Below are 68,438 nucleotides of genomic sequence, written 5' to 3'. Positions count from 1 at the left end.
GGCTGTCTTTAACCTGTGAGCTCTCCCTGCAGCTTCCTCCTCGAAGGCGTGTGTTGGCAGAACTCCCTCTGGGCACAAGGCTCGCCCTGGGCTGCCAGCTGAGCTGATCCTGGGCTGCCAGCTGAGCCCGGGAGCCACGTCCCACCCAGCCCCCCAGCCCCACCGGCTCAGCCAGCGCTGTCCTGTCGCCTCCGGACATCCCAGGGATTTTTCCTCCAGCTGATCCGCAGCACATCCCGGAAGGAGGTCAGGAAGCACGATCAGATCTTATTCCAAGTTAAGACTCTATCAGGAAGAAGAGAAGAGAGTGAAAAGGAGGAAATAGAAAGAATAGGTGTGCATTGTTCATTTGTAAATCTTCTAGCCTTTGTTGGTTCTCCCAATCCATGTAGCTTATATTTTGGCTGTGAGGTACATGAATTCTTTTTTTTTTACCTTTTCTTTCTATTTATTTATTTATTTATTTATTTATTTATTTATTTATTTATTTATTTTACATATTTTATTGATTTTTTTATTGCTCCCCTCCCTCCCTCCCACACATCCCCTCCCTCCCCATAGTTTTATGTCCATTGGTTGTACTTATATGCATTTATACAAGTCCTTCGGTTGATCTATTATCTCCCCCTGATATCCCTACCCTCCCCACTGTAATTTGACAGTCTGCCTGTTGCTTTACTTTCTCTATATCTGTCTCTTGGTTCATCAGTTTATAATGATCTTTATCATCCACCGATGTGTGAGGTCATGTGGTGTTTCTCTTTCATTGATTGGCTTATTTCACTCAGCATGATGCTCTCCAATGAATTCTTTTTTCCCAAGGTCTTTTGTGGTTTTGGATCGCTATTTTGTACCAACTTGTACACACCTCACTACTTCCTTGATGCTCTGTGCTACTTATATTTCTACTTGTAAAAATTTATGACTATTTCCTTATACAGATTCTAGTTTCTTTTATTGATTTCAGAGAGGAAGGGAGAGGGAGAGGGAGATAGAAACATCAATGATGACAGAGAATCATTGATCGGCTGCCTCCTGCATGCCCCCACTGGGGATCAAGCCTGCAACCCGGCATGTGTCCTTGACCGGGAATTGAACCCTGACCTCCTAGGTCATGCTCAATCCCTGAGCCACGCTGGTGGGGCCAGACTCCAATTTTCAGTGAATATAGCTCCATAAAAGAAATGGAGTCTTTTCAGGAGTGAGTTCCAGTGGTGGTAGGTTACTTCCCAAGCGTTTATCAGTGGGTGGCAGCACCCCCGCTGCTCACACAGGCACAGGAGCACAGCCTCCGGAGAGAACGCTGGGAGGCTGGGTCACAGCACCGGCGAAGGCTCACTGAGGGTCCTGGGGAGTGGCTGTGAGAGAGAGCAGAGAGCAGAGGGCAGAGCTCAGGGCTCAGGGCGGAAGCAGCAGTCCAAAGGAAACTAGTTGTATTTGTTTATGTTGCCATGGTGACGAAAGTCCCTTAGAAACAGGAAATAGGCCAGGTGAAGAAATAAAGTGCAAATCCCCAAATTACAACAGACTTAATAAACCTTAGAGGAGCCAGTGCAGTTATTTTAATTAGCTTCACAGGCATTACCTTAGACTTAATACTTCTGTCCTCCACCTATTTTTCTGGGGACTTCAGACCATCTCTGAAGGAAAGGGCCTATCCAGTGACTTCACTCAACCCGTCGTGGAGTTCTAGAAAACAGAACTCAAAACGGAGAGGCCTGTGTGAAAAGATGCTCTCCACCTCTCACTATTAAGAAAATGCAGATCGTCCACAGGCAGCAAAATCTCAGACATATGCCGAAAGAACTTCTTCACTGATACTGCCCCTAGGGCAATGGAAGCCAAAGAGAAAATAAACAATGGGACTCCATCAAAATAAAAAGCTTTTTTACAGCAAAAGAAACCATCAACAAAACAACAAGAAAGCCCACTGTGTGGGAGAACATATTTGCAAATGTTATCACTGATAAAGGTTTAATCTCCAACATCTACAGACAGCTTACACAACTTTTTTTTTTAAATATATTTTATTGATTTTTCTCAGAGAGGAAGAGAGAGGAACAGAGAGCCAGAAACATCGATGAGAGAGAATCATCGATCAGCTGCCTCTTGCACACCTCCCACTGGGGATGTGCCCACAACCAAGGTACATGCCCTTGACCGGAATCAAACCCGGGACCCTTCAGTCCCCAAGCCAACGCTCTATCCATTGAGCCAAACCGGTTTTGGCAGCTTACACAACTTAATAAAAGGAAGATAAATGAGCCAATTAAAAAATGGGCAATGGGCTGAAACCGGTTTGGCTCAGTGGATAGAGTGTCGGCCTCGGACTAAAGGGTCCCAGGTTTGATTCTAGTCAAGGGCATGTGCCTTGGTTGTGGGCACATCCTCAGTGGGAGGTGTGCAAGAGGCAGCTGATCGATGATTCTCTCTCATCGATGTTTCTGGCTCTCTGTTCCTCTCTCTTCCTCTCTGAGAAAAATCAATAAAATATATTTTTTTTAATGGGCAATGGACCTAAATATAATATTTTCAAAAGAAGACAGAAGGAAGGCCAAGAGGCACATGAAAGCATGCCTAAAAGTCACTAATTATCCAAGAGATGCAAATCCAAGAGATACAAATCAAAACAACAATGCAGTACCATCTCACACCTGTCAGAATGGCCAACATCAACAAATCAACAAACGACAAGTGTCGGTGAGGATGAGGAGAAAAGGGAGCCCTCGTGCCCTGCTGGTGGGAATGCAGACTGGTGCAGCCGCTGTGGAGAACAGTGTGGAGCTTCCTCAAAAACCTGAAAATGGAACTCCCAATTGACCCAGTAATCCCACTCTTAGGAATATATCGATGTTTCTAACAAGAAACTAGAAAACACCGATCAAAAAGGATATATGCACCCCTATGTTCATAGCAGCACAATTTATAATAGCTAGGATTTGGTGCACAAAACTCTGGGGAGGGAGGGCATGTATGGGGGGGCAATGGTAAGATATGTACACAGATAATAATTTAATAATAAATAAATAAATAAATAAGAAAATGCAGATCAAAGCCACAGCGAGATATTGCCTCGCCCCTGTCAGAACCAGTATTGTCCCAAAGGCACACAGTGTTGGCAAGCTGTTTGCAGAGACTTTTGCATATGAATGGTCTGGTCCTTTGAAATCTAAAGTTACCTAACAAACTGAAGCTGAGTCAGAGAGCCCAAGAGCATCCAAAAGAAGGCCCAAGGCCCACAGCAGCTTGCACTGCTTCACAGCTGGGCCTCATCTGGGCACCTCCAAAGCCCAAACAAAGAAGAGGAATCTGCAGATCTCTCTGTAGCTCCTGCTGGGTGGCCTCAGACAGAGGCTAAATTTGCACCTCCTTGGAGATCCAAGAGCCATTGTACCCAGGGGTCAGATTACAACTCCTCAGATCCATAAGGGACACACTCAGGGGGCAGACTCAGTGAGCACCAAAGCCCCACTGAAGCAAGTCTTGCCTCATAAGGGTGTCTCCAGCACAGAAGTTCTCCCATCGTAGAGCGTCGGCTTGGGGACTGAAGGGTCCCGGGTTCAATTCCGGTCAAGGGCATGTACCTTGGTTGCAGGCATATCCCCAGTAGGGGATGTGCAAGAGCAGCTGATCGATGATTCTCTCTCATCGATGTTTCTAACTCTCTATCCCTCTCTCTTCCTCTCTGTGAAAAATCAATAAAATATATATTAAGACAAGTCCAGGAAGCACACAGAACCCCAAACAAAAAGAATCCAAAGAGGACCACACCAAGAAACATCATAATTAAAATGCCAAGAGCAAAAGACAAAGAGAGAATATTAAAAGCAGCAAGAGAAAAACAATTAGTTACCTACAAGGGAGCACCCATACAATTGTCAACTGGTTTCTCAACAGAAACTATGCAGGCCAGACAGGAGTGGCAAGAAATATTCAAAGTGATGAAAAGCAAGAACTTACAACCAAGATTACTCTACCCAGCAAAGCTATCATTCAGAATTGAAGATCAGATAAAGAACTTCACAGATAAGAAAAAGCTAAAGGAGTTCATCACCACCAAACTAGTATTATATGAAATGCTGAAAGGTATTCTTTAAGAAGAGGAAAAAGGAGAAAAAGGTAAAGATAATAATTATGAACAACAAATACATGTCTATCAACAAGTGAATCTAAAAATCAAGTGAATAAAAAATTCTGAGGAACAGAATAAACTAGTGAATATAATAGAATCAGAGGCATAGAAAGGGAGTGGACTGACAATCCTCAGAGGGAAAGGGGTCTGGGGGGTAAGGGAAGAGACTGGACAAAAATCGTACACCTAGCCAAAATCGGTTTGGCTCAGGGTAGAGCGTCGGTCTGCGGACTGAAAGGTCCCAGGTTCGATTCCGGTCAGGGGCATGTACGTTGGTTGCGGGCACATCCCCGGTAGGGGGTGTGCAAGAAGCAGCTGGTCGATGTTTCTCTCTCATTGACATTTCTAGTTCTCTATCTCTCTCCCTTTCTCTCTGTAAAAAAAAAAAATCAATAAAATATATATATTTTTAAAAATCGTACGTCTATGGATGAGGACAGTGGTGATGGAGGGGTAAGAGCATGGGGTGGGGTGGGAACCAAGTGGAGGGAGCCATAGGGGAAGGGGGGGAAGAGGAACAATTGTAACAATCTGAACAATAAAGATTTATTAAAATAAAATAAAATAAAATAAAATAGCTCTGGCTGGTTTGGCTCAGTGGATAGAGCAGACTGAGGGATCCCAGGTTCGATTCTGGTCAAGGGCATGTGCCTTGGTTGCAGCCACATCCCTGGTGGGGAGTGTGCAGGAGGCAGCTGATCAATGTTTCTCTCCCATCAATGTTTCTGACACTATATCCCTCTCCCTTTCTCTCTGTAAAAAAATCAATAAAAATACATTTAAAAAAAATAATTTAAAAATAAAATAAAGCAGCAAATAAAACAAAATTTTGCTCTCATGGAGCTTGCTCTCTATAGGTGGGGAAACTGAATGCAGTAATTATTTTTTGTTGAAGTATTAATTTATTATTGATTTTATATTAGGGGCATAAATAGTCACTATTTTTTTTAATATATTTTATTGATTTTGTACAGAGAGGAAGGGAGAGAGATAGAGAGCTAGAAACATCGATGAGAGAGAGTCATCGATCAGCTGCCTCTTGCACAACCCCCACTGGGGATATGCCCGCAACCAAGGTACATGCCCTTGACCGGAATCGAACCTGGGTCCCTTCAGTCCCCAAGCCGACACTCTATCCATTGAGCCAAACCGGTCTCGGCAAATAGTCACTATTTTTAATATATATATTTATTTATTTCAGAGAGGGAGAGGAAGAGAGAGATAGAAACATCAATGATGAGACAGAATCATTAATTGGCTGCCTCCTGCGCACCCCCTCCTGGGGATGGAGCCCGAAATCCAGGGATGGGTCCTGACTGGGAATCGAACTATGACCTCCTGGTTCATAGGTCAACACTCAACCCCTGAGCCGTGCTGGCTGGGGCCATGGATAGCCACTCTTAGATACAGAGTCTGGGATTTCACACAAATAATACACCTATTTACTTAATTACTCACCATGTCCTGCTTATCCTCTGAGCTCTGGTTGGAGAAGCGTGGCTGGCTGACCCCGGAGATGGTCGGCTGAGCCCCCAGAGGACAAAGCGTCTAGACATGGACTCTTGTGGGGCGGGAACCAGACCACAGCCCCGCCCAGCGTGTGTGCCAGGACCTGGGAAAGCAGGGACATCGCAACGTGCTCGGCGTGTGTCCCGGCTGAGGGTGGGTCATCGGTGACTCAATCCAAGCTCAGGAGAGGCCAGCTCTGGACTAATCAGGAATGAGCCGCTGTGTGCGGTTTTCTGAGGAAACGTCTGTTGAAGTATGGCATACAGCTATAGAGGTGCACACGCACACCGGACACCGCAGCGAGGCCTCAGCCACGTGACCAGCACCCGAATCACAGCACAGGAATTAGCAGCTCCCCGGAGCCCCTGTGTCCGTCGAAGTCCCTCGCCCCAACAATCGCTCAGCTGGACCTCTAACGCCGCAGAGTAGCTTTGCCTGTTTTGGACCTTCAGGTAAGTAGAACCATTCTTTTTAGAAAATACATTTTTATTGATTTCAGAGAGGAAGAGAGAGAGAGAAACATCAGTGATGAGAGGGAATCATGGATCGGCAAGCTGCAGGAGCTGCTCGGGAGGCGAGGGCTCCACAGGAGATGAGTGGGGGGAGGCGGGTGACGGAGCAGACGTGGAGGGAGGTGCTCCGTGAAGGAAGCCGGAAATATGTCCATCAGAGCTTGCTTCGCCCTGTTTTCAGAGTGGCTCTGCAGGCCGAGGATCCTGCGGGCCTGGCCTCCTGGGCCTGGAGGGTCGTAGATACCCCGGGCTGCAGGCTCCTCGGCTGGACCTCAGCCACCGTCCTCCCTCTGGGTCCGGGGCTGCCAGCTGCCGCGGGGCCGGGGTGGAGCACCAGGTGACATGGTCACATTGCAGTGCAAGGCGGAGCCGCTGGCAGCCCGCTGCCCAGCCGCCCTGCCTCAGGCCGCCGCAGGGTCCGAAAACCGCGGGGAGAGCATCCCCGTGGCGCGGCTCTAACCAGGAGGACGTGCTCTCCGCCCGCCTCCTGGCAGGTCCCAGCAGAGGCTGCCAGGCCTGCCTGGTCGCCCGGACAGTTTCAATCCTTCCCCATCGCCCTTCGGACCTGGGCGTGCGGCCCTGTGCCCTTCAGCTTCAGCCAGGCCTGCTGGGCCCCACGTGTGATTCAGACTGAAATAGCAGCTGCTTTGCATGCCAGTTCAAGCTGCATCTCAGTTCCTGTTTCTTCGAAAAGGCCCTGACAGGGAAGCACCCTGAAGTGTCAGGTTCCGGCCTGGCATCCCCCTCACCCCCGACCTCAGAGTGTGGCTGCTCTGGGGTTCCCGCTGCGGCCCAGAACCCCTGCCTGTGAATGGGCTGGCCAGTCCAGAGAGGCCGAGGGGGGACGTCATGGCCCCGGAGGCCGCACTTTCTCACCGGCACGGGCAGCGGGGCTCTGAGTGAGTGAGCCCCCCATGCTCCGCGAAGACGTGCCCGGGACGGAGCTCCCCAGAATGACCCTCTCCGCCCGCCGGCGCCCGCAGGCCTCACGGGCTCACGGGCACAGCCATTGGCCGGACTCCCGCCGCGGACAGAGGCGTGCTGGCAGATAGCTGCCCCTCCGTCCGGACAGCGGCGGCCCAGCCTTCTCCCTCTGACTTGGGCATAAATAAAAACGGCTTTGCATCCTTTCTGCAGCAGCCCCGTCCCCCTAACGTTACGTGTACGAAGCGGGAGAGCTGAACGTAGAGATGTTAAGTGTGGGCGCCCCAGCCTGAGCCCTGGCCAGGGATACGCTTGTCACCTGCTCTGGCGATGGGGGTTGGTCAGAGAAGCTTAATATCCCTTTCAGAAGTGGATAGTCTTAGTCTTGTTTTGTTTTTTTAATCTTTCCACTCTCTATCTCTCTCTCTTTATATATATATATATATTATTTCAGAGAGGAAGGGAGAGGGAGAGAGAGAGAAACATCAATGATAAGAGAGAATCGTTGATCGGCGGCTTCCTGCACGCCACCTACTGGGGATTGAGCCTGCAACTCAGACATGTGCCCTTGTCTGGAACCGAACCTTGGGCCCTTCAGTCTGCAGGCGGATGCTCTATCCACTGAGCCACACCAGCTAGGGCCCTCCACTTTCTAAGAAAAGCAACTTTCCAAATATTGCTATATTCTTTAATATCTTCTTTACTCAGAAAGCCCCTCTCTGAATGTTTTGACCCAGGTGTGTTAAGAGTCGGTTAGTGATAAGAAAGCCAAGAACCAGAGAAATTAGTCCGAAAACAAAGGAAAATAAATAAACCTGAACAGCTCACAAAAGAGGAAACAGCATATAATGGGCTAGAAGACACATGGGAAATGTTCGACTTCACTGACAACAAAACATGCAAATGTTAACACCAGATATCATTCTCCTCTATGGAACTCGGAAAAGTCAAAGAAACAGGAGGGGGGGGGAGGAGGAGGAGGAGAAGAGGAGGAGGAGGGGGAGAAGGAGGAGGAGGAAGGAAGGAGGAGGAGGAGGGGGGAGGAGGAGGAGGGGGGGAGGAGGAGGAGGAGGGGAGGAAAAGGAGGAGAGGAGGAGGAGAAAGAGGAGGAGGAGAAGAGGAAGAGGAGGAGGAGAAGGAGGAGGGGAAGGAGGAGGAGGGGGAGGAGAAGGATGAGGAAGAGAAGAAGGGGAGGAGGAGGAGGAGGAGGATGAGAAGAGGAGGAGGAGGATGAAGAGAAGAGGAGGGGAGGAGAAGAAGAGGACGAGGAGGGGAGGAGGAGAAGGAGAGGAGGAGGAGGGGGAGGAAGAGAAGGGGGAGGGGAGGAGGAAGAGGGGGAGGGGAGGAGGAGGAGGAGGAGAGCGGGAGGAGAAGAGGAGGAGGAGAGGGGGAGGAGGAGGAGGGGGAGGAAGAGGAGGGGGAGGGGAGGAGGAGGAGGGGAGAAGAAGGAGAGGAGGAGGAGGAGGAGAGCGGGAGGAGAAGAGGAGGAGGAGAGGGGGAGGAGGAGGAGGGGGAGGAAGAGGAGGGGGAGGGGAGGAGGAGGAGGGGAGAAGAAGGAGAGGAGGAGGAGGAGGAGAGCGGGAGGAGAAGAGGAGGAGGAGAGGGGGAGGAGGAGGAGACGGGGAGGAGAAGAGGAGGAGGAGGGGGGAGGAGGAGGAGAGGGGGAGGGGAGGAGAAGGAGAGGAGGAGAAGGAGAGGAGGAGGAGGAGGATGGGAGGAGGAGGAGGAGGAAGAGGAGGGGGAGGGGAGGAAGAGGAGGGGAGGAGAAGGAGAGGAGGAGGAGGAGGAGAGTGGGAGGAGAAGAGGAGGAGGAGAGGGGGAGGGGGAGGAGAGGGGGAGGAGAAGAGGAGGAAGAGAGGGGGAGGAGGAGGAGAGGGGGAGGGGGAGGAGGAGAGGAGGAGGAGGAGGAGGAGGGGGAGGAGAGGGGGAGGGGTAGGAGGAGAGGAGGAGGAGGGGAGGAGGAGGAGGGGAGGAGGAGGGGAAGAAGAGGAGAAGGAGAGGAGGAAGGGAGGAGGAGGAGGGGAGGAGGAGGAGAAGGAGAGGAGGAGGGGAGGAGGAGGAGGAGGAGAGGAGGAGGGGAGGAGGAGGAGGATGAAGGAGGAGGGCAGGAGGAGGAGAAGGAGAGGAGGAGGAGGAGAAGGAGAGGAGGAGGAGAAGAAGGAGAGGAGGAAGAGGAGGAGGAGGAGGGGAGGAGGAGGGGGAGGAGGAGGGGAGGAGGAGGAGAAGAAGGAGAGGAGGAAGAGGAGGAGGAGGGGAGGAGGAGGGGAGGAGGAGGAGAAGGAGAGGAGGAGGAGGAGGAGGAGGAGGAGGAGGAGGAGGAGGAGATCCACAATGACATGCCGGCAGTGCCCCGGCGAGCTTCCGCTGCTGGTGGCGAGATGAATTGACATCACTTGTAAGGAACCCACTCGGTGATCATGTCAATTACACTCCTGCCGAGTCACTCTCGGAAAATGATCCAACATATATACACAGAGTTACTCACAAAGATGCAGTGTTATTTGGAAGAACTTAGGTGCCAAAAAATAAGAGACTGGTTCAAAAATATGTAGCATATTTCCACAGTAAAATGTGAACGAAACCAAAGATGTTTTGTAAAGTTTCTAGTAACATGGGAATGTGCTTTTATATCAATGTCAAGTAAAAAGAGCAAAAGGTAAAATTGTGTGTATATATATAATATATATTATATATATATATTATAATCTCAAATATCGATATGTTAAAAAATAAAATCCCAAAACATAGAGACAAAGAAGGGGTAATGTGGTGATGACATAGCTAAGTGCACCTGAGTCGTGTAGCCTGGGTAAAGTGGTTGTGTTGAGATATTGGAGTCATTGGTCATTTTTCCTCTCATTCTTCCCTTTATTCCCTCTTTTTTTCTCTCATTCTCCCCCTTTTCCTCTAATTTTTTATAACTGCCTTTATGATAAAAACTTGATTAAAAATAATAAGTAGCACCCTCGCTGGAGTAGCTCAGAGGCTAGAGCTTCAGCCTACGGACTGAACGGTCTCAGGTTCGATTCCAGCCAAGGGCACAGGCCTGGGTTGCAGACTCAGTCCCCAATGGGGAACATGCAGGAGGCAGCCGATCAATGATTCTCTCTCATCATTGATGTTTCTCTCTCTCTTCCTCTCCCTTCCTCTCTGAGATCAATAATACACACACACACACACACACACACACTGAGTGGCCAGATTATTTTGCGTTCAGAGATCATAATAATCTGTCCACTCAGTGTCTATTGTATATTTAAAAGTTGAAAAAGACTGCCCCGTTTTAATGGCCTTAGTGACGCAGTGACTCTGGGAGCATGGCTGGCACTAGAGCTGAGGGACAGGAACTGGATTGTAGGTGGCGAGGACTCCGGTGAGGCGGGTGGCGACAGGGCGAAGCAAGTGTGTCCCTGTGCCTGAGCATCGGGCAGGGAAGGAGTGGGTGCCCGTCAGCGAGGCCCTCGGACCTCCGTCTGCTGAGCGTTTGTCAGCTCCGGCCTGGTCCCCTCCTGCTCCTGGGAAGCCTGGGCTTTCTCCTCCCGGTGACCGGTGAGCCGCAGCTCCGCCCGCCCCTTCGCCCGCGCCCTCCCGGGCGGCACTCCGGCGGCCGAGTGTGGGAAGAGGTCCGTGCCACCGGTTAGGACATGGCATGCCAGTGCCCCCGCGTCCCGTTCACGCCCGCCTGTCCTCGGACGGGAGGCTTCCTGTAGGCGGAGGCTGGTAAAGCTGCTCCTCGCCGCCCCTGACGGAACCGCGGCTCGGCGAGCGTTTCTCACTCCTTTGATGACTGGAGCTGCCAAGTCCCTTTGTCTGGTTTCGTGTAGAAACCACTCCTCCCCGACATGCTCGTCCGAATGTGGTGATGAAACAGCTAGATGCACCTGAGTCGTGGGTGAAGAATGGCACAGACCCACTTACACCCGCTGGCAAAAGCCCGGACAGGCCGGCGGCGGGCTCAGTGTGGACCCAGGACCAAGAGGTCCCGCTGGTTCCCAGTCACGGCCCATCCCCAGGCTGCGGGCTCTCCCAGGAGCAGCACGATTCTCTCAACATTGATGTTTGTCTCTCCCTCTCCCTTCCTCTCTGACACCAATAAAACTCTATTTTTAAAAAAAAACAAACAATAACAACAAAAACACCCCATGATATAAAAAAGTAACTCACCAAAAAAACATTTGTAATGTGTGGGTTGTGTGTGTACTTACAACTGCATAGAAATACTTTTTAAATATTTATTCACTAAGGCGATGGGGGCCATGGTCACAGGAACACACAGGTGTCAGGCGTGGGTCTCCAGGTGACAGGCTCTGTGTGTGGCACCGTGTGCCCGCCACCCAGAGTCCGCTCTCCTCTGACCTCACAGCAGGCCTCCTCCGCCCCCACCCTGCCCTCCGGAGCCACCACACTGTGAGTGTTCACGAGTTTCAGGTTTCTACCCACACAGAGTGAGGTCATAGGGCTCTCAGCTTGTTGTGACTGACTTATTACCCTCAGCATCATGCTCTCAGGGCCATCCGTGCTGGTGCAAATGGCGCTATCTCACCCTTTCTTGTGGCTGAGCGGTATTCCACTGCGTGGACCACGTCTTTAGCCAGTCCTCCATGCCCGGGCACTTCGGCCGCTTCCATGCCCTGGCCACCGTGAGCAGTGCTGCCGTGAACACAGGGGCATGTTCATTGTGAATACATGATTTCGAGTTTTCGGGTACATACCCAGGAGAGGGATTGCTGAGTCATATGGTAGCTCAGTTCTTAATTTTCTGAGGAATCACCAGACTGCTTTCCATTGTGGCTGCACCGGTCTGCATTCCCACCATTTTCATTTGTTTCAAGGTATTTTTTTTAATTGCTAAGTTTGTGTTTTAGTATTTTTTAAATCCTCACCTGAGGAGATGTTTCTTGAATAGAACATGTTTATTGATCATTGAGAGAAAAAGAGAGAGAAAGAGAAACATTGACTGGTTGACTCTTGTATGAGACCAAACCTGCAACCTCTTCTGTGCCTTGGCTGGGAAAGGAGCCCACAACCTTTCAGGGCATAGGACGGCGCTCAAACCATGGAGCCACACCGTCGGAGCTCAAGGTATCTTTTTATTTATTTTTATTTTTTATTATTTTTAATGTATTTTATTGATTTTTTACAGAGAGGAAGGGAGGTGGATAGAGAGTTAGAAACACTTATGAGAGAGAAACATCGACCAGCTGCCTCCTGCACACCCCCCACTGGGGATGTGCCTGCAACCAAGGTACACGCCCCTGACCGGAATCGAACCCGGGACCCCTCAGCCCACAGGCCGACGCAGTGGATACACTGAGCCAAAGCGGTTTTGGCGAGGTATCTTTTTATTTTCCTCCGTCTCCCTGTTAGCACGCTCAGACGGGAGCCCTCACTCTCCTTTGGGCCGCTGTCTGAGAGCCTCCTCTCTGAGGTTCCGAACGCTCCCCTCCAGGGAACCCGGCTCCACGGGCTGTGGAGGCGAGTCTGGGCACCTCTCCTCCCAGCACCGCCCCCAGGCACGGTGCCCCTGCCCAGCCCAGACGGCCTCTCCTTCTGGCTGGCCAGGCCCCAGCCTCCCGGGCCGTGTTCAGGATGGTGATCCGCAGCCATGGAGCTGCCCACACCCCTCTGTCACCGCGGCTCCCTCCCCACCCGGGGCGGGCCGGCCGGGCAGAGAGCAGCAGTCGGTTCTGGTTCTGGGTCAGGCCTGCCCTTGTGGATAAGCCAGGCCTCTCCTAACTCTTCCCCCCGCCCCCCGCCCCCCGCCCCTCACAGCCCTGCCAGGCCTGGAGGACCAGGGGCGGCCGCATCAGGAACAGCGTCAGCTTCTGTTCATTTAGCTTCCAGAACACCTGTCTTAGCTGGAAGTAGGATTTTATTTTATTATTTTAATATTTTTTTTATTGATTTCAGAGAGGAAGGGAGAGGGAGAGAGAGAAACATCAATGACGAGAGAGAATCATTGATCAGCTGCCTACTACACACCCCACACTGTGGATGGAACCCACAAGCCCAGGCATGTGTCCTTCACTGGAATCAAACCCAGGACCCTTCAGGCCACAGGCCACTGCTCTATCCACTGAGCCACACGAGCCAGAGCTGAAAGTAGGATCTTAGACTCCAGAGGCGTTGATTCGTTCCATGCATGTGTTTACCCACCCATTCGCCTCACCCTGCGACCCCCGCCCCCCCCCGCACGGGGCGAGGTTATCATCACCAGGAAGAGCTGGCCAGTGCACAGATGTCTCTCTTACAAATGCCACCCCATCTCCACCTAAAAAATAAGCTACAACATCACTCTCCCTGGGTAACCCCTGGGAGGGATTACCAAGGGATTAAGCCTGCAACCGGCCATGTGCCCTGATAGGGAATCGAACTGTGACCTCCAGGTTCATAGGTCGACACTGAACCACTGAACCACACCAGCCGGGCTCAAAGACAATTATTGAGCACCTGCTCAGCGCAAGGCTCTGCGGACGGAGGAGAAAGGACGGACCGTGACTGCCTTTGCCACGGAGACACAGCCGGCAGGGGAATGTACACCTGAATGCAGGAGGTCAGTGCAGGGGGAGGCACGGCTCTGAGGCAGGAGCATCTTAGCGGAGGGAGGGAAGCCGAGATGGCACCGAGGACATTTCAGCCCAGAGGAGAGGTAGGGGTGCCAAGCACTGGGAGACCCTCGGCAGCAGGAGGGGGGGCGGGGGCTGAGGCTGTGCGCCTACAGGGGAGCAGTGAGATGTTTCATAATCCTTTATCTGAAAAACAAAAGCAATACAGTTGGCCAGGCTGACATGGCTCAGTGGCTGAGCATTGACCTATGAACCAGGAGGTCACAGTTCAATTCCCAGTCAGGGCACATGTCTGGGTTGTGGGCTCGATCCCCAGGGCGGAGGGGAGGGGGAGTGCAGGAGGCAGCCAATCAGTGATTCTCTCTCATCACTAATATCACTGATGTTTCTATCTTTCTCTCCCTCTTCCTTCCTCTCTGAAATCAATAAAAATATATTTTTAAAAAAAGAAAAAAAAGAAAAGCCGAAACTGGTTTGGCTCAGTGGATAGAGCATTGGCCTGCGGACTGAGGGGTCCCGGGTTCGATTCCGGTCAGGGGCATGTGCCTTGGTTGCGGGCACATCCCCAGTGCGGGGTGTGCAGGAGGCGGCTGATCAATGTCTCTCTCTCATCGATATTTCTGACTCTGTCCCTCTCTCTTCCTCTCTGTAAAAAATCAATAAAATAAAAAAATAAAATAAAATTTGGCTCTCAAAAGAAATTTCAATCTTTGAAAAAAAAAACCCAAAACAAAACAGAAAACACAAGAGCAATGCACTTGGACCAGCTTTCAGGGACCTCTGCTGCCAGCCCCCCCCCCCCGCCCGCTGGCCTCGCTGCCAGGAGCCCTGGCGGGCTTTCCACCGTCCTGCCCCGGAGCCGGAGCCCAGGCGCCCGCTGCCGGGCCTGGGCCACTCCCTGCCTCCGCGGGCGCTGCTGCCCGGGGCCGGCCCCCTGCTGTGTCATCATTTCTCTCTGCGGCGCCGCCCGCAGCCCAGGAAGCTTCCTCCCCGCGGCGGGAGTCAGCGGAAACTCCGGCTGTGCGGCCCGCAGCCTCACCTCTCACCTCTGCCCGGCGCTCACTTTCACTGCCGCCGCCGGGGCTCTCCGGCCCCGAGGGGCCCGCCGCCCCGCCGCCCCCGGGCTGCTCTCCGGCACCGAGGGGCCCGCCGCCCCGCCGCCCCCGGGCTGCTCTCCCGCACCGAGGGGCCCACGCCCCTGCGCCGGGGTCGCCTCGCTGCCGCTCGCAGGGAGACCCCCTGGTCTCCAGAGCGAGGGAGCCCGGGCCCAGCCCTGCTCCGCGGAGGGAAGGGAGCTGCGCCCGCCCCGAGGGCTGCGGGTGCCTTTCCCGGGGACACGCGTGGCGGCCCCAGGGGCCGAGCCGGGGCTTTCTCACCCATAACGCGGGGTGGCAGGCCGGGCGCCCGCTGCCCGCTGCCCGCTGTGCCCGCCCGCCCCTCGCCCTCCGCCCTTCCCTGGTCCTGCCTGCTTCCTTCCCGGGCGGCCCGGCGGGCGGCTCAGGGCTGAGCGTGGACCTAGGAGCCAGGAGGTCAGGATTCGATTCCCCATCAGGGCAAGGCCGGGTTTCGGCCTCCATCCCTAGTGGGGGGCGTGCAGGGGGCAGCCGGTCAATGATTTTCATCAATGATGTTTCTCTCTCCCCTTCCTCCTCTCAGAAATCAACAAAAAAAGTAAAAAAAACATGAAAGGGTTCTCGGTTGCCTGTGTCTGTGAGTATGCAGAGTTGCATCCACGTGTCTGTCCTGTTAGACAGAATGCCCCACGGACAGAGCCTGATCCCACCTCCTGGGCCTCGCCATCCCCTGAGGACACAAGCCCCCTGGCGCCCTCGCCCTCACCCTGGCCTCACCCTGGCCACGCCTGCCCTCGGGCCCCACGCCCTGGGGTAGACTGTGTCTCCGCCCTGGGCGGCTCCTCCCGCCCGGACTCCCGCCGGCTACCTGCGCGGTGCCCCGTGTGGGCGCCCGGTGTGGGCGCCGCCTGAGAACCGTGCCCCACTTCCTGTGTTTGCATGGGCTCTGGGAGCAGTTCACACTCGCTGCTCCGTTCCCACAGGGCCACGCTGCAATCAAAACACGGGGAGGAAGCGAGGGTGCGAAAGGCTCAGCGGCACACGCCGCACCTGGCCCAGCGCCGTGCGCAGCGCCGCCCGCCCGCCGGCCAGGTGCCGGCCTCGCTCGGCGAAGTCTACGGGAGCACGTTGTGTGTGGGGGAGGGGCGGGGGGCGCGGCCCACAGAGGCGGCTCGGACCTTGCTCTGCGATCATGCTCCCCATCATCCCAAGCGAGGAGCTGAGCCTCAAAAGCCGGGCCAGGAAATGGGGGACACCTGTAATAGTATCAGCTGTAAAGTTAACAATATTTTTTAAGTATGGCCAGGGCCCAGCCAGTGTGGCTCAGTGGTTGTGCATCGTCCTGTAAAACAGGAGGTCAGGGTTCAATTCCCCGTCAGAGCACGTGCCTGGGCTGTGGGCTCGAACCCCAGTGTGGGGCATGCAGGAGGCAGTCGATCCATGATTCCTTCTCATCATGGATGTTTCTCTCTCTCCCTCTCTCTGAAATCGATAAAAAATACCAAAAAAAAGGTATGACCAAGGATGTTGCCAGGATCTCCTGCATGAGGCATTTGAGGATGAAATACATGCCCCCAGGTTCGATTCTGGCCAAGGGCATGTCCCTTGGTTGTGGGCACATCCCCAGTAAGGGGTGTACAGGAGGCAGCTGATCAATGATTCTCTCTCAATGATGTTTCTAACTCTCTCCTTTCCTGTCTGTAAAAATCAATAGAATATATATATATATATATATATATATATATATATATATATATATATATTAATAATCTTACATTTCCTATATGAGTCATCTAATTCCTACATGGATTTATATCCCATATTTCTTCCTGATCTGTGTCCTTGGAGTGGCAAAAGCTAAGGTGAATATATCAATGGATTGGAGGGCAGGAATATTGGGGGGGGCGGGGAGAACACAGGGGGGTCCTGGGGACAGCACTCTCCTTCTCCGGCCTTGGGGGCCCCCCTGAGTAAAAACCTACTCTAGCTGGGTAGGCATCCAGGAAGCTACCGATTCAGACACCAACAGGCTCGTTCTCAGCGGAGCATCATTATCTTCTTTGGTCGGGAAAGCTCTGTGGCTGTTTGTGTTTCGTGCTTTGGTAATTTGGGTAATTCCATTTTTGTCCTCTATTAAAATCTTAGTGTTCTTCCATTTGAAAATTTCTCACCTATTTCTTCTAAACTTGAGCTGAAGAGGGTTTGGCTCAGTGGGTAGAGCGTTGGCCCACAGACTGAAAGGTCCCGGGTTAGATTCCAGCCGAGGGCACAGGTCCGGGTTGCGGGCTTGAACCCCGCAGGAGGCAGCCGATCCATGATTCTCTCTCGTCATGGATGTCTCTCTCTCCCTCTCTCTCCCTCTCTGAGATCAGTAAAAATATATTTAAAAAGTGAAGAGGGAACAGGTTTTGTCCCAGCCTGGGCGAAAGGGTGGTGGCGAGCAGGGTGGCCGGATCCCAGGGCGCCCGGGGCATGAGGTCCCCAGGACGAGGCCTTCGGCGAAGACAGGGTGGTGAGGCTCGGGGAGTGGTGCTGAGGTTCCTGTTCCCTGGCTGGAGTTTCCCTCGTCGCCCCGCGGGCCGTGGTTTGGTGACGAGGGTGGACTCCCTGCCTGGAAGCTGGGAGGTCCAGGGAGGAGGGGGCCTGTACACGAGTCAAAGCCCCAGTGAGACAGCGACTGCCAGGAAAGAGCTGACATGCTTGACTAGCACAAAGGCTACGGGGATTTTCCCTCTTTCTAAAAAAAAAAAAAAAAGAACACACACACACACACACACACACACACACACAGACCCAGTGGAAAAAAAAGTGATGAGTTGCGAGGCGGGCAGCGGTCCTACGCAGCCGGAGGCAGCCACAGCTCATTTGCTTAAATTTGCACCTGTCGCTGCCACCTCTGCATAGGTACCGGCGGAGCTCCCAGCACCAGGCGGCGAGCGGCCAGCGTGGACCAGCAGCCACAGCATGAGCTACCCCTTGGCCCTGGACATGGACTTCATCGTCGACTACAACCTGGAGGGCCTGGTGAGCAGGCCCCGGGGAATTCTGATACTTTGTGGCCAGGGCCCAGAGAGGGAGAGCCTGGCGTCCCCTCCCAGCCTGGCTGGACGGAGTCCACACAGACCCCGGCCATTCCAGGACGGGCGCGTAAGCAGAGCCGTGTCTACACAGACACCCTTTGGCGGAGCGGGGAGTGGGGCAGCTCTGAGACGGGAACGCCCTCCTTGCCTCCGGGCGGGGGCAGGGATGCAGCCTGGGAAGAACGGGGTTTCTTCACCTCCGGGTGCGCACTGCGGCCGACCACGCGTGTGCACACACCCACCGCCTGCCAGACAGTCTGTTGTGGGCACGCCGTGCTGGTGGGGACTGCTCTCCGCCCCGCAATGGCTGTGGCCCGGCCGAGAAAAGACAGGTCCCTCCCCGAACTCTCAGACAGTCGTCACTGCTAAACGGGAGAAGCGTGAGTCAGGTGGCCGCTGGGGAGCACCTGGGCCGGGGCCGGGGCCCAAGGTGGTGAGCGGACGGGGTCCATCCTGGGACACGGGGTGCCTCCTGCAGGACTGACCCCCAGAGCCCCGCCGCTCTGCCACCGCCCCTCTCCGGGCGCCAGGGCGCAGTGCGGCTTCCCGGCCCAGGGTGTGTGCGGAGCGTCTCCGCCAGAGGATGCTTTAGGGATCTTCTGGAAACTTCTTTGTGGCCTTTTCCCCTTTCCCCACAGCCAATGGCTGGACCATGAAGGAGCCAAACCCTTTCTCCTCACCTAAACCTCACCCCCCAGCTCCCTGGCTGAGTCCACGGCGGAGCTCCATCCACCGCCCCCTCGCCTGCCTGGTCCTGGGTGTGCCCGCCGGGGAGGCGCCGAGGGGGCTCCCTGCCTGAGTCCGGCCTGAGCCGGGAACAGTAGAGCCAGAACCACGCGTCTGCTCAGACGGTGAAATGGAAGCCTGGCCTCTTCACGCAGCGCCCACAGCTCAGGCCGCGAGCACGGGCCAGGCCCAGGGCTCCGCCTGGGGCTGGTGCTGAGCTCCCGTCGGACCCCGCCCGCGGCCCGGCCGCCCCGCCCATCGCGCTGACCCCAGTGCTGACCCAGTTGCTGCAGGAGCCTGCGACAGGCCCCGGTCCGGCTTCTGAGAAGCCTCACCATTTCCCCTAACTGCCCGCCCGCCGCCGCGCTCCACTGCCTGACCTACTAGGCAGGTGGAGCGGGGGAGGGCAGGCCGCTCCGGCCGGCCGCGCCGGGAGCCGCTGTGTCAGTCACTGCGGCGGCCGCGGCAGGTGTCCCGTGAGGACGCTCCCAGCGCCCGCCTGGCGCACCTTCACCAGCTGTTGGCGCCCTCGGGCTGTGCCCACCAGCACGGCCCACCCCGGCGGGAGGCCGCGGGAGCCGAGGGGGGATCTTGCCCGTAGTTGCTTCGGAGGGAGTGTGGCCGGTCTGGGATTTACCGAAGGTCTCGGCGCGTCCCCTAGGCGTTAGGCCGGCTCCGGGCTGCGGCTCCTGCCCCGCGGCCCGGCCCACCTGCCCCTGGGCCAGAGCTGCTCTCCAGGCCCACGCCGGGCGAGGCCGCTCACCCTGCGTCCTTTCTCTCTGCACACCCAGGGTCAGGGCCAAGAAGCCAGGTCCCGGGGGCGTGCCAGGGCCCCATCCTGCCGGGAAGGCAGACGAGCGAAGCCTGGCCCGCGGGCACCGGGACCTGAGAGCAGGCGCCTCCCCACGGCAGGACCCCAGCACCTCTGGGGGGGCAGCATGAACGGCACCTCCAGCCCACCCTGCGCCCGGGGAGCGGCTCCAGAGCAGGAGAAGCTCCCCAGGCCCAGCTCCTGACCCTCCCCAGCGGGCTCTAGGCCGCAGATCCCGTCCCGCCATCTCACCTCCCCTCTCCCGGGGGCGGCGAGGGCGGAGAGGGCCCCGGTGCACGCGTTCCTGGGCTGCAGCTGGGGGAGGGAAGGAGCCCCTGCGGTGAGGTCACAGTCCCAGGAGCAGCCCAGGGTAGGCCGCTGGTGTGATGGAGGGGTTGGAGGTGAGGGAGCCCCAGGGCCAGCCCAGGAGGTCAGCACTGGGGCATCTGGGCTCAGGTGCAGCCGCAGCCCCCGGGCGCTCCCTGCCGTGAGGCCGGGCCACTACGCGCCGGAAGGCGAGGCTCTCGGACGGCAGACTCTGGCCGCGTCTCCAGCGTGCCTGTGCACCCCGAGGGGCATCAGCCTGTCCCTCCGCTGCGTGCTCGGCTCTGTCTCCAGAGTGCAAATTGGTGTGGGGAGCCCAAGGGGACCCCTAACGTAAAGACTGGGTGCAGAAGGAGGACAGCCTGAAGTCTCCCCTCAGAACCACGGCCAGAGGCCTGCCCTGTTCCTGAGAGCAGAAACCGGGTAAAGGAGGAGCCGGGGCGCCCCTGACAGGGCGAGGAGAGAAGAAGCTTGGCACAGGGGAAGCCAGCGACCCAGGTGTCTTTTGGGGAGTCTGGTCCTCCAAAGGAAGGGTGGGGGCCCTGGCCGGTGTGGCTCAGTGGATAGACCTTCAGCCTGGAAACTGAAGGGTTCTATTTTGGTCAAGGGGACATGCCAGGGTTGCAGCCTCGAACCCGGTAGGAGGTGTGCAGGAGGCAGCCAATCCATGATTCACTCTCCTCATTGATGTTTCCCTCTCTCTCTCCCTCCCCCTTCCTCTCTGAAATCAATAAAGAAACATTCAGAGGAAGAGACCCCTGTCCTCACCCTCAGCCCAGGCTCATTCTCCCAGCCCCCAGCCCCTCCTCACGGGCAGAATGAGAGAGAGGCACCACTGACTCCACTCACAGCTCCTGCCTCTCGGCCGGGCGTCCAGACGGGGGCCCGCACGGAGGCACGCGTGTGCTCCCTGTGTCAGCCGTGTCCACGCCTGTGTGTAGACGCTCTGCCTCCGGAGTCCCGGCTCTGCCCTGCCCCCAACTCGGGGCTGAGAAGCAGAGTCAGGGCGGCGTTCATTGGCTGCAGGATAGACAAGTGAGAAAACAAAACACGCCCCACCCAGGTCCCACCTCACGAAGGCTGGGCCGGGCTCAGCTCCGCCCTGCGCGGGCGCAGCCAGAGCACCCAGCCCCGGGAGCTGGGAGCACAGGGCGCCGAGGGCAGGGCGCAGCCTCCTTCTGGAGTAGGAATCCCTTCCCACACCCGGGGCTCAACCTCCTCTTCCTCCCAAGACCCCCGCCTCCCGATGTTGGCGCGTCTGCCTGTTCCAGGGTTCTTTCTCCTCCGCCGGAGCCCCGCTCCTCGGTCAGCCCTCAGCCGCACACACAGCCCGCCGGCCCTCTCGCCCACTGGGCTCCGTCAGTCCTCCAAGGAGACGCCTCTCCAAGACTCATGTCTGCTCTTCACTCCGGACCTGAGGTGTCCCCCCACTCCAGCTGTCCACCGTGTCCACACCAGACAGGGTGGGCTGGGGCCGGACGGCCGCCCGCACACTTCCGTTCACCGAGGGCAGGCAGGGCCTTTGTCCTGCCGGGGCCACGTGGGTATTAATAAGATCATCCCCAGGCCACCCAAAATTACCCCCTTAGCCCGGCCATGTTGACCTATGAACCAGGAGGTCACAGTTCGATTCCCGGTCAGGGCACATGCCAAAGTTGGGCTCGATCCCCAGTGAGGGGTGTGCAGGGGGCAGCCAATCAACTATTCTCTCTCATCACTTGTGTTTCTATCTCTCTCTCCCGCTCCTTTCCTCTCTGAAATCATTAAAAAATAAAAGAGTTGGCCCTAACTGGTTTGGCTCAGTGGATAGAGCGTTGGCCTGTGAACTGAAGGTCCCAGGTTCGATTCCGGTCAAGGGCATGTACCTTAGCTGCGGGCACATCCCCAGTGGGGGGTGAGCAGGAGGCAGCTGATCGATGACTCTCTCTCATCGATGTTTCTAGCTCTCTATCCCTCTCCCTTCCTCTCTGTACAAAATCAATAAAATATATTTTAAAATATACATATATTTAAAAAAAGAAAAGAAAGAGAGAGAGAGAGAGAGAGAGAGAGAGAGAGAGAGAGAGAGCTGGCCATGCAGTGAGGAGCAGGTGACAAGGCGCACTCATGGAAGAAGGGATGAGGTGAAGCCAAAGGAAGCGAAAGGGAAGGATGGGGGAGGTGTGGAGCCGTGACCTTGGCGGAGGCCCAGGCCTCAGGCGGCCAGGATGCTCTCAGAGGAGACAGGCTGTGCTGGAGCGGCAGGCAGGCAGGCTGACGCCACACAATGAGATGTGCGGTTTGAAAGGTCAGAGGAATATGTATGTTGGTGAAATTAAAGGCCCTTTGGAGGCATTGAGACCTCAGCCTGCAATCCCAGGGTTTTCGAATGGAAAGAACCGTTTCTTAAACAAAAGCCTTAGGGGACAGGCCACCTGAGTGGAGGCGCCGCCGTGTGAAGGGAGGGCTGGGGGCTGGGAGCCCCGGAACCCGGTGTGGGGTGCCCAAGCCGGGGGAGTGTAGCCGGAGGGTTGGCTCTCTTCCCTGAGGGAATGTGGAGGCGAACCCCACTTCTTTCTGAGCCCCCCATTGTATCCTGTTGTGTGAATGTGTGACGGTGGCTACTTGAATCTTTTTCTTTTAAAATCTTCCTTGTTTAAAGTATTACCCGTGTCCCCTCCCCCCCATTCATCCCCCCGGCCCCAGGCCCTCGGCCCCTATTGCCTGTGTGCGTGGCCGATGCTTACACACACCTGCCTTCCTTGGCTGACCTCTCCCCACCGCCCACCCTCGGCCTCCCCCTGGCTGTTCTCGCCCCTCAGGTTATGTTGTTCATTAGGTGCCGCCTCTGAGAGGTCCCGTGGCACTGCCCTCTCTCTGCCCGCTTGTCCTCAGCATCACGCCCAGGTCCAAGGCTTAGTCCGACCCGGAGGCGCTTTCACGCAGACATGACATTCCCTGTCAGAGGGTTTGCCGTTCAGTGCGAAGTGGGGAAGCAAGAAAAAGAAAACACCATGTTTCTGGGAAAAGCGGGAGCCAGCAGGGCCTGGTGGTGGGATTTGGGTTTGAAGTCCCTCCTCTGGTGAAGCCGGGCAGTGAGCCGGGCATTGGCACCAGGGGACGGGCCTGGCAGGGGGGTGGGCAGAGGATGGGCCCGGCACTAATGCACCCCTCACCCGCTCCTCCAGTCACCAGCCCTGGGCCAGGAGCAAAGGCCTGACTGGGGCCCGGGAACCGGGCCTGGGGGCCGCACACGGCTGTGCAGGACCCCGCTCTCTGGAGGGGCACACGGGACCCCAGGACACTTCGGGCCCCTCCGCCCCTCCCGCCCTGCCGCTCTGACTGTAGACACCTGTTGGTTCTCACTGGTTTGAAAACGCCACGGAGAGGGGACTGTGAGGCAGAGGCGGGAAGGACAGCCCTGGGGAGGCGGTGGAGCAGGTGCAGGCCAGCTGTGAGTGAAAGGTATGAAAAGGCACAGCCACCCCCTCTTCCTTTGCGGTTAGCTGGGTAAGCAACCTGAGTGCCGGGCAGGGAGGAAGGAGGGAGGAGGAGGGGGAGGAGGAAGCTGGGGCAGGGGCGCTTCCGGACAGAGTGGGCACAACCCTCCCTGGGAGCAGGCTCCTCCCTCCCTCCCTCCCCCTGGCCTGGTCTCCCTCCCTTTGGCTGTGAGGCCCCTGGGGGCGCTGAGAGGAGCGGGAGCTCTGGTGATGGGAGGGGGCGGGAGGGAAGCCCAGGCTCTGGCCCTGGTGGGGGCGGCACTGGCTCCGGAGTCAGATCAAGTGGCTCAAACAGCCCGATCCTGAGCCAGGCGCACTGGCAAAGCAGGAGCATCGCCCGCAGGGCTGTCGTTAATGATGGAGACGGAGGCGCTGCTCAGCTCGGGGCGCGCGGCGGCCGGGAGAGGGCGCACCCAGCAGCCTGGGCAGCCCGGGCTTCACGAGCGGAGCAGGCGCTCTGGCCCCGGAGCCATCCCCTCTGGAGGCGGGTTCCAGCCTCCGTGCCGGGACACAGACAGGGTCATGTCCAGGCGCAGTCCTTCAGCGTGTGGCCCGTGTCCTCCCGCCTCCATCACTCCCCTGAGCGATCAGTCCCTTTTATTTTTTATTTTATTTTATTTATTTTTTATTTTTTTAAAATAAATTTTTATTCATATTATTACAAGTGTTCCTTTCCCCCCCCTTCCCACCCCACCCTCTGCCCTTTCCCCACCCCCCATTGTCCTCATCCATAGGTGCACAGTTTATGTTCAGTCTCTTCCCACATCCCCCTCTCCCCTTTTCCCCAAGAATCATTAATTCACTTCCCTTCCATACCTCTGATTCTATTATATTCAACAGTTAATATTGTTCATCAGATTTTTAGATTTTTTTTTTAATTTCCTTGGTTTTTAGATTCACTTGTTGATAGTTACGTATTTGTTGTTCATAATTTTTATCTTTATTTACTTTCTCTTCTGAAAGAACCCCCTTCAGCAATTCATATAATTCTGGTTTGGTGGTGATGAACTCCTTTAGTTTTTTTTATTAGTGAAGCTCTTTATCTGACCTTCGATTCTGAGTGATAGCTTTGCTGGGTAGAGTATTTTTGGCTATAGGTTCTTGCTATTCATCACCTTGAATATTTCTTGCCATTCCCGTCTGGCCTGCATGGTTTCTGTTGAGAAATCAGCTGACAATCGTATAGGTGCTCCTTTATAGGTAACCACCTGCTTAGCTCTTGCTGCTTTTAATATTCTCTCTTTGTCCTTTGCTCTTGGAATCTTAATTATGATTTGTCTTGGTGTGGTCCTCTTTGAATTCCTCTTATTTGGAGTTCTGTGCACTTCCTGGACTTGTAAGTCCAATTCTTTCCCCAGGTGGGGGAAGTTTTCTGTCACTATTTCTTTCAGTATGTTTTCGATATCTTGCTCTCTCTCATCTTCTGGGACCCCCATGATTCTGATGTTGGATCGTTTGAAGTTGTCCCAGAGGTTTCTTACATTATCTTCAATTTTCTGGATTCTCTTGCCTTCTAGCTTCTGCAGAGGAGTGTCTTCTGGCTCTTTATGTTCCAAATCTTTGACTTGATTCTTGCGATCTTCTATTCTGTTTTTAGGACTCTGTATAATATTTTTTATTTCAGACAATGTATTCTTTATTTCTTGTTGATCCCTTTTCATATCCTCATAGGTCTCATTTATTTTATCGGCCTTTTCTAGGATACTCTTGAAAAACCTTATAAGTGTGGTTTTGAACTCTATATCCAGTCGCTTTTTGTCTTCCATTTCTTTCGTTTGTGATCTATTTGGTTTAGGCATTTTCGCAGGCAGCTTTTCTGATGGGGCGGGGTTTCAGGGTGGAGCCTACAGCCTTGGCTTCCGTCAGCCCCGCCCTATGCGATTCCTGAGACTCAGGATCCTTCAGTACTTGTTGCAAGCGCCTCTGAGAGAAAGGTGCCCTCGATTTTCGCCTGCTGCCAAACTGTCTATGCTCTCCCCCAATGAGCCCGGAACTGGGGTTCAGTTCAGTTGGAAGTGGAGTTGGAGATGGTGTTCAGAGCAGTCTGGAGCCCCTGTCTCCTTCCCGCCAGGGCAGTCCTACGGCACAGCCGGCCGTCCCTTCTCTGCGCGCAGTGTGCGCGCCTCTGGGACCTCCTTTCGCCGCTTCCCCGGGTCCCGCCTTACAGCCCAGCTCCCTCTGGATGAGCCTGGGTCCCCGGGGTCTGGCCTAGAACGGGGGTTCAGAGCAGTTGGGGGCCCAGCACAGTCGGAGTTTTATCTCCTTCCCGCTAGGGAACGCCAGCCAGGCACTCGGCCCCCCTCCTCTCCGGCTCCGTCCTCTCCGCGCGCCGCGTGTCTCTGTACCTTTACAGCTCCTCCGCGCTTCCTTCTGGTTTTCTCCTTGCTTCTCGTTGTAGAATTTCCAGTCAGTCGACTTTCCTGTAGTTCTGGGTAATGTCCATTTTATATTTTAGTTGTATTTTATTGAAATTGTTGCGTGCGGCTGCGGCTAGGTGCCTACCCGAGCAGCCATCTTGTATTCTCCCCCTTTTATTTTTTAAAATGTATTTTTTATTTCAGAGAGGAAGGGACAGGGAGAGAGAGAAACATCATGATGAGAGAGAATCACTGACCTGCTGCCTCCGGCACGCCCCCTTCTGGGGATCAAGCCTGACTGGGAACTGAACCGTGACCTGGTCCAGAGGTGACGCTCAGCCCCTGAGCCACAGCAGCCAGGCCCCTCAGTCTCGTCCACAGGTGGAGACTGAAGTGGGAAGAGGCACTCAGCGATGTGGTCAGGGACCCCGAGGGGCGTGGGGCGGTCAGTGGACCCCGGGGAGAGCAGGCCAGCCAGGTGGCGGGCTCAGCACAGTCTGCGGGGAGGGGGCCCTCCCCGGGAGCCAGGCGGGTCTCAGTTCTCTGCCTTCCTGTCTCCTCGCCCTGCCCCCAGGAACTAGGAAACTACAGCGACAGCACAGACACCGCCCCCGTGGAGAGCCACGTCTGCGCGGCGGCCGAGGGGCCCCTGCTGACCTCCTTCAAGGCCGTGTTCATGCCCGTGGCCTACGGCCTGGTCTTCCTGCTGGGGCTGGCGGGCAACATCCTGGTGCTGGCCGTGCTGGAGCGGCACCGGCACACGCGCAGCTCCACCGAGACCTTCCTGTTCCACCTGGCGGCCGCCGACCTGCTGCTGGTGCTCATCCTGCCCTTCGCCGTGGCCGAGGGCTCGGTGGGCTGGGTGCTGGGCGCCGTGCCCTGCAAGGCCGTGATCGCGCTGCACAAGGTCAACTTCTACTGCAGCAGCCTGCTGCTGGCCTGCGTGGCCGTGGACCGCTACCTGGCCGTGGTGCTGGCCGTGCACACCTACCGCCGCCGCCGCCGCCGCCTCTCCGCGCACGCCGCCTGCGGGGCCGTGTGGCTGGCCGGCGGCCTCCTGGCCCTGCCCGAGCTGCTGTTCGCCAAGGTCAGCCAGCCCACGCGCAACGCCTCGCTGCCGCTCTGCACCTTCTCCCAGGAGAGCCGCGCCGAGGCCCGCGCCTGGTTCACCGCCCGCTTCCTCTACCACTTCGGCGGCTTCCTGCTGCCCATGCTGGTGATGGGCTGGTGCTACGCGGGCGTGGTGCGCAGGCTGTGCCAGGCCCAGCGGCGCCCGCAGCGCCAGAAGGCGGTCAGGGTGGCCATCCTGGTGACCAGCGTCTTCTTCCTCTGCTGGTCGCCCTACCACGTGGCCATCTTCCTGGACACGCTGGCCCGGCTGCAGGCTGTGGGCGACAGCTGCGCACTGCACCGCTACCTGAGCGTGGCCATCACCGGCGGCGAGTTCCTGGGCCTGGCCCACTGCTGCCTCAACCCCGTGCTCTACACCTTCGCGGGCGTCAAGTTCCGCAGCGACCTGTCGCGGGTGCTGGCCAAGCTGGGCTGCGCCGGGCCCGCCGGCCTCTGCCAGCTGCTGCCCGCCTGGCGCAGGAGCAGCCTCTCCGAGTCCGAGAACGCCACCTCCCTCACCACCTTCTAGGGCTCAACCCTTCTTCTCTGACTTCTACGGGGCGCCCTGACTCTGGAAACTGCGGGCCTGGGACCCCACCAGCTCGCCTGGCCAGCAAGGCGGCCGAGCTGCCCCCACCCCCACTGGCTCCCCTCCCCCGGGCTGGGCTGGGGTCCGGGAGGGAAAGGACTCAAAGGCCCAAAGGCACCGGCCAGCTGAGGCGCTGGGCTGGGCCCGCCCGCCGTCCTCATCCTAACCAGCCAAAGCTGAGACAAGTCTGCTTCTGGCCCACCAAAGCGGAAAGCCATCAGCCCCCAGAATGTGCTCGTCTCCTAGGCCACCAGCCTCTGCAGCTACGGCCTCCTCCCACCGCCCCAGAGGGGCTAGGCTGAGCGCGGGTGGAGGGGAGGCTGAGGAAGGCTGGTGTGGCCTCAGCCTGACAGTCTCGGACACACACAGCCCTCCCGCCGGCCTCTGGACCAGCACGAAGCTCAGACCCACTCGATCGGGCAGCTGCACAGCCTGACCACACGGCCCTGGCCAGCTCCGCGCTCCTGGCCCCGGAGGGCGGACTGGACCAGACCGTCCCCAGGGAACCAAGGCCGAGCAGGCAGCCAGGAGCCAGCCCGGGAGAAGGGACCGCCTGCCCGCCAGGAGGGGCTTCCACCCAAAGCCGCACCCTCTGCCCACGCGGCCGGCGGCAGGGCTGGGCCAGCGCTAGGACCGGTGTGCGGGCCCTCGCGGGGGACGCCAGAGCAGCCGCTGGAGCCCTCTCCCCGTCCCCCCAGCCCCAGGCCGGGCTGCACAGACGCCTGAGGGAGGGAGGGAGGAGACGGGCGGCAGGGAGCCCAGCCCCCAGGAGGCTGCTCTCAGAGGGAACTCTGCACTGCCTGCGCCCCTCCGGCCCCAGCCTCCGGCCCAGCCTGAGTGGGAGAGCGGGCCCTGCTCCTGCCAGGCTCCACGCAGCCCCCGCCACACCCGGAGGCCTGCGGGAGGGAGGCAGCCGTCTCGGCGTCCAACACAAGCTGGGTGGCGAGGAGCCAGACATGGAAGCAGAGGCAGAGATCAGGCTTACATTTTCTCTTTTTAATAAAAAGGCACCTATAAAACAGGTCAGTACAGTACAGGCAGCACAGAGACCCCCAGAACAAGCCTAGAAATAGTTTCAAAATAAAAACCCAAAGGATGTCTTCACATATTGTATTTATATATTTATATTTATATATATTTATATAATGGTACAAAATGGCTGGGATGGCCGTGGACGGAGGAGGCTGGCCTGGAGCTTACGGGAAGCTACTCTGACAGCAGGTGGGAGGGAGTGCCGCCCAGGGTCTGTCCCTCCCCTGGCGGGCACGTGGGGAGTCGGCTCACAGCCGAGCGGAGGCAGCACAGGCAGCGCCTGGCTGGACGGGGCAGTGGCTCCTGGACACGGGCCTGGGGCCCACGGCCAGGCCGGGGAGGCGCTGCCCCTGGCTGAGTGGCTGAGCACAGCACTGAGGGGGGTCCCTTTGTGACAGCTGCCAGGGGGCCGGCCCGTCAGGCTGGCAGAGGCCCTGGCAGACACCTTGCCTAGATGTGGTCCTGGGGGCCGGGGAGGCCTGCCCCCAAGGCAGGAAGGGAAGTTTGAAAACGAGTGGGGGGGTGCACAGCACCCATGTGTATGGTTCAGCTCGACAGCGGTGGGTGGGAGCTCGGAGGGGGAGACAGGAGTGCGCCCGGGTGGGCACAGCCCTGCCCTGGGCAGGCGGAGGCCAGCCGGGCGCTCTGTCCGGCTCTCTAGTCTGCCTCGGGGCAAAGGCCGTGGGAGGACAGCTGGGCCACCCCGATCTTCCTCCTTTGGTGAGACCGGACCCAGAGCCACAGGCACAGGCCCCTGGGCCCCCGCTGTCCCCACGGTCCACTCGGGCACAGCTTCTGCCGTCCCTCTCCTCTCCCTCCCCTCAGCCTAGGACCCAGGACCAAGTTCTGGCCAAGATGTAGCAGCAGGGACACCAGCCATCCACAACCGGAAGCCACACACACACACTCTCACACTCTCTCTCCTGAATCAGTCAGCAGCCCGCTGTCCACAGGTATCAGCCCTGCTGGGCTCACCAGGGAAAAGCCAGGTGGTCTGACCTCAGTTCAGGTGTGGGCCGTGTCAGGTGTGGGCCCTGTCAGGAGTGAGCCATGTCAGGTGTGACCGTCAGGTGTGGGCCATGTCAAGTGTGACCGTCAGGTGTGGGCTGTCAGGTGTGACCGTCAGGTGTGAGCCATGTCAGGTGTGGGCTACCAGGTGTGGACTGTCAGGTGTGGGCCGTCAGGTGTGAGCCGTCAGGTGTGGGCCGTCAGGTGTGGGCCGTCAGGTGTGGGCTGTCAGGTGTGAGCTGTCAGGTGTGGGCTGTCAGGTGTGAGCTGTCAGGTGTGAGCTGTCAGGTGTGGGCTGTCAGGTGTGAGCTGTCAGGTGTGGGCTGTCAGGTGTGAGCTGTCAGGTGTGAGCTGTCAGGTGTGGGCTGTCAGGTGTGGGCTGTCAGGTGTGAGCTGTCAGGTGTGGGCTGTAAGGTGTGGGCTGTCAGATGTGAGCTGTCAGGTGTGGGCTGTTAGGTGTGGGCTGTCAGGTGTGGGAGGTCATCTCCCCATGTGGGGGGACCAGAATAGTACCCTCTAGGGACCCAGATGCTGTGGGCAGTGCACAGCTGAGGGCAGTAATTTGAAAGAGGGGGAAGCGCTTCTTTCATCCCTGTTTTGGGTGACCCCTCCCAAAGCACAGGAGTGGGAGCGTGGTGGGAGCCGTGGCAGCGCCCGCGGGCGGGTGTGTGTGTGTGTGTGTGTGTGTGTGAGCCACAGCAGCAGGGAGGGAGGAGGCAGGAAGAACCGGGTGGAGCAGGACCAGGGGCGGGAGAGGATGGAGAGCGGAGGTCACCTCCTCCTCTCCCCTCGAGGACTCCGCACAGGACTGGGAGGCAGAGCTGGGTGACAGGTGCAGACACAGGGATGGGCTCCAGGAGGCTTGGGGAGGGGGTGGGATGGTCTGATGGCCACAATGGAACAACCCCCCCAGAGCCCTCCCCACTGTGTCCCACTCCGCTGCCAGCACGGCTGGTTGCCACAAACGCCATCCCCACACAAGCCCCTCCCACCCTCCCACCCACCCGCCACAGCCCCCGCCATGGCCACGGCCACGGCCCCCGCCGCGGCCGGAAGACACTCTCCAGGTGACACGGTGCCCTCGGCCGCCGCAGGGAGTGCTAGAAGGGCAGGTTGGCCATGCCCCCCGGGCCCGGGAGGTAGCCCACCTGGCTGTCCAGAGACACGCTGCGCTGCCGCAGGGGGTGCACCATGAGGTTCTGCTGGGGCGGGGGGCCCATGAGCGAGCCCTGCGGGGAGAGCATGTGGGGGGGCTGGCCGTACACCTCGCCCCCCACGCCCCGCTGCTTCATCAGCATGAAGTTCTGCTGCGCCACGAGGCCTTGTGGCGGGGACAGCACCCCCTGGTGCAGACCGGGGGGCACCATGCCCTGCTGCGGGGGCACGCCTGTCCTGCCCAGCAAGGACATCTGTCCGGGGTGGCACATGGGCATGTTGAGCCCCCGCTGGACGCCCTGCTGGCCCGGGAGGGTGGGCGCCCGCGAGGGGGTCTGCTCCGCCATCATGTTCTGCAGGTTCATGAGGTGCAGGTTGGGGGGCTGGGCCTTGGGGGGCTGGTTCTCGCTCTTGGGGAAGTACTGGAGGGTGCTGCTGGGCTTCTCCGAGGGGATGATCCGTGACAGGTCGAACTCGGGGATCCCGGTCGGGGTGGGCCGGATCACCTCGCTCAGCTCGGGGTCGTTCAGCACGGACGCCACCCCCGGGAGCATGCCCGCGTACGCGTCGCCCATGCGCCCGGCCATGCCTCTGCCCATCAGGTGCTGCTGGGAGGGCATGGGGCCAGGGGGCTGGCCGGGCAGGTCCTCGGGGGGCAGGGCCATGCCCGGGGGGTAGTGCTGTTGCTGGCCCGGCCCCCCGCCCCCGCCGTGGGGCTGCTGCAGCCGCGGGGGGAAGGGCATCATCGGGGAGGAGCCGGGCCCGGGGCCGCAGGGGGCGCTCAGGGAGTCGGGGCCGCCCGGAGCCATCATCAGGGAGTTGGGAGGCGGGCCCCCCGCCCCCTGAGCACCAGGGTGCAGCGGAATGTTGGGACCCAGAGGGGTGGGCGAGGGGAGCATGGCGGGTGGGGGCTCGTGGGACAGGGGCTGCTGGCCCGGCAGGGGCATGCCCAGGGGGCTCTGGGCGGCGGCGGAGCTCAGGTGCATCGGGTTGGCCTGGTTGGCGCCGATCCCTGTGGGGAAGGGAAGGGATGAGGAGCTGCCTGAGGGCGAGAAGCCGAGAGCCAGGTCTGGTCCAGGTCGCCACGGACAGACTGGGTGCCGGACAGACCCCTCCAGCGCCCCGGGCGGGTTCCCTAAAGGACTGCGAGTGGGAGTGGCCCCAGACATCACCCCCTACTCCGAGGGAGGGCGTGGGGAGCAGTGACAGCGGCAGGCCCCGGGGACTGCCACCATGCCCTCCTGGCCCACAGCTCCCGGCCCCGCCCCGCCCCCTCCCCGTCCCCCGCCCCCGCCCCCTCCCCGCCCCGCCCCCTCCCCGTCCCCCGCCCCCGCCCCCGCCCCGCGCACCTGGCCCGGAGCCCGGCGGCGGGGGCAGCAGGGGCCGGTCGGGCAGCAGCTCGTCGTCGGAGGTGGCGATGGTCTTGATGGCGTTGTGGTAGAGCGGCGTGGAGCTGGGCATGGCGTACTTGGACATCTGGGACATCATCAGCGACAGGGGGTTCTGGGAGGGCGCGGGGTCCGGGGAGGACGTGAAGGGCAGGCTGGGGTTCAGGAGGCCGCCGGCGGGGTTGGCGGGCGGCGCGGAGGAGCTGCCCCGGGGGCCGCCGGGCGGGAGGGCGCCTGCAGGGAGGCAGCAGCGCGACGCGGGTGAGCCTGGCTGCTCGCACTGGGTGCGGGAGACTCAGCCCCCAAACCCCCACCGCCCCTCAGGCACACCTCCTCCAGATGTCCCACTCAACACGGCCTCCCACTGTCCCCGTGGGGCCCAGGCACCGGAGACCCAAGTGTGACCCTCAGAGTGCCTGGGGGCTGCAGTGTTCCCGGGAAGCACAGCAGAGCCGGCCCCGCTGTCCCGGCCCCCCCCCATCGCCCGCCCGTGAGCCCCTGGAGACCCCACGCCGACTCACCCTGCTCCAGGCCGCCCAGGGCGGAGGCGGAGGACATGCCGAGCGGCGGCTGCTTGTTCGCGGGGACCCCGGGGCTGGGCATGGCTGTCTTGGGCGAGGCCACCCAGCCCGGAGAAGGCACCGCCATGGAGGGGGACTTGAGCCTGCTGGGGGAGCCCGTGGGCGAGCGGGCGCCGAGTGAGGAGCCCAGGACCTGGGGCGACTTGAGAGGTCCCGGCGGGTTGGCAGAGGGCAAGGGCACCATCTGCGAGGGGGTCTGGGGCGACTTCAGGTTGGCAGTGGGCGAGGTGACCAGCGGGGAGTGCACCTGGCTAAGGGTGGGCGACTTGAGGTGCCCCATGCCCGGCGAGCCCAGCTGGCTAACACTGATGGTGAGGTCCGAAGGGCGGCGGCCCAGCGCCCGGCTCGGGGCTGCGTGCACAGGCCCCGGGGGCGGGTTGGACGCGGGGGGCAGAGGCATGTGGCTGAGCCGGGTGGTGCCCACGTTGCTCATGGGCACGGAGTTCTGATCGGGACTGAACATGTCCTGGGCGCCGCCCATGTCCTGCGGCAGGGCCTGGTAGGGCCCCTGGCCCCCGGAGAAGCCCTGCTGGCCCTGGCCGGGGAACTGCGAGGGCAGCAGCATCTTCTGCGGGCCGCCCGCCAGGCCGCCGCCGGTCTGCGCCCGCACGCGGGCCAGGTCCTCGGGGCCGAGGCCCTGCGGCCCCAGCATGTCCCCGGGGCCCCGCATCTTCTGCGCCATCAGCATCTGCTGCTGCGGCGTCATCTGCACATTCAGGTTCATGTTCATGTTCATGTTCACGTTCATGTTCATGTTGAGGTTGCCCGGCCCCAGGGGGGCGTCCACCTCCCTCAGCCCGGACTGCCCCATGGGGGGGCTCAGGAGGCCCCGGCCTCCGCCGAAGTCCATGCCCATGGGCGTGCCCGTCAGGCTCTCGCCGCCCGCCATCTGCCCGGGGAACATGGCCGGGTCCATCTGCCGGTGCGCCTGCATCACCCGCTCCATGTCCACGCCCTGCCCGCCGCCGCCGGCCATGCCCAGGGGGCGCGGCACGCCCAGGGCCCGCTTCTCCAGCAGCTGGTGCCGCAGCAGCTCCTCGCGCACCCGGGGGGCCATGAACCGCTCCGCTTCGCCCTGCCCACCTGGGTAGGGCACGGGGTTCTGAGCAAAGTTGCCGGGCCCCCCCATGGGGGGTAAGTCTTCGGTCCAGCCCATGCCCGGCCTCACAGGCCTCTGCATGGCATTCATAGGCACCTCCATGGGCATGCCCTGCATGCCCCCAAAACCGGGCACCCGCTGCATCTGGTTGCCTGGGAAGCGGGGGCCGGGGAAGGGAGGCCCGCCCCGGAGCTGGATGGGGTCGTGGCCGTCCATGGCGCCGCGCAGCTGGGCGCCCATGCCGGGCGGCCACGGGTCCCCGGGCTTGCTGTGGTAGGGCGGCGGCGGCCCCCGCACCATCACGGCGCCCATGCCCATCACGTCCTGCAGCGGGCGGCCCCCGTGGAGCCCGATCTGCTCCTCCTTCCGCCGCTTCTCCTCGTAGTACTCCTCCTGCAGCTTGCGCCAGGCCACCTGCTCGGGCGTCAGGCTGTCCTGGCCCAGCCTCTGCATCATCATGTTCATCTGCTGCCCCATGTCCCCGCCCGGGGGCTGCCCCGGCACCTCGTGCTCCAGCGCGGGACCCCCGAGGCTCTGCGTCTGCGAAATCATGGACTGCAAGGGCTCCTCGTACTTCTTCAGCCCGCCCGGAGGGGCCGCCGCAGGCTGCGGGGCGGCGGGAGGCGCTGGTGCTGGGGGCCCGCCCTCGCCGGCGCCTCCCGGGGGCCCCTTGAGGAAAGGCTCGGTCTCCCCGCTGCGGAGCAGCAGCCGTTCGATGTCCCGCAGCGTCTGCAGCGAGCGCTCCCGGTGCTCCAGCTGCTCCTTGGACAGCCCCTCCGAGCCCAGCAGGCCGCGCTGCCCGCTTCCCGGGGCGGCGGCCTCCCCGAGGAGGGCAGGGCCGGGGGCGCCGCCGGGCTCTCCTCCTGGAGGCAGCGGGTTGTTGGTAGCAGCTGTAGGGGTGCTCGGGTGGGTCCCCCCAGTGCCCCCGCCTGTGCTGGCAGCTCCCACGGAGTTGGGTGTCAGGTCCTGACTGGTGTCCTCAGGGGGCCCCTCAGGAGGCAGAGCGGGGGGGGCACTGCCAGGGGCGGGGGGCGGCGGCGGCAGTGGAGGGGGCTGGGGCTGGGGGGTGCCTGCAGACGGTGCGCTCAGGGGGAGCGGCTCCGGGGTGGAGAGCGCCTTGGGGGCCTGCAAGAGGACACAGGCCGAGCGTGAGGCAGGGGCGCTGGCCCAGGCGCTGCCACTGGAGGCCCGGCCCCGCAGCGCCCTCTCACCTGGTCGAGCTTGGCCCGCGGCACGTTCTGCTGGTGGTAGGCCAGGATGGAGTCGGCCCGGCCCTGCAGCACAGCCTCCGCAGCCCTGCACGGGGTTCGACACGACAGCTCAGGAGACCGAGGGCCCCTCACTTCAACACCCAACCAAACATCCAACCCGACCCACCCAACCCTACCTAACCCGACCCAACCCACCCACCGAACCTGACCCAACCCCCCCAACCAACCTGACCCAATCCAACCCAACCCACCCAACCCTACCTAACCCAACCCAACCCACCCACCAAACCTGACCCAACCCCCCCAACCAACCTCACCCAATCCAACCCCCCCAACCAACCTGACCCAATCCAACCCAACCCACCTAACCTGACCCAACCCACCCAACCAACCTGACCCAACCCACCTAACCCTACCTAACCTGACCCAACCCCCCCAACCAACCTGACCCAATCCAACCCAACCCACCTAACCTGACCCAACCCACCCAACCAACCTGACCCAACCCACCTAACCCTACCTAACCCGACCCAACCCACCCTAACCCTACCTAACCCGACCCAACCCACCCACCGAACCTGACCCAACCCCCCCAACCAACCTCACCCAATCCAACCCAACCCACCTAACCTGACCCAACCCACCCAACCAACCTCACCCAATCCAACCCAACCCACCCTAACCCTACCTAACCCGACCCAACCCACCCACCTATCCTGACGCAACCCACCCTAACCCTACCTACCTGACCCAACCCACCCAACCAACCTGACCCAATCCAACCCAACCCACCTAACCTGACCCAACCCACCCAACCAACCTCACCCAATCCAACCCAACCCACCCTAACCCTACCTAACCTGACCCAACCCACCCAACCAACCTGACCCAACCCACCCAACCAACCTGACCCAATCCAACCCATCCCACCTAACCTGACCCAACCCACCCTAACCCTACCTAACCTAACTCAACCCAACCCAACCAACCCTACCTGACCCAACGCAACCAACCCTACTCAACCAACCCAATACAACCTAACCAACCTTACCCAACCAACCCAACAAACCTAATCATCCAACCCAACCAACCCAACAAAATATAACCAATCCAACCCAACCAACCCGATCCAACCCAATCAACCTGACTCAACCCACCCTGACCTGACCCAACGCAACCAACCCTACCCACCAACCCAACACAACCTACCCAACCCTACCCAACCAACCCAACACAACCCAACCAATCCTACCTAACACAACCTAACCAACCCTATCCAACCAACCCAACACAACCTAACCAATCAACCCAACCAACCCGATCCAACCCAATCAACCTGACTCAACCCACCCTGACCTGACCCAACGCAACCAACCCTACCCAACCATCCCAACACAACCTAACCAACCCTACTCAACCAACCTAACACAACCTAATCAACCCAACACAACCAAGCCAACACAACCTAACCAATCCAACCCAACACAACCCAACCAACCCACCCCAACCACCCCGACCCACCTCACCAGAAGCAACCCTGACCCACCCCAACCCAACCCAACCCAACCCAACCCAATCAACCTTACCCAACCATCCCAACCCAACCTAACCATCCAACTCAAGCCAACCCAACCAACTCAACCCAACTAACCCAACCCAACCCAACCAACTTGACCCAACTAACCAAACCCAATGCAACTTAACCCACCCAACCCTGGCCCCACAGACACTCCTGCAGGACCCCAGGCTCCAGGTTGCTGCATAAAGAGAGCCAGCACGGTCTACAAGTCACTTACGTGTTGGCCAGGTGGGTGGTGAAGACATACACGAATTGTGAAGGAGGCTTTCCAGGGACACCACCGCCCCCAGGGGCATCTGGCCGCAGGGCTGCAGGGGGTCCATGCGGGGGCCCTGGGGCACTGCCCTCACTGAGGGGAAGCTGGGGGGCCTGGCCAGGACCCAGCTGCGGGGCCGCCATGGCAGGGTCTCCTACATTACAGTCTGCAAGGAAGGGAAGGGAAGAGGGTCAGCAGTCTACATTTAGAAAGCAGAACGACTGGGCACCCCCTCACCAGGCGGTGCCAAGGGACAGAGGTTCACTGTGGAAGGTGTTACCATGGGCCTTTCCCTGCCTGTTTTCCACACACACTTGTCCCAGACCAGTCTGTGAGCAGGACGGGGACCGTGTGGAACGAGAAGAAAGGGGGAGAGCCATGCTAAGGACCAGGTTTGGACCCCGAATGCAACATGCAGAGCATCTGCAAAACCTGCCCTCAGCCCTGCTCCGTCCTCATGCCCTGGTCTCTGCCAGGGGAGAAGGCAAAAGGGTGCGCCAGCGGAGGACTCAGACGATGGTGGCTTTTCACCAACTCGCTGGCTGTGTGACCTTATGAACAAGACACTTAGTCCCTCTCAGCCTCAGCTCTCCTGTCCTGCATAAGGGGTAGTCAAAGAAATCTTTTTTTAATTTTTTTAAAATATATTTTATTGATATTTACAGAGAGAAATGGAGAGGGATAGAGAGCTAGAAACATCGAAGAGAGAGAGACGTCGACCAGCTGCCTCTTGCTCACCCCCTATAGGGGATGTGCCCGCAACCAATGTATATGCCCTTGACCGGAATCGAACCTGGGACTTTTCAGTCCGCAGGCCAACACTCTATCCACTGAGCCAAACCGGTTTCAGCAAGAAATCTATTTTTTGTAACAAGTTCAAAAGCAAGTTACAAGCTAAAAAAACCACTGGGGCTGGTTGGTGTGGCTCAGCAGTGGTGCCAAGAGGTCACTGGTTCAATTCCCAGTCAGGGCACGTTGTGGGCTCAATCCCAAGTAGGGGGCATGCAAGAGGCAGCCAATCCATGATTCTCTCATCATTGATGTTTCTCTCTCTCTCTCTCTCTCTCTCTCCCTCTCCCTTCCTCTCTGAAAAGCTAACATTGTTCTAAGTACGTTATATGTGCCAACTCACCACATATCAAACCTATGAGGTAAATATTATTTTTATAGGTGAATAAACCAAGGCCCTCCCCCCCAACTTATACAAATAATTAGTGAAAACCTGGGCTATAAACCAAGGTGGTCTAACTGAAGAGTCTGTGCTGTTCCCTCTGTGTTCTATTGCCCCACCATTGAGAACTCTTTGAGAGCCTGGCTGGCATGGCTCAGTGGTTGAGCACTGAGCCAGAAACCAAGAGATCACAGTTCGATTCCCAGTCAGAGCATAAGCCAGAGCGTGCAGCAGGCAGCCAATTGAGATGTCTCTCATCTATGTTTTTCTCTATCCCTCTTCCCTTCCTCTCTCTCTCTCTCTCAAAAAAAAAAAAAAAATCAATAAAAACATTTAAAATAAAAAGCACTCTTTGAGAATCTGGTGGCAGGCAGTACAACTAAAATAGTAATAATGGTTGCCTTGGTACTGAGTATGAGGCGTTAACATCTTCTTTGTATGTCTCTGTGTCTCCCGGCGTTTTCCCATGGTGCAGGCTAGCATTGTGAAAGCAAATGTGATACTCAACCAGCGTGGCTCAGTGGTTGAGCCCTGACCTATGAACCAGGAGGTCATGGTCGATTACCAGACAAGGCACACGCCCAGGTTGCCAGAAGCAGCCAATCAATGATTCTCTCTTATCATTGATGTTTCTCTCTCTCTCCCTTTCCCTTCCTCTCTGAAATCCATTTTTAAAAATTACTTTTTAAAAAGCGAATAAAGATAGAGGAGGGGCGTCTGTCCTTAGAGGCAGTGACCACCCCATCTGTCAGGGAAGGCTCAGCCGGGGCTCCCTGTGGGGAGACCTGGGCCCAAGACAGTTAGTCCCAGCGGCCGCAGAGCTTCGTTCGGTATTCGATCCACGGGCCCCCGTCCCACAAGCACCTGCCGCGCTGCTTCCTCCCCGGGGGCGCTGCTTCCTCCCCGGGGGCAGGCACCGTGGCCACAGTCGCGTGTGAGGACGGACTGCCACACAGCAGGGCCTTTAGGCAGCTTGGTTTTTCCTCCCTTCTAAGCCCCGCCTTCAACAAGTTCAGACTGAACCTTCTCTGGCTGGTTTCTTATGCAGTAAGCTGTTTCACCTGCCCCCGCGCGCACCCATAACAAACCAGCTGTCAGCTTTGAGGGAAGGCACCGAATAAACGTGTATGGGCATCCCAAGGGCAGGGCATGTCCCCATCACATGCCCAGAATAAGGAGTGGGCAGCCACTCACACTTTGTCCGGGGATGTATTCTGGGCACTTGCTAGGAGCCAGTGAAAGGTCAGGGAGGTGCGCCAGAGACACAGCAGCGTTAGCTCACAGCCTGGGGCGGCCTGGACCACAGAGCCACTGTCCCACGCCAAGTGATGCTGGACTCTTGCTGCCCTCCCTCCAGTGACCAGCAGGTGGCAGCACAGGCCAGCAATTCATGGAGGTGTGCCGGTAAGTGGAATAACCAGGAGGGGCCACCTGGTTCACACACACACACACACACACACACACACACACACACACACACACACACCTCGGTCCTTAGGAAAAGGGGCCACTGAGCAGCTGGAAGGCCGGCAGCGCTGTCCCAGTGGGGGGAGCAATGGTCTGGAGGTGGATAGAACACAGGGGCCTGGGCTCCTGGCCCGCGCTCCCCCTGCGCGGGCTCAGCCCTCTGACGCCCGGGGAAGGAGGAAAGCTCCCTCAGGCGCGTCCCCCGAGGGCAGCGTGGGCGCAGCACCGGGCGCGCGGGCACTCACTGTGGGTGGCCCCGATGGGCTTGTCGTCCTCCTCGCTGTCTGGCCCCGAGCACCATTCGTCTCCGCTGTACGGCTGCTTCCGCTCCAGCACACAGCGCCGCTTGCTCCGGGGCGCCGCCTCTGCTGGCCGGGCGCGGGCGGTCAGAACCCGTGCCGCCTGTCCGCCCCCTCCGGGCCCATTCTCCCAGGTTCCCCAAGGCGGTGCCCAGGCTGTGGGCCTTCGCCAGCCTTGGCCCCCACACCACCATTTGTTTCTCATTTCTCTCCAGCCGCCGGCCTGCCTCCCCTCCCCCTGCAGCACCAAGCACAACTGGTTCTAATTAAGCGGGGGGGCGGGGGGGGCTGCTACTCTTCCAGGATAGTGGCTGCTCAGCAGCTCCCACCAGCCCCAACCAGGAGGCTCCTCCCCAGCACCTCCTCCTCCCCTAGGGGCTCTGGTGGGACGGCAGGAGGAAGACGCTGACTGGGAACCCCACCACTGGGTGGCCCATCATGGTGGCACCTGAGGCCACTCCCAATCCTGGAAAACTACCGGCGGGGGGGTGTAGTGGTAAGAGGAAGTGCCGGAGAGAAGCGGGGTGAGGACTGGGAAGGGGACAGAAAGAGGGGCTCTGGGCAAGTGTGGGCCTTGGGCTGTGGAGCAGGCTGGACTCCTGGGACCAGGAGACGGGTACCTTGGCCTCGGGGTCCAGAGAGGGCGTCCCCGCCTCCCGCTGCTCTCCGGAGTCCGCAGACACGCTCCGCTCCCGCTTCACTTTGCCCTTGAGCGAGCTGAAGGGGGGCGCCCCGGCCTGGGCGCTCTTCAGGCTGGAGTTGCTGGGTGAGATCTGGCTGGCCTTGGCCCCATGGCTCCCCGCCCCCACACCCTTGAGCCCAGGTTGCAGGTGGGTCCTTGGCTCACATTCTGGTGCTGGGATTGGGCCCCACCGTTCCCTGTCTTGCCGTGATTGGTCAGCTTATTTTCTGGGTGCATTGGTTTGGAGGGGGCCGGGGGCAGTGGCCGCGGGGCGACAGTGGTGGGCTCCCCGGAGCTTCTCTCCTCCTGGGGTGGGGCAACCTGGGAGAAGGCAGAGACAGGAAAGGTTGACGGTGACAGGGGCTCACACGCCTGCACTCCCACTGCCCCTCCTGCCTCGGCCCCAGGAGGGGAGGAGGGTGAGTGGCACCTTAGGGTGCCCAGCTTATCCCTCCTCCTCCCGCCGCTCCTCAGACAAGGGCTGATGCCATTCACCTTGGAGAGTGGCGATGGGGCCACCTCACCCTCAGGCCCCACAGCTCAGAGGAAAAGCAGAGCCTCTCCTGGCAGATCCACCCCCACCCAACACCCTCACCCCGGCACCTGCCCACTCAGCACCCCTCCTCTAGGGCCTGCGTCTGACCCTCCGCGTGCCCCGCACCAAGAGGGATGGGCACGGGCCTGGGGTCCCTCCCATGCCCAGGCTGTCCTGGGAAGCGGGGAAAAGCACCGCCGAGCGGCTGGTACCCCCTGGCCAGACAGCTCCGGAGCGGGGAGCCCCGAGGCCGGGCAGGCGGAGCGGGGAGGGAAGGGGTGGTGTGCGGAGCCGACTGGCGTGCAGCTCACAGCCAGGATTCCAAGGCTGTGGGCCCTTTAAGATCCAGCGGGCCCCCGCCCCCGCCCCCTCCCCGGAGACCTATTAATAGCCGCTGGAAAGATCACATCACTGGGGGAGGGCATCCATCCCATTCCACACCAGCTCAGATTCACTCCGGCTCCGGCCGCAGCGCCTGGCCTGTCCGCAGGCCCCTCGGGGGAGGCGCTGCCACCCCTCCCCGGGGCCGGGGCCAGAGGCCATGGGCACCCACAGTGGGGGGGGGGGTTCCACTCACAAGGTCTCTAAGCCCCGGGGCCAGGCACCAGGCGGGCTGGGGCTCCGGGCTCAGGACAGGCCCCACTCCGAGCCCTGGAGCTGGGGCCCGAGGGGGGTCCCCGAGCAGCACCGCTCAGCCCTGGCTCCTGCCCCCCTTCCCCACACGCCACGCACGCCCCACCCTCCATGACACCCACACACCTTGTCTTGTTAGCCAGGATCCTCATGGCTCCCCGCACACAGTGGGGCTGCGCCCCCTGCGTGCCCAGGGCCCAGCTGGCACTCGGTACTGGAGCAGGGACTGCAGCAACAAGCCCCAAAGAGAAAACTTGTGACTTGGGGAGGGGGCAGGACCCGGCAGCCCTACACCGGGGCCTGGGCAGGGTGGTGGAGGGGGGCTGCTGTGGGGTCTGCCTGGAGGCCAGTCCCGGGCCCCGCCCGCTCCCCCTGCGGGGCGCTGCCCTCTGGCTCGGCCGCCGCGGGCAGGGCCCTGGGGAGAGGGTGCAACCGCCCGCGGCCCTGGCCCGGGCACTCTCCCCCGACACCCCGCCCCCCTGGCAGGGAGCCCCCCCAGACAGGGAGCCCCCCCCCCGGACAGGGAGCCCCCCCCAGGCAGGGAGCCCCCCCCCGGACAGGGAGCCCCCCCCGGCAGGGAACCCCCCCCCCGACAGGGAGCCCCCCCCCCGGACAGGGAGCCCCCCCCGGCAGGGAGCCCCCCCGGCAGGGAGCCCCCCCCGGACAGGAGGCCCCCACCCCGGACAGGGAGCCCCCCCCCGGACAGGGAGCCCCCCCCCCGGACAGGGAGCCCCCCCCGGACAGGGAGCCCCCCCCCGGACAGGAGCCCCCCCCCCGGACAGGGAGCCCCCCCCCAAGACAGGGAGCCCCCCCCCGGCCTGGGAGCCCCCCGGCAGGGAGCCCCCCCCCGGACAGGGAGCCCCCCCCCCCCGGACAGGGAGCCCCCCCGGACAGGAGCCCCACCCCGACAGGGAGCCCCCCCCGGACAGGGAGCCCCCCCCGGACAGGGAGCCCCCCCCCGGACAGGGAGCCCCCACCCCGGCAGGGAGCCCCCCACCCCGGCAGGGAGCCCCCACCCCGGACAGGGAGCCCCCACCCCGGCAGGGAGCACCCCCGGACAGGGAGCCCCCATCCGGACAGGGAGCCCCCACCCTGGCAGGGAGCCCCCACCCCGGCGGGGAGCCCCCCCAGACAGGGAGCCCCCCACCCCGGACAGGGAGCCCCCCACCCCGGACAGGGAGCCCCCACCCCGGCAGGGAGCCCCCCACCCCGGACAGGGAGCCCCCACCCCGGCAGGGAGCCCCCACCCCGGACAGGGAGCCCCCCACCCCGGACAGGGAGCCCCCACCCCGGACAGGGAGCCCCACCCCGGCAGGGAGCCCCCCACCCCGGCGGGGAGCCCCCCCAGACAGGGAGCCCCCCACCCCGGACAGGGAGCCCCCCACCCCGGACAGGGGAGCCCCCCACCCCGGACAGGGAGCCCCCACCCCGGACAGGGAGCCCCCACCCCGGACAGGGAGCCCCACCCCGCAGGGAGCCCCCATCCGGACAGGGAGCCCCCACCCTGGCAGGGAGCCCCCACCCCCGGACAGGGAGCCCCCCCGGACAGGGAGCCCCTCACCCCGGACAGGGAGCCCCTCAGACCCCCCCACACACCCCAGCGCAGCGCCCCTCCAGGGCAGCGGGGCGGGGCTGCGCCCGGCGGGCGGGCGGGCCCATGGGCGGGCGGGCCCGGGCGGCCGCTGGGCCAGCAGCCGGCGGCGGGACGGACTCGCCGGATTCCTCCCGGATTCCTCCCGACCGCAGGCATGCGGCCCCCGCCCCGCGGCTCAGCCGGGGAGGCCGGCCGTCCGGACAGCAGCCTGGCCGGGCTGTGCGGTGGGGGCGGGCCCAAGCCTGACCCCCACGGCCCGAGACAGAGGCAGGCGGGAGCCACCAGCCCTGCCGGGGCTGCCTCATCGGCTCATCGCACAGACGGGAAGACTGAGGCCAGCCCGGAGGAGGCCTAGGGCCTAGTCACAGGCCATGGGTGCACCCCAACACCCAGCACAGCCTGCCGCCACCCCCCCAGCTGATCCTGGGGGGGGGAGGGCAGGGGATGGGGAGGGGAGGGATGAGGAGGGAATGGGGAGGGGAGGGGAGGGATGAGGAGGGATGGGGAGGGGAGGGATGAGGAGGGATGGGGAGGGGAGGGGAGGGATGAGGAGGGATGGGGAGGGGAGGGATGAGGAGGGATGGGGAGGGGAGGGATGAGGAGGGATGGGGAGGGGAGGGATGAGGAGGGATGGGGAGGGGAGGGAGGAGGAGGGATGAGGAGGGATGGGGAGGGCAGGGATGAGGAGGGATGGGGAGGGGAGGGGAGGGATGAGGAGGGATGGGGAGAGGAGGGATGAGGAGGGATGGGGAGGGGAGGGGAGGGATGAGGAGGGGATGGGGAGGGGAGGGATGAGGAGGATGGGGAGGGGAGGGATGAGGAGGGATGGGGAGGGGAGGGATGAGGAGGGATGAGGAGGGATGGGGAGGGCAGGGATGAGGAGGGATGGGGAGGGGAGGGATGAGGAGGGATGGGGAGGGGAGGGATGAGGAGGGATGAGGAGGGATGGGGAGGGGCAGGGATGAGGAGGGATGAGGAGGGATGGGAGGGCAGGGATGAGGAGGGATGGGGAGGGGAGGGATGAGGAGGGATGGGGAGGGGAGGGATGAGGAGGGATGAGAGGATGGGGGAGGGCAGGGATGAGGAGGGATGGGGAGGGGAGGGATGAGGAGGGATGGGGAGTGGAGGGATGAGGAGGGATGGGGAGGGGAGGGATGAGGAGGGATGAGGAGGGATGGGGAGGGCAGGGATGAGGAGGGATGGGGAGGGGGAGGGATGAGGAGGGATGAGGAGGGATGGGGAGGGCAGGGATGAGGAGGGATGGGGAGGGGAGGGATGAGGAGGGATGGGAGGGGAGGGATGAGGAGGGATGGGGAGGGGAGGGGAGGGATGAGGAGGGATGGGAGAGGAGGGATGGAGGAGGGATGGGGAGGGGAGGGATGAGGAGGATGAGAGGGATGGGGAGGGCAGGGATGGGAAGGGATGAGAGGGGAGGGGAGGATGGGGAGGGAGAGGGAGGGATGGGAGGGGAGGGATGAGGAGGGATGGAGAGGGGAGGGGAGGAGATGGGGAGGGGAGGGATGAGGAGGGATGGGGAGGGCAGGGATGGGAAGGGATGGAGAGGGGAGGGAGGATGGGAGAGATGGAGAGGGGGAGGGCAAGGATGGGGAGGATGGATGGGAGGGGAGGGAGGGATGGGAGGGGAGGGCAGGGATGGGGGAGGGATGGAGAGGGGAAGGCGGGGAGGGGAGGGATGGAGAGGGGAGGGGAGGGGAGGAGTGAGAGAGTGAGGAGGGGAGGTGCTAGCACAGGTAACAGTCCCACCAGGTACTGGTGCCCCAGTCCCACTGCTCCCCACCGGGCTGCTGGAGGCTAGGCTGGGGCACAGACCAGCCCCCCTGGGCCCGGGAGAGCCTAACCCTAACTGACCCCGCACGGGGCCTGCCTCCGGGAGGGAGGGAGGGAGGGAGGCTTCAGGGGAGGTTTTGCCAAGGGCTGGTGGAGGCGGAGGCAGCGCTCCGGGGGGCCTGGGGAGCAGAGGGGTTCTCACTCCACTCCACCGCCCCCCTCAGCCTGGCTGCTCACCCCCTGCGGGGAGGTGGTCGTTATTTGTTTTTTGGTGTGTTTTTATATATTTTATTGATTTTTTACAGAGAAGAAGGGAGAGAGATAGAGAGCTAGAAACGTCCGGATGAGAGAGAAACACCGATCAGCTGCCTCCTGCACAACCCCTACTGGGGATGTGCCCACAACCAAGGGTACATGCCCTGACCGGAATCGAACCGGGACCTTTCAGTCCGCAGACCGACGCTCTACCGCTGAGCCAAACCGGTTTTGGCGGTTTATTTGTTTTTAATCCTCACATTTTTCCATGGAGAGTAGAAAGGAAGAGAGAGGAAACGTGAGACACAGCGGCAGGGGAAGTACTGCCTTTGACCAAGAATCGAACCCGAGACCCTTCGGTGGGAGGTGAGCTCGCCGCTGAGCCGAGCTGGCAGGGCAGGGCAGGGTTTAGTATCCATTTCGCCCGGAGGACACTGAGGCTCGGGAAAAGGTAGGACCGCCCCGCCCCGCGGTGCCCAGCACAGCAGTGCCCCCTGCTGGGTCCGGATGGAGCTGCACCAGGAGGCCTGGCTCCCACACGCCAGCCCCGGAGCCGGGTGTGCGGCCTCGCCGCCGGCTCTGGAGTCTCCTCGCCCAGCCCCCTCTCCCACGGCAGGGCAGGCTGAGTCAGGCGGGTGAGTCACAGCTCTCCCATCTCACCCCCCACTTTACCCGGACCCGCCTCCCGCTCAGTCCCAGGAGGTGGGGGCCCTGGGAGGCTAGGCAGGAGGCCGTCCCTCCTGGGGTGCAGTGTGTTAATTCAGTGATTGGGTGACACTGGTTCGCAGGATCGTGTAGGTTTCACGTGTGGGTTTCTGTGACAGGATCTGAACATGCCACCACCCAAACAACCATCTTCTTCACCACGTACCAGCCCCAGAGGAGGGTCTCCCCGCCCGCCGGGCCCTGCGGTGGTGAAAAGCAGGGCTGGGCGCTGTGCCTCCTTCCTGGGGAAAGGCAGGCGAGGCGGCTAGGACAGGGCGAGTGGTGCCGTCCCTGTGTGACTTGGGGGCAGGAAGCAGGGCTGGAGGGGGCCGGCCCGGAGTGCCCCGCCCCCAGCTCCTGGCTCCCAAGAACCCGCAGCGCAGGGCCCCACCGCCTGGAGCCTGTGCTGGCCCGTGAGCGGCCCCCACAGGCAGCGGCCCTGAGTGTGGCTGGAAGGGCGGCCCGCTGGGCCCTTGGCCTCTGGCTAGAGGGGTGCGGCCCGCAGACCACACGCCGAGCCCGCTCTCCGGCATCAGGCCTCCGTGGTCCCAGCTCTCCTCTGGCACCGCACTGCCTCCTCCGAGGGCCCTGGCTGGCAGGGCGAGGCTCAGCCCAGCAGGAAGCCTCTTGCGGACCGATGTGCGGCTCAGAGACCCTCCGGGAACTCGCAGGCCAGGAGCTGGGTGAGGGGCTGCCCCGTCCAGGCTCAGTAGTGCTCCCCTCCCCCTGCCTCCTGCCAGAGGAGCCCCAGCGCCGCGCACCAGCAGCCCCACGGGGCACGGGGGCCCCGGCCGGCCTTCGCAGGCGGGGTCTCCGCACAGGGTGTTTCCACGGCAGATCCTGCGCCCTCTGGACCTTCCGGAGGCTGCAGGGACATGGCATTGCCTGGCACGCCTGAGGTCACCTCCCGCGGCTCCTGCGGCCAGTGCCAGTCATGCCCTGGCAGTGAGGGCCCCCAAAGCCTGCTGCCCAATCCCCGCCTGTCCCCTCCCCCCGCGGGGAGAGGCAGGGGGCACAGTGAACCCAGACAGGCAGGAAGCCCAGGCAGAGCGGGCACTGCGGGCCGGGCAAACAGCCGGCACAGGAAACCGCGGCCCCCCCGCCCGCCGCCGCCCGGGAGAGGAGGGCCCCAGTCTGGGCCCGAACGGGCCAGGGCCAGGGGTCAGCCCGGGGCAGAGAGAGCCAGCAGCCCTCCAGTGACCTCTGCCCAGACCCTACCTGGCGGGGGAGGAGGCCAAGCTGGCAGGCATGGTGCTGCCTCTTTAAATCCACCGAAATCCTGAGCGCGGCCCAGCGCGGCTCTGGTTTCACAGGAAGGAAAGGAGCAGGAGCCGGGCAGCAGTGAGGCTGGGATTAGCCCCTCCGGCCCAAATATAGCCGCCCCGGCCGCCGCCCCTGGCACTTCCTGCCCCTGGCACCTGCACCGAGGGGGGCGCTAGGTCTGCCTCCTACCCTGGGGAGGACCCGGTCTCCAGAGCAGCCTCGCGGGCACAGGAGGGGAGGGGGCCTTCCCAGGCCCGTATCCCCAGGACAGAGGACCTGTGGGCCCTCACCTAGCCTCTGGCCTCCAAGGGGTTAATCTGGCCCCTGTCTGCGGGGGGGGGGGGGGGGGGGTTAGGGGTGGCCTAGGCCTCCTCCCAACGCCTGGCTGGGGAACAATGGGGCCATTGTGGGCGGAGAGGCGGCAGCGGTGCTGGCACAGCCGCCTATACCACAGGCAGCCTCGCCCGCTGCAGCACTGCTCTCCCAGGTCAGCCTGGCAGGGCCCCGGCCCCCGGCCCCCGGCCCCCCCCCCCCCCCCCGGCCCCAACTCAGCACCTGGAGGCCCTGGCTCTGCCTATGTCCCATGCAGACTCTGACCCTCCAGGAAGCAGGCCTGGGGGGGGGGGGGTGGACAGGACAGGATGTGTGATCCTCCTGCAGGGACGACAGGAAGGCCAAACCGGGTGGCCGGTGTCAGTCCTGGCACCTCTGGCAGGAGAGCTTAGGGCATTAGGAGGGCAGGACAGGAGGGTCCCCTGCCCCCGGGCCTCCTTCCCCCTCGCCTTCGCTGAACCTGTTCCCGAGGGGGCCAGCGCCAGGCCCAGGCCCGCGGGCAGTGGGCACGTGCAGGGGACTGAGCTGGGTGCAGTCAGGGGGACGGTGCCAGGCACAGCCCTTCCCTTCTGAGCAGCAGGACCTTGATCCACCCCGTTTCAGTTTCACCTTCTGCAAAAGGAGGGTAAATTCAGAGTGAAATCCTGTTAGTAAAACTATCTGACAGAATGCCTACTGCGCCGGACAGTGTTGCTCAGTGGCTGAACGTCGACCTAGGAACCAGGAGGTTGTGGTTCAATTCCCGGCCAGGGCACATGCCTGAGTTGTGAGCTTGATCCTTTTGTGTGGGGCGTGCAGGAGGCAGCAGGTCAATGATTCTCTCTCATCGTTGATGTTTCTATCTCTCTGTCCCTCTCCCTTCCTTCTGAAATCTAGATATAGATATAGATATAGATATAGATATAGATATAGATATAGATATAGATATAGAGTGCCTATGGCATATTCAGCCCTCAACAAATCCATGACGCCCCCTTTTCTCTGGCCTGAATGGCACACAAATCCAGGGGCACTCGGTGGAGGCAGGCCTTGCCCGGGAATTCGTCTCTGGCCTACCCAGGAGCTCCCGACACAGGACGTGGCCCTCCCTCTGCACCTTGGCAGAGGCCAGGCAGGCGGCCCCCAGGCACCCCTGGCTTTGTTGGCAAGCACACAGCCCCCAAGTGTGACCCCAGAGTGGCTGACAGCTCGCTTAGCCTCCCGTCTGTGCCTCAGATCCCCTGGAGGCAGGCACCCCACTGCCAGGCCCCCTCCTGACCCCGGGCGGTCTCTCTGCTTGGGCTGGGCAGGAGCTGCAGTCTACTTTCTTGCCATGGACCTCTTTAAACAGTGGGAGGTCGGCCCTGGCCAGTGATCTCAGTGGTTAGAGCGCTGACCCTCAGAATGAAGGGTCGAGGGTTCAGTTGTGGTCAAGGGCAAGTACAATACCTCGGCTGCAGGTTGGATCCTGGCCCTGTTTGGGGCGTGTGTGGAAAGCAACCAATCAAAGTGTGTCTCTCACATCGACGTTTCCCTCTGTGTCTCTCCCCCTCCCGTCCACTCTCTCTAACAATCGATGGAAAATGTCCCCGGTGGGGATTAACAGCAGCAGCACAACCGGGGGGTCTGAGGGGAACGAGGAGCAGCTGGGGCGAACAGTTCTGAAAACACGGGGACCAGGACCTGCTCTCTTCTCAGCCGGGGGGCTCTCCCTCTCAGGGTGGCCCACACGCCCCGAAGGGTTAACCCTAAAAATAGCCCGCTCCCAGCCGGACCCACCAAGCGGGACCCACCAGCCATCTGTCCCTCTCTCCTGCTCACGCTGGAGCATCTGAAAGCGGCCCAGAGCCCCAGCTGATCCCCAAAATAGCCCCAACCTGTCCGCGGGCGGCTCTGGGCGGCACAGAGCGAGGGGCCGGCGGGCGGAGCGGCCGCTGAGCGGAGCCAGGGATCCGGCCCACGGCCTGGTACCAGGCCAGAGACACACCTGCGGCCACGCCAGGCCTTGTGCCCGGGTGCCCGCACGTCCAGGCACTCTGGCCACCTTCTGATCAACTGTCTCCAGGGCGGTGGCCAGTGACTGCCCAGAAGACCCAAACCACCTCTGTGAGCCAGCCCGGGCGCTTCACCCAGAGGGCAGCCCTCCACCCCTCCCATCCCAGCACCTTTGGGAGCCCTGCCCACCCAGCATCTCCCCGGCCCCGGGCACCCAGCTGCCTGCCCCACTCCCCGTTGGCCCAGGAGCGGGTCTGGGGCTCCCGGACACCACAGATGCTGATGCCCGCCCGCTCGGCCTTCAGGACGCCGCCTCCCGCCACCGTGTGCAGCAGGCGGCAGCGTGCCCCCGGGCTTCCACACGTGTCCCAGGCGTGAGCACTGCCGGAGACCTGGCACCGAGCAGGCTCCGCCCCCCCACCGCAGAGCTCCACGCTGCCCGTGTCCTCCCCAAGGAAGGCCCCGAGAGTCGGCCAGAAGGAAAGGAAGCAGCGGTCTGAGACGTAAGAACAAATGGGAACGAAGGGGCAGCGAGGGGGGGCGGCCGGGGAGGGGCAGCAGCCGGGGGTCCCTCAGCCCGGGAGGGCTCCACCTGAGGCCGGAGACGGAGAAGACCCGGCCGCAGGTCCCAGGCCCCTCAAGGCCATTGGCTATGCCAGCCAGCACCAACAGTGGGGAAACTGAGGCAGCAAGAAGACAGGTCTGGCCCTAGGTGGTTTGGCTCAATGGATAGAAGGGTCCCAGGTTCAATTCCGGTCAAGGGCACCCGCAGGGGTTGCAGGCTTGGTCCCCAATGTGGGGCGTGCAAGAGGGAGCTGATCCATGATTCTCTCGTCATTGATGTTTCTCTCTCTCTCCCTTCCTCTCTGGAATCCTAATAAAAGTATTTTTTAAAAGAAAAAGAATGGCACTAGAATCTAGCTGGTCTCATCCGGACCCCCTCACGCCTTTCTGCCTCCGGGGGACGGCGGACGGCTGGTCTCTAAAGGCGAGCGTCTCCCTCCGACGCCGCTGTCCGCGGCTCTGTGCCGCGTCACTGTCCCCTCGGCGCCGGCGCCCAGGCCCTGTCCCGGCATGGAGGAGGCCGCCCAAGGCACACAGTCCGCGCGAGGTTAGGGTTCGAGCCCACGGCCGCCAGCCATTGGTTCTTAACCATTTCACAGCCCGCATCCGCCTGGCAGCAGCACTCTGCTCACCCCTCCGCTCCCGCGCCCGGCCCACCTGGGGCTGCCCAGCACCCCTTCCTCCGCGTCCTCACGATCGCCCTCAGAACCGGGGAGGGACTATTGCCACGGCAGCCTAGCCTGGCTCCCCGAGAAAGGAGTCTGCAGGGGAGGGAGTCCAGGCCCACCCCTAACCTGTCACTGCTCCCCAACAGGACCTCTCCTGTCCCTGTGGGGTGGAGGGTCCTCCCTCCGGAGGACCGCCTCCCAGAGCCCCTCCAGTCCGGCCCTGCGCCTGCAGCCCAGGGGCAGCGCGGGAGTGCAGGGAGTTGTTGCTAAGGAGGGGGGGAGGGAGGGGGGAGGGGAGGGGGGTTCCAGGGAGGGAAGGAGGGAGGGGGGAGGGGAAGAGGGAGGGGAGGGGAGGGGAGGGGGTCTCAGGGAGGGAAGGAGGGAGGGGGGAGGGGAGGAGGGAGGGGAGGGGAGGGGGTCTCAGGGAGGGAAGGAGGGAGGGGGGAGGGGAGGAGGGAGGGGAGGGGAGGGGAGGGAGGGGGGAGGGAAGGAGGAAGGGGGAGGGAAGGAGGGAGGGGGAGGGGTGGCAGCAGAAGAGAGTGTGTCTCTAGGGGCCGAGGCAGAAACCACACTATGTGGCTGGTGGCGCCCTGGCTCTGCCAGCTGAGGCCAAGGCGGGAACAAAGAGAAGAGCTCGGGGTGACCAGGAAGTGGTACCTGCCCTCCAGGATGGTTGGGCTGATCTCCACACCCCCACCCCGCCTGGGGAAGGATCCAGCTAGCTACCCTGAGGCTGGGTCCCGCCGGCCTCTGGGGCAGGAGACCCTGGCCCCCACCAAAGGCTGTGGGAAGCGGCGAGGGGCGCCCCCCAGCAGGGACCTCCCCTCAGGGCAGCCCCAGGCCAGCCATCTCTCAGGCCAGGATCCCTGCCCCTCCTCCTCCCACAGCCGTCCCAGCCCCACACACCACAGAAACATGCGCACACACATGCCCGCAGCTCTGGGACAGCCCCTCCCCGGCTGTGAACTGGCTGGGAGCCAGGGCGCCCGCTCCCACACGCCGCCCCCTCCCCCCAGAGGCAGGAAGAGGCTCGGAAGATGCCGAGGATCCCTCCCTCGGAGTTCTGCCAGAGAGGGGCAGGCAGACAGCCCCCCGCGGCCTGAGGAAGGAAGGAGGGAGGGCGGGAGGCCGAGGGCCAGGGTCCAGCTCCAATCACCCCAGGGAGATCCTGGGTCCCGTCCCCTGTGGTCTCCTTGGCGACACCCCTTCTCCCTGAAGCTGCAGAGGCCCGGGCCTGGCGGGGGCGGGCCGGAGGACGGCGGGGGACGGCCGTGCAGCCCATGGGCAGCGGAGGGCGGTGGCTGGGCTCGGTTTGTACTGGGGGTCAAAGGGGAGTTCTTTTCCAAAGAATTCTGGGAGAGAGGCCAACTAGAGCAAGCTGCTAACCACCGCTCTCCCTCCCTCCCTCCCTCCCTCCCTCCCTCTCTCTCTGGCAGGAGGGAGGGTGTCCCTGCCAACCAGACTTAACCCTCTCCAGCCTGTGCTGCTCCCACACAGGAGGCGGCGGGAGGAGAGGCCTGGCTGGCTCCGCTGCTGGGCAGGGCACCGGCGGCCTCTGCCACAGCCTGGTGCCCGCCCGCCCGCCCGCCCGCCGCCCCAGCGCGCTGGCTGGTCCCTGAAGGTGTCTGTGTGACGTGTGTGTGCGTGTCTCAGAGACAGAGGTTGGGAAATAAACCCAAATGCCTTGCCAAGCCCTCCCCATGCTGGGTCCCTGAGCCTGCGCTCCACCAGGCCGTCTCCCTGGGACCAGAGGCCCCTGCCCCCCCGCCCCTGCCCCCCCCATGGCCCCTGCCCCCCCTGCCCCTGCCCCCCCGCCCCTGCCCCCCACAACCCCTGCCCCCCCTGCCCCTGCCCCCCCTGCCCCTGCCCCCCACGGCCCCTGCCCCCCACGGCCCTGCCCCCCCATGCCCCTGCCCCCCACGGCCCCTGCCCCCCCCATGCCCCTGCCCCCCACGGCCCCTGCCCCCCCTGCCCCTGCCCCCCCCACGGCCCCTGCCCCCCACGGCCCCTGCCCCCCCTGCCCCTGCCCCCCCCCTGCCCCCCCCGGCCCTGCCCCCCCCGGCCCTGCCCCCCCACGGCCCCTGCCCCCCCACGGCCCTGCCCCCCCACGGCCCCTGCCCCCCCCCGGCCCTGCCCCCCCACGGCCCCTGCCCCCCCGGCCCTGCCCCCCTCACTGCCCCTGCCCCCCCACGGCCCCTGCCCCCCCCCGGCCCTGCCCCCCTCACTGCCCCTGCCCCCCCACGGCCCCTGCCCCCCACGGCCCTGCCCCCCTCACTGCCCCTGCCCCCCCACGGCCCCTGCCCCCCTCACTGCCCCTGCCCCCCCACGGCCCCTGCCCCCCTCACTGCCCCTGCCCAGACCTCTTCTTCCTCACTGATTGGCCAGGGGAGATGCCAGGGGAAAGCACTGGTTCGGTTCTAGCCTGAGACCCCAGGATGGCACAGGGGGTGCGGGTGTTCACTGCTCACGGCCCATGCCCAGGTGACTGCCGTCCTCACTCCCTGGCACCGCCCCCCGCGGAGCGCTCTGCAGCTGGGGAGGAGGGCTGAGGCCGACACCGAGGACTGCCCAGGCCTGGCCCGCAGCTCGGTGTCCAGAGCATCGTCCCGAGATGCCAAGGTTTCAGGTTTGATCCCCGATCAGGGAGGGTACATGTAAGAATCATCTCTCTCTCTCTCTCTCTCTCTCCAACCAAAGGACTTCCCACCCTGGCCGATTTGGCTCAGTAGATAGAGCATCAGCCTGTGGACTAAAGGGTCCTGGGTTCACTTCCGGTCAAGGGCACACGCCCAGGTTGTGGGGGGCGTGCAGGAGGCAGCCGATCAATGATTCTAATCATTGATGTTTCTATCTCCCTCTTCCTCTCTGACATCAGTAAACGTTTCGTGTATTTTTTTTTAAAGCGGACTTCCCAGGATCTACTGCAATGGCAGCTGCCCCCCAAACACGGCACATCTCTGGGGTGGCCCGCACCCCTTAGGATCCAGGCCCTCTGTCCTCGGTGAGGCTGGGGATGCGAGGTCTGGTCTTGTTCTGCTCTTGGCCGCTGGATGAGAAGTCAGCTCCAGGCCTCCCATTAGCCACAAGCTCCCCGCCGTCCGGCTGCTGCTTGTCCTCACAGAGCGAGTGGCCTCCCGGGCCCTGCAGCCCGGACGGAAGAGGGGAGGCTCCTGGGGCACTGGGTGCCATGAGGGAAGAGGGAGCCGGCTCAGGGACCACTCACCCCAGAGCCTCCCGCTCCCAGTCTCTCCGAGAGCCCGAGCTGCCGGGAGAGGCCCCGCAGGCGCTCCTGTGGGACAGCCTCCGCGGCCAGGCTCCGGGAGCCCTGTGGCTGCACCAGCACGTCCCGGGGAAGGCGGAAGCAGGCGCGGAGCAGCCATGTGCGCGCAGCGATGCGCCCCTCAGAGACAGCTGGCTCACTCCTCAGAGCCCCCGACACTGCGGCCCCCACACCACCTGGCGCCGCTGACCCCACGCCCAGGAACGGCGCCTGCAGACCCTGAGGCCTCCGCGCTCAGAGAGAAGGCCCAGGAGGGCTCAGGGACGAGAGGGGGCTATGCACAGAGCTGCCGGCTGACAAAACACACCCACACTGAGACACACACACACACACACACACACACACACACACACACGAGTATGCACATGGCCATGTGATAGCACACACTCTCACACACATGCACAGAGGCATACACACGTGCGCGCACACACACAGGAGTATGCACATGGCTATGTGCTAGCACACACATACACACAGGAGTACACACGTGGCCATGTGCTAGCACACACTCACATACACTCACATACATGCACAGAGGAGTACACAGGCGGCCATGTGCTAGCACACACTCACATACACTCAGACACATGCACACCGGAGTACACATGTGGCCATGTGCTAGCAGACACACACACATGCACATGCATGCGCATGCATGCACAGAGGAGTACACAGACGGCACCCTGGCGGTGCACAGCGTGGAGCCAGGTCGGGGACGGGCTCTGGCTGCCGGGAGAGAGGAGGGGGTGGAGAGCCCTCAGAGATGTCAAAACATTCTGGTTTCACAACGCTGGACCCAGGGCATCCCGCCGGGTGGAGAGCGGGGAGGCGGCCGGGCCAGTGCAGACGGCCACCGGCCCTGGGAGGGGGGACAGCCCAGGCTGGGGACAGGCAGGTGCCCGCCAGCAGGGCGGCGAGGGAAGGGACCGAGGGAAGGGACCGTGGAGCCTCTGCCGGCCCTGCTGGACAGGGAAGGCGGGCAGGCTTCCTTCCCCTGGGGATGGGAGGAGGGACACTCCTGTGCCCTGCCCCCACCCACAGCCTGGCACCCCTTCCCACCCCCGCCTCCCACCCTGCGCAGAGCGCGGGCAGGGGCGGCCAGGCCTGGGGGGAGGCGTTGTCAGGGAATTCCCACCCTCGGGGCGCGGGGGTGGGCTCCCGGAGAACCCTGCGACCTTCCTCTGTGGGGGGGAGGAAGATGGGCAGGAAGCCACCCGAACGCCTCAGGACCCTCCCGCCCCCTTGGGAACGGGCAGTGCTGCCCGGGTAGGGGAGCAGCTCCTCAGCCACTGGCCTCCCGCCCGGAGCCCCAGGGCAGGACCTGGACGGGGCGGCCCTCAGCCAGGCCGCCGTCCCCGGGCCCGGCAGCCACAGTGTGGCCTGGGTGGGCAGCTGGCAGGGCGGCAGGCAGAGGCGCAGATGCCAAACTCGCGCAGCCAGGCGCACTCAACAGGTTGAGCCAGTCCCGGGAACAGCCCCACCCCAGGAGAGCAGGCCTGGCAGAGGCTCCTGCCCAAGGCACCCGCCGGTCCCCGCTTGGCCGCCACTTTCCCACGCCACCATCCCCTTCCTCCTCCCTCTGGGCCAGCACCCAGGCAGCTCCCAAAGGAAGGGAAGCTATTTCCCCATCTCCCTTGGGTGCCCAGCCCCGGAGCACCTCACCATGAGCAGCCAACACGCCCCAGGAAGAGCAAACGTGGTGTCAGAGCAGTGAGAACCCCACAGCGCCCCACCTCCTCTCAGGCCCTCACTCAGACGTCCTGGCCCCACAGCCGCCTCCCCCCGGTCCCTGGCACTAGGAGGGCATTTGGCACCAAAGGCAGTGTGGGGTGCCCCCAGCCCGGGTCTGGGCTCCTGATAGAGCTGACATTGCCTGCAAACCCGGTCCTTTCCTTGCCCCCCACTCCTGGGCTCCAGGGAACTCCCTCCCGACCCTCCCCAGGTGGACAGCCCCTCTTTGCAGGCATCCCCTTTAATCTAAAGCAGGTGCCAGGCATCACACCCTCTGCAGAGTGGACACCCCCGCCACCGCCCCCCCCCCTCTGCCCAGAATGCTACCCCTGCCTGTTCATGGCCCAGAGCTCCTGCTGCACCCAGGGACCCGGAAGCTGCGAGGCAGGAACTACCCAAAGTCAAGGGTGCCCAACACAGATCAAGCACAAGTTCACCAGGTCCCACATCCCCACTGCTGAGCCGGCCCAGTTCTGAGGACCAGCGATCCTTCCCCTCTGCAGTTTCTCCCCACTGACTCTCCACCCAGGCACTCGGCCTCACTCGGAGTCTCCGTATGGACTCCAGGGCCCACCTCCTGCTGCCGAGCACACGCGACTCTGGGCCCAGAGTGCAGGCGGCCTGGCCCTCACAAGCGCCCTCCCAACATTAGCCCCACCCCACCCACAGCCGGAGCAACACAGGTGAGCAGAGAGCCTCTGGAGGGCTGGTCAGGAGGCTGGCCTTCAGGCCCCGCCCCTGGGCGGCTGCATCTTCCCCCCTGGCACCAGACTCCGGACCCTTCCCCCGCCTCCCCTGCCATCCTCCCGGCCCCAGGCTTCTCTCAGCGCTGACACCAGGCAGGGCCTGAGCACTCCTCCTTCGCCCGGGGCCATGGAATCGCCTCCTGCCCCAGCGGAGGCGCCCGCAGCCCCGGCCCAGGAGCGGCTGCTCCCGGGAAGGCTGAGCTGGCAGGGGCCGGGGAAGCCCACCCAACTCGGACGCCGCTGGCAGCGGCCTGGGCCCCGGGGCTGCAGCGCAGGGGAGCAGCCCTCCCGGGTGGGCCCCTTCCCAGGGCGATCAGCGGCGCAGCCCCCTCCCCCAGAGCAACTCTTCCCCTCCGAGCGGCTCCCCCAGCCAGGACACAGACATCAACCCCAGCAGACAGGGGGGGGGGGGGTCAGAGGGAGGGAGGGAGGGAGGGAGGGAGGGAGGGAGGGAGGGAGGAAGGAAGGAAGGAAGGAAGGAAGGAAGGAAGGAAGGAAGGAAGGAAGCTGGACAGACAGAAGCTGATCCTGGCTTCACTGTTCCAGAGAGGCAGCCTCAGCCTCCCAGCCCCCGAAGGGAGAGGAGACCAAATCCCAGCGGCGCGGACAGAACGCTCTCAGCAAGCCCAGCAAGCCCCGGGCAGGCAGACCGCAGTCCGCCCCGAGCAGCCTGAGCTCCCTCCTCTTCCCCACATGCCTGCGGCCACGGCGGGCCGCTTCCCCCAGCGGCGGGGACACCTCCAGGAGCTCTGCTCGCCCACCCCCTCCGCCAAGAACCCCCGGCCGGGAGACCCCCGGGCACAGCCCTGCTACCCCCGGCCGTGCTTGGGGGCAGAGGGTGACCCCAGCGATCCCCAAACCCAATGCACCTCCTTCGGAGGCTCCCATAAGGCACGGGGGGGAGGGGGGGAGGCTGGAACCCACGGGGTGGGGAGGCCGAGGAGGGGACTACAACTCCCAGAAGCCCCCGGGCGGGCGGCCGCTCCAGCTGGCCCCAGGCCGGCCTTGTTCTCCGCTCCGGCGGCGGGGTCCCCGCTGCCCCGAGCCCGCCCCGCTGTGCCCGGGGCTGCCCCCCCGACGGGGGCCCGAGCGTAACTGCCACGGACCCGGGGCGCCCCGCCCGTTACACAGCCCGGGGTGCGTTCCCGAGGGCAAGGAGACTCCGAATGTGCCCCCTGCCCGGCTCGACCCGACCTCCCTCCGCCCGCTGGCCGGGCAGGACCTTCGCCCTCGGCCCTGCCCGCCCCTCACCTCTCGGTCGGGATCCTCACGCCAGGCCGGAGCTGGACGCCATGACCAGGTCCGGGTCGGGGGGTGGGTCGGGGTCCTGCTCGCCAGGCGGAGGCGCGGGGGGCGCAGGAGGCGGTCCTTTGATCCTGGGCACCTGGGTCTCCACACCGGCCCGGCCGGGGCCAGCGTGTCCGAGCCGCCGGGCGCCTAGGTCCCAGCCTCCCGGGCGCGGGGCATGGTCGTGGGCGGCGGGGAGCGCGCCCTCAGTCCCGGGGCTGGGGTCTCTGCCCGAAGCTCAGGGCTCGGCTCCGGCGCCTGCTTCTCCTCCTCTTCCTCCTCCTTCCTTCCTCCCCTCCTTTTTTCCTTCCTTCCTTCCTTCCTTCCTTTCTTCCTCCTTCCTTCTTTCCGTCCTTCCTTCCTTCCTTCCTCGCTTCGCTTCCTCCTTTCGCTTTCCCCGCGGCGGCGGGGCGGCGCGGGCGGGGAGCTGTCTGGGCGCTTATTGTTGGCCGCGCGCCGAGGGTCCGGGGCGCAGCCCCCGGGCGGCGCGGCGCGGGGGCACCCGGGCGCGCGGGCGGCGGGCCGGCGGGCGGCGGGCGGCGGCGGGGGTGCAGCGGCCCCGCGCCCGGGGCATGTCCGGCCTCTGGCTCCGCGCGCGCCGCCTGCCCGGGCTCCGCTGCGCTGCCGGGGCCTGGCCCGCCGCGCTGGCTCCGCTCCGGCCCCAATGCGCTCCGCGCCGGGCGCGCCGGCGGCTCCTGCCTTCATTCCAGAGCCGCGGCCCCTGTCAAAATAAGAGCTCCCCGTCCGCCCGCCGCGCCGGCCTCCCAGCGGCCTGCCTCGGTACGGCGCCGCGCCGGCTGGCGGGAGGCCGGGGGAGGGCGGGGCTGCCGCCCTCTCCTCCTGCCCGCAGCCTCCCCGCTGGGGAGAGGGGACGAACCCGCCCCCATCCGCGCGATGGGAGGCGCAGGGTGCCTGGACTCTCACCCCCACATGCCGGCCCCTCCTGCTCGCAGCACCCACCTCCACACCGCACTGGCATCTCCTGTCCTCGCCTGGAGACCAGGACCTTCCGGAGGACATGGACTGTGTCTTCTTCTCAATCCTCGCACAAAGTGGGTGCTGAGAAAATGTTTGTGGAAGTGAAACCTTGGTCTTCTCCCAACAACTCTTCTCACATCAGTCACACACACACACACACACACACACACACACACACCCCTATCTGGGAGCAGATGCAATGAAAATGAAGTTGTACTTTTTATTTCACAAACCGTGAGAAAGAAGGTACGCCCATTGCACCGAGGACACTGAAGCCGGCATAGGGAAGGCTGCCTCCGGCTCTCACAGCTGGGAAATGGAGAGCCCAGGACCAGAGTGTGGGTCTCCGTGTCCTAAGGCACTTCCCTGTGTCCCTGCCCTCACCCCCCAGAATAACACCAACAAGTAAGAAGTTTATACCGTCTCTCCTGTATAAACCTGGTTGCCCCAAAAGATTATTGAGGGCCCAAACCACGCCTCCTATGCCAGTTAATAACGCAGATTTGTAATCAGAGAAAACACATTAATTTCAAGAGAAACATCGAGCCGGGACCGGTTTGGCTCAGTGGATAGAGCGTCGGCCTGCGGACTGAAAGGTCCCGGGTTCGATTCCAGTCAAGGGCATGTGCCTTGGTTGTGGGCACATCCCCAGTGGGGGATGTGCAGGAGGCAGCTGGTCGATGTTTCTCTCTCATCGATGTTTCTGACTCTCTGTCCCTCTCAATTCCTCTCTGTGTAAAATCAATAAAATATATTAAAAAAAAAAAAAGAAAGAAAGAAACATTGAAAGTGCTTTATTCAAAGTAATGTCCATCGCTAGCTAGGCATTTCCCCATCTTTCAGATAATTTGTGGGTTCCGTCCCAATAGAACTTTTCTTGTTTTGAGGCAAACCATTCAGAGACCCAATTTTCCACTTCTTGGTACATTTGAAGTGCTGCTCAGACAGTGTGTATGCCATCGGAACAAGTGGCCATCTGAAGGAGCAAGGGCTGGTGAATACAGTGGGTGAGTTCATACTTGCCAGGCAAGATCTTTTTCTTTTTTTTAAAATATATTTTATTGATTTTTCACAGAGAGAAAGGAAGAGAGATAAAGAGCTAGAAACATCGATGAGAGAGAATCATCCATCAGTCGCCTCTTGCACACCCCCCATTGGGGATGTGCCTGCAACCCAGGTACGTGCCCTTGACCGGAATCGAACCTGGGACTCTTCAGTCCGCAGGCCGACGCTCTATCCACTGAGCCAAACCGGTCTCGGCAAGGCAAGATCTTTTAACGAGCCAGTTGATTTTGAAGTGTATGATGGTGCGTCATCATGAAACAAAATTACTTTGCCGTGTCTTCTGGCCCATTCTGGTGGTTTTATGATGAAAATGTGGTTCAAGTTGATTATTTGTTGTCGGTAGCGATCAGTGTTAACGGTTTCACCTGGTTTTAGAAGCTCATATATACCACACTCCCTGATCCCACCAAAGCAGGACATTGACTTCTTTCCAATGCGATTTGCAGTCGATGATGGTGACCTGGATCAACCCATGATTTTGTGCGTTTGGGATTCTCAAATCCATTTTTCACCGCCAGTCACAATTCGATGCAAAAAAGACTTCCTTTCATGCCGTTGAAGCAATGTTTACTGATGAATCCGGTTTTCCATTTGTCTTTCGTTCAGTTGATGTGGCACCCGTTTCCTTCCTTTAAAATCCCATTGCTTGTAAACGATTGGAAATTGCTGAGCAACTTTTAATCTTTCTGAAAGGTGTTTTTGAGTTTGACACGCATCTTCATCCAATAATGCTGGTAATCGTTGGTCTTCAAACTTTTTCGGTTGACCTGGACGTTCTTTGTCTCTCACATCGGAATCATCACTGTTAAAGCGTGTAAACCAGCGTTCACAAGTGTCTTGAGATGGAGCATGTTCACCAGAACCTTCCTGAAGTATTCAGCAGCACTTGTCTTCAAAATAAAGTAATGAATTAAAACTCCTCGCAAATGCTCTTTTTTGGGGCATGAAATTCAACATTTTTAAGCGTAAAAATATCTGTGATATTAACACCTTCAGCAAATTTGACATATGAAGTTTTGAAGCTTGCTGTCAATACAACAATATAGCATACGTATCAAATCTCATATATATCATCAATGTGTAGCTCCGTCTGTTGAAAAGAATCTGCATTATTAACTGATACACCTAGTATATTCCCCATGGCAGCCAAGTGCTGGGGTCATAGTAGGGCTTCCATAACTTCCCCGAGTGTGAATGGGGCCAGCAGCTGGGCCAGTCAACAAAACATCCCAGTGTCCACTACCTGCTGCCCAGCACCGAGTGGGGCTGGGGATCGCTCATCACACCCTCTGGGCTGGAACTGGTCCACTTAGAAGAAAGGCAAGCGGGAGCCCAGAGAGGCTGAGCTTTGCTGTGAAGCAATCCTAGGGCCTAGATAGTGCTGGACCCGTGTAATTAGGGTTTAATTTCCTCTCCAAGTCCTGTGGATATATCAGCTACAACCTGGCAGTGTGGCTCAGGGGTTGAGCATCCACCTATGAACCAGGAGGTCAAGGTTTGATTCCCAGTCAGGGCACATGCCCAGGTTGCAGGCTCCATGTCCAGTGTGGGGCGTGCAGGAGGCAGCCCATCAGTGATTCTCTCTTACCACTGATGTTTCTATCTCCCTCTCCCTTCCCCTCTAAAATCAATAAAAATATTAAAATATAAAAACATGAGCGACAAGGCAAGAAGGCCATTTCTCAAACAGGATGCTTGTCATAAGGAAGGGTCCAGCCCATGTATGTGGATGGGTCTCCTGTTACATCCATGACAAGCTACGTGGCTTGTTCTGATCCGTGTAGCACAATGCCCGGTTGCTAGTAGGCTCACGGTACCGTGTCAGTGGGGAAATAGCTGGGTTGCACGGGGTATCAGAAATGTCAGTTCAGAAGGGGTCGGCGTGTTCTGGGGGCAGCCGCGCAGAGCGCTCCGCAGGGGTGGGGGGCTGTGACTCGCTCCCCCTCGCAGGCTCAGTCTGGGATGTGGAGCTGAGCTTGGGGGGCCCCAACTGCTGGGTGGGACCCTGGAGCGCTGAGGGGAGGTGGGAGAGGCCAGGCCCGGGGACGGAGCCGCGCGGGCGCCCCCTGCCGGCGGCTCGGGGACCACGCATTCCTGTGCGTCTGAGTCACAGGTGTGTCGGCGCGGCGGTGGAGGTGGCGAGTGCGGACACCTGTTGTGGGGTGCGGGTGGGTGCCACGAGGCCTGTCTCTGGAAGCCCAGGGTGTGTGCATGCAACTCCATCCGGCCAAGGCTTTCCTCCGGGGCTGGAGGGGAAGGGCGGCGCTGGGGCTGGGGGCCTGGGTGGCGGCCTGCGAGGACCTGGGGCGAGGCCTCCCCGCCCGCGCCTCCCGGACCTCGCGGAGGGAGCGCTGGGCTGGAAGGTATGCGGTTCTAGGAAGCGACCATTTCTTAAAGGAACTAGGGCCCAGGAAAGGGTTAATTCTGCGCCCACAGCGACTCCCGCCATTGGCTCGGGGCTCTGCCAGTCAGACTCTGGGCCGGGTTTGCGGTCCGTCTGCGGGCGCCGGCCCGCACTGCCCCCCCGCCCCCCGGGAGGCGCCCTCCGCCCGCCGGGGCAGAGTTCCGGGCCGGAGGAGGGCCGTGGCGCCCGGCCCGCTCCCGCCAGCGGCGCTGCCGGGTGGACGGCGGCGGTTATGTAACCGCTCCGGGCAGGCCGCGCGGGGGAACACGCCGCCCGGGCCCCGCCGCCCGGAGCCCGCCGCCGGCTCCGCCTCCGCCAGGGCGGGCTCCGGTCCCGGAGGAGGTGCGCCGGCGGGGAGCGGCTGGCACCCAGGCCCGGGGCGCCGCGGAGGGTGGGCGCCGGCACCTCCCGGACCGCGAGGCCGGAGCTGAGGGCCCCGGGGGACGGGGGACGGGGGACCGGGGTCGCGCGGGAAGGGGGCGGCCTGCCGGAGCGGAGGCGGGGGGCGGGGACTCTTATCCTGACAGGGCGCCGCCCCCGGAGGCTGGGAAAGCTGCGCCGCGGCCCGCCCTCCGCCTCCGCCCTCCGGACCCGGGCCGGCGCGGGGCGGGCGCGGGGCGACCCCGGGGCGGGGCCTCTGCGGGGAGCGGGGAGCGGGGAGCGGCCCGGGGCAGGCCCCGGGGAGGGGTTCCCGGCGCTGTCCCCGGGGGTGTCCCGCTCCTGCGCCGCCCACCGCCTCCTCCGCCCGGGCCGCCCGCGGACTTAACCCCTCCGCGCCGGGGACGCCGCCCGCCCCGCCGCAGCGCCGGTAGCCCGGACGCGCTCAGAATGCGGGGTCCGAGCCCTGGGAGGCTGCCTGGGGCCGATGGGCGACCCACACACCGGGCACCAGAGCCGCCCATCCAGTGTCCTCCGGCCCCCGCCCCGCGCCGGTGCCCCCTCCCGCCGCTGTCCCTCCGACGCCCGCCCCCCAACAGGGTCCTGGGGGTCACGGGGGCCTGGACGTGGGCTCCCGCCGCCCCGCACCCTGCCTGCGAGGCCGGCGCTGGAGACCGCCTCTCCCCTCCGGCCGCCTGCACCCCGGGGGGCACCACGGAGGCCGGTGAGGCCGGCCCCCAGCCCCAGCGGGACGAGGCCGCGGGGACGGACTAGGCTGAGTCCCCCGCAGCACGCCTTCCCGCCATTCCTAGATGATGTGCTTTTATTCATTCCAGAGAGCAAGGGGAGGGGAGAGGGAGAGAAACGTCCACGAGGGAGAACCACCATCGGCTGCCTCCCGCACGCCCACACCGGGTGGAGCCCGAGCCCTGGCCGGGCCTGACCAGGAGTCCGACCGTGACCTGAGTCCGAGGTCGGCGCTCAAACCCTGAGCCGCCAGGGCCGGCCGCGAGCAGCCCTGCCCTCCAGCCCTGTGAGTGACGGCGGAGGGAGGGCCTCGGCCCGGCGGCAGCGGTAACGGAGCTCGGGCTCCGGGGCCAGGTGCCGCCGCCGCTCTGGGCGCCCGCGTGGGCGGCGGGTTGGAGGCGGAATGACCTCGAGCTGCGCCTGCCCCCTGGTGGCCAGGCGTTGCGTAGCCGCCTCTTGCCGGAGCCGCGAAGGGCTGGGGCGGGACAGCCTCCTCCTCCCCGCCCCTTTGGGGGAAGAGCGGCCCTGGAGGGGCAGAGGGAGTGAGGGAGCCCCAGGCCCTGCAGGGCCAGCCCGAGTCCGCAGGCCGCTCAGCCACCCGGATCCTGGCCTGAGGGACTCCGCCGCGGGCCCCAGGTGCCAGCGCCCTGCAGGAGGGAAGGGAAAGAAAGAAGACATAGGCCGAAACAGAAGTCCTGCCAAGGGTTAGCCCTAACGGAGGGCTCCATAGAGGGAAACGGCCCTCACCTTCTCTTCTGTGCCCTTCAGGCCTCAGCACCCAGCTCACACCTCAGGCCAGGCTTCCCGGCTCCCGCGGAGACAGGCCAGTCAGCCAGGACAAGGGAAAGGGAAACAGACAAATAGGTACGTGGCCAAGCAGTCTACCACCATCCGGTAAATTGCAAAATCCTATCTTCCTAACCAAGGATATTGGGAGTAAATGGTTGTCACTGCTCCCCAACCAGAGGACAAAGAGCTTGCCTTACCCTGCCCAGGGAGACAGAACTCCATCTGGTGCGCTGTGCCCACCGCACCTAAGGAAAGAGGAAGTCCGGGGAGTAAATCTCATTTTTGTCACATCGGTATAAAACTCACCAATCGATACCCTATTGAGACCCTCCTGTGAAGGCTCCCCTAAACTCCCAGCCTTTAAGACCTTTGAGAGCCCTAGCTGGTTTGGCTCTAAATAGAGCCTGCAGGCCAAAGGGCCCCAAGTTCAATTCCAATCAAAAGCAAATGCCTGGGTTTCGGGCTTAATCCCCAGTAGAAGGTGAGCAGGAGGCAGCCGATCAATGATTCTCAGCATTGATGTTTCTATCTATCTTCCTCTCTCTTCTCTGAGATCAACAAAATATACACATTGAAAAAATAAGTGAAAAGACACCTTCCAGAGCCAGACTGCCTCTCCCGCTGCGCAGCAAGCCTGGGCTGCCTTCCTCTGGGCCGGCGTCGTCTAATTCTCAGGTCCCCAGGAGACTTGCAACAAGGGGAGCAACGGGCAGCGACAGCTGGTCCCAGCTCTCCCCGAACCTGTCCCCAACGTCCCTCTTCTCTGACTCTCCAGAGAGCCAAAGCGCCGGCCAGCTCCCTCCCAGTGCCTCTTCCAGCCCTCAGCTCTGTCAGTCCCAGCTTTACGAACACGCTCACCCCCGCCTGGACCTGGTGTGTGAAATCTTTCCTGCAGAGTCCCACACCCCGGCCCCGTCCTTGCTAACCACCAGCTTCCTCCTCTCCACCCAGACACCCTCTGAGCTTCTCCCCATAACAGGACCTTCCCACCACTTCCTCTCACCCTGCTCCAGGCTGAGTCCATTCTCCCTCCATCCAGAAGCCCTCCTAGTTTCGTAGTAAACTGCCTTCCTTCCCCCATCTCCCCAATTCCCAGGATCCTCTCTCTAAGACTGTCTTTTGCACAGGCAGTTCTGGCTGCTTGTTGACTGTGATGTCTGAATCCACATGTACCATTTCCTCCAGGAATCCTTCCTCACCAACCCCACCTACTTATTTATTCAATGATTACTGAATGTGCTGCGGCATGGGACTAGACAAAAGGTGCATGCTGGTGCCCTAACCAGTTTGGCTCAGTGGATAGAGGGTCAGCCTGCGGACTGAGAGGTCACAGGTTCGATTCCGGTCAAGGGCATCTACTTGGTTACAGACACATCTCCAGTAGGAGGTGTGCAGGAGGCAGCTGATCGAAGTTTTTCTCTCATCGATATTTCTAACTCTCCCTTCCTCTCTGTGAAAAATCAATAAATTTATATATTTTTTAAAAAGTGCATGCTGGAAAACAAGACAAACATGGTCCCTGCCCTCAGAGACCACAGTCTAGTTGAGGACAAACGACAAGAGAAGGGGCAATTTCAGTTCCGTGTCACAGAGATGTGGGAGCACCTTGGGGAGACATCTATCCAGGTGTGGGAGTCTGAGAAGGTTTCCTGCAGGAAACAGCGCCTGAGCTGAGGCGCTTCCAGCAGTCCAGGGGAGCAGGGCGGCGTTGGGGAGCACAGCGGCCTTCGGGAGCACAGCGGTCCAGGAGAGCACAGCGGTCCAGGGGAGCACAGCGGCCTTGGGGAGCACAGCGGTCCAGGGGAGCTCAGCGGTCCAGGGGAGCACAGCGGCCTTGGGGAGCACAGCGGTCTAGGGGAGCACAGCGGCCTTGGGGAGCACCGCGGTCCAGGGGAGCACAGCGGCGTTGGGGAGCACAGCGGTCCAGGGGAGCATAGCAGTTCTGGGGAACACAGCGGTCCAGGGGAGCACAGCGGTCCAGGGGAGCACAGCGGTCCAGGGGAGCACAGCAGTTCTGGGGAGCACAGCGGTCCAGGGGAGCACAGCGGACCGGGGGAGCACAGCGGACCGGGGGAGCACAGCAGTCTAGGGGAGCTCAGCGGTCCAGGGGAGCACAGCGGCCTTGGGGAGCACAGCGGTCCAGGGGAGCTCAGCGGTCCAGGGGAGCACAGCGGCCTTGGGGAGCACAGCGGTCTAGGGGAGCACAGCGGCCTTGGGGAGCACCGCGGTCCAGGGGAGCACAGCGGCGTTGGGGAGCACAGCGGTCCAGGGGAGCATAGCAGTTCTGGGGAACACAGCGGTCCAGGGGAGCACAGCGGTCCAGGGGAGCACAGCGGTCCAGGGGAGCACAGCAGTTCTGGGGAGCACAGCGGTCCAGGGGAGCACAGCGGACCGAGGGAGCACAGCGGACCGGGGGAGCACAGCGGACCGGGGGAGCACAGCGGTCCGGGGGAGCACAGCGGTCCTGGGGAGCACAGCGGTCCAGGGGAGCACAGCGGTCCAGGGGAGCACAGCGGACCAGGGGAGCACAGCGGCCTGGGGGAGCACAGCGGTCCGGGGGAGCACAGCGGTCCAGGGGAGCACAGCGGCGTTGGGGAGCACCGCGGTCCAGGGGAGCACAGCGGCGTTGGGGAGCACAGCGGTCCAGGGGAGCACAGCGGCCTTGGGGAGCACAGCGGTCCAGGGGAGCACAGCAGCCTTGGGGAGCACAGCGCCGTTTTGGAGGGAAAGGGTCTCAGAGACCAACAACCGAGTCCAAACACTTCCTGATGCTCCGCTCACTGCCAACATTTCTGCGAGTGTGTGCTGTTGTTGGAGGGCCTCCCTGCGGGGCAGCCCTGACACTTACCACCTGCTTTCCCTCCCTTAGGCTCATGGCTACCTTCCAGTTATGCCCATGCACTGTGGACTCGGAAAGGGAGAGCTAGGCCCTGGCCGGTGTGGCTCAGTGGATAGAGCATGAGCCTGCGGACTGAAGGGTCCAGGGTTCTATTCAGGTCAAGGGCACATGCCCAGGTGTGGGCTCCATCCTCAGTGGGGGGTGTACAGGAGGCAGCCAATCAACGATTCTCTCTCATCATTGATGTTTCTATCTCTCTTCCCTTCTTTCTCTCTCTGAAATAAATAAAAAAAAAATATGCTGAAACCGGTTTGGCTCAGTGGATAGAGCGTCTGCCTGCGGACTGAAAGGTTCCAGGTTTGATTCCGGTGAAGGGCATGTACCTTGGTTGCGGGCACATCTGTGCAGGAGACAGCTGATCGATGTTTCTAACTCTCTATTCCTCTCCCTTCCCCTCTGTAAAAAATCAATAAAATACATTTAAAAAATATTTTTTAAAAGAAAAGAGAGGACAGGAGGAAAGCTGCGGAGAGGTTTGAACATAAGTGCAGGGACAAATGGGCAGCAGGAAGAGATGAGAGAGCCGAGGAGCTGCGCCAGGAGCCTTGGGATGCAGGAGGGGCGACAGGAAGGTTTGCAGGAGAACCTGACGAAGTGCAACTGAGAAAACTGTTGCCATGGTGATGGGTCCAGAGGAGGGAGGAGAAATGGAAATCCGATTATGAGCTGGGGGAGAGAAGAAGGGGTGTTCAAGACCCAGAAGCAGTGCCCCCACACCAGCTCCCCCACACCAGCTCCCCCACACCAGCCCCCACACCAGGCCCCCACACCAGCCCCCCCAAACCAGCCCCCCACACCACCACCCCCACACCAGCCCCCACACCAGGCCCCCACACCCCCCCCAAAACCAGCCCCCCAACACCAGCCCCCCCACACCAGGCCCCCCACACCAGCCCCCCCACACCAGCCCCCACACCAGACCACCTTCTACCCTTGAGGAATAGCTTTCTCAGAGGCCCCCAAGGCCAGACCAGGGGTGCCGCTGTCCTGGAGGGCCAGGCCTCTGGCACCCCCTCCTCCTCTCCTGGGTGAGGGCAGTCTGCACCCCACCCCCAACATGTCTCATGGTCCTGGGAGCCTCTGCACCCCCCTCTTCCTCCTGCCTCTTCAGCAGAAGCTCTAGGTGAGGGGGCGGGGGCTGGTTTCAGCACCTACTGTGCGCACACACTGCACCTGGTTCCATTGTCCTCCCCTCAGCCTGAGCAGACTCACTGCCTCCATGCACAGACCCGAGACAGATGGGGGTCCCAGCTGGACAGGGGCAGGCAGAGCGGGTGTGCTCCTGCCCCTTGCCCAGCCGGCCCTGCCAGCCCTGCCCCCCGCCGGCCCTGCGCCCGCACCCTCCCGCACAGCTGGCGCCGCACAGGAGCTGCCGGGCCTTGAGGCAAACATGCCACAGACAGAGACTGGCTCAGTGGGAAGGGCGGCTCGGCGGGGGGCGCAGAGCCCTGGCATTCTGGCGGAGCCGACGAACAGGTCCCGCAGGCCTGTGGGAGCGCCCGCCCCCGGCTTCTGTACAAACAGCGGTCTGTGAGGGCGCTGCCTCCGGCAGATCATACAGGGCCTGGGAGCCAAGACGGCAGGTTCAGGGCGTGTGTGCTCTGGGGTAGGACCGCTATGCCAAGACCGCCCCCGTTGGAGGGTCTGTCCCATCATCACCTGCTCTCCCTCCCGGTGGAGGCCTAAACGCCACCTGTTCTCC

At 61.8% G+C, this 68,438-nt stretch overlaps 3 protein-coding genes and 1 long non-coding RNA gene across 7 annotated transcripts; 3 read left to right on the top strand and 1 right to left on the bottom strand.

Annotated features, from left to right (window-relative positions):
* The first annotated feature begins 17,505 nt into the window (after positions 1–17,505).
* On the top strand, positions 17,506–28,296 carry CXCR5 (C-X-C motif chemokine receptor 5). The gene is made up of 2 exons (XM_084895619.1): positions 17,506–17,740; positions 26,068–28,296. The coding sequence occupies exons 1-2, from the start codon at positions 17,681–17,683 to the stop codon at positions 27,130–27,132; spliced, it is 1,125 nt and encodes a 374-aa protein (XP_084751745.1). The 5' UTR covers positions 17,506–17,680; the 3' UTR covers positions 27,133–28,296.
* Positions 28,297–29,284: 988 nt separating this feature from the next.
* Positions 29,285–29,563, top strand: LOC311628403. 4 transcript variants are annotated; one of them, XR_014796013.1, is made up of 3 exons: positions 29,285–29,310; positions 29,381–29,396; positions 29,451–29,563. It is a non-coding gene; the product is annotated as an uncharacterized lncRNA (long non-coding RNA). The 4 variants fall into 4 exon arrangements; XR_014796014.1 differs by having other exon boundaries at positions 29,290–29,310; positions 29,351–29,396; XR_014796015.1 differs by lacking the exon at positions 29,381–29,396 and adding an exon at positions 29,351–29,366 and having other exon boundaries at positions 29,290–29,310; positions 29,451–29,556.
* Positions 29,451–58,582, bottom strand: BCL9L (BCL9 like). The gene is given in 11 exon segments (XM_084895556.1): positions 29,451–31,399; positions 31,737–32,009; positions 32,297–34,580; positions 34,667–34,751; positions 36,463–36,667; positions 39,385–39,506; positions 40,060–40,255; positions 40,258–40,377; positions 40,380–40,441; positions 41,415–41,514; positions 57,441–58,582. Coding segments are annotated over 10 exon segments (4,440 nt in total). The 5' UTR covers positions 41,441–41,514; positions 57,441–58,582; the 3' UTR covers positions 29,451–30,332.
* Positions 52,775–57,434, top strand: LOC311628378 (uncharacterized protein). Its single transcript, XM_084895618.1, has 2 exons — positions 52,775–54,119; positions 54,250–57,434. The coding sequence occupies exons 1-2, from the start codon at positions 54,110–54,112 to the stop codon at positions 55,377–55,379; spliced, it is 1,140 nt and encodes a 379-aa protein (XP_084751744.1). The 5' UTR covers positions 52,775–54,109; the 3' UTR covers positions 55,380–57,434.
* Positions 58,583–68,438: the final 9,856 nt, after the last annotated feature.

The sequence above is a fragment of the Pipistrellus hanaki genome (genome assembly GCF_964339955.1).
Source record: "Pipistrellus hanaki genome assembly, chromosome: 9".
Lineage (NCBI taxonomy): Eukaryota > Metazoa > Chordata > Mammalia > Chiroptera > Vespertilionidae > Pipistrellus > Pipistrellus hanaki.
This window is presented reverse-complemented; position numbering and strand designations above follow the sequence as displayed.

What these genes read in the sequence shown, in the direction of transcription:
- CXCR5 (XM_084895619.1), top strand. Translation starts at nt 17,681, where the DNA reads ATGAGCTACCCCTTGGCCCTGGACATGGACTTCATCGTCGACTACAAC. An exon ending in ACTACAACCTGGAGGGCCTG is followed by an intron (nt 17,741 to 26,067) that starts GTGAGCAGGCCC and finishes CCCTGCCCCCAG; the next exon opens with GAACTAGGAAACTACAGCGA.